Source organism: Protomyctophum bolini, assembly GCF_963924005.1.
Source record: "Protomyctophum bolini genome assembly, chromosome: 6".
In the NCBI taxonomy this organism is placed as follows: domain Eukaryota; kingdom Metazoa; phylum Chordata; class Actinopteri; order Myctophiformes; family Myctophidae; genus Protomyctophum; species Protomyctophum bolini.
Window position 1 is genome coordinate 31,866,616 of NC_137867.1, and position 60,948 is coordinate 31,927,563.

Sequence of the window (60,948 nt, forward strand, 5' to 3'; positions counted from 1 at the left end):
AATCACAACACTTGTTTCATTCGCGGAGAATGTAAACTGATTTGTAAAGCATCAACGTAATTTCCTTGGGCAATACTTCCGCTAAAATCCCGCAACTTCCGCTGATAGTCTTTTCAGTGTAGGTCTTGCCCAGGGTGAGACTAGGCCCATTGCAAGTTGCTGTAAGCCATCAGCCATTCCAGCCTATCAAAATAGGCAGGGGTGAGGTGGGTTCTGGGAGTAAGGCCAAGTCTGACCAGTTAGACTGTTAGAGCCTTGTTTTGAGGGCATTTGAGATTCTGTGGTATCCATGAGGTGCAACCTTGATAGCACATGTACTCATATAAAAGAAAAGCTTGAAGGAACTAAAATAAAGTTGCCTTCACACTGCATGTGTTTATATTTATATGTATCAAAGGCTCAATTAGTGCTTTTTCAAGGAATGAGATATTGTCAGTGGTTGCAAATGTATCCAACCAAGATTGTAGTCTTTGAAAGGGGTTTAGCTCATATAGGCTTATGTAAGGTGCAGCAAAGAGTTGTAAAAAATAAAATCAAAAATACAACAAAGTGACCTGTGTCGAATCTGTCAATGCAATTATTATATCATATGATAATTGACAGATTTAGGGGATTACTTCAGATTTAACAAAAAAAACATATGACACTCATCTGCCCACTTATAGGACACCATAGAGCCATCAGTAAATCACAAACAACTTGAATGGGGATGGAACAAGTAACAACCCATTTCCAACACAAGTGCTTTCTCACTTTTCACAAAGTCCTGAGGGCACTGGATTGAGCTATTTAATAGGGATTGGTCTATAGCACACATTATACAATCTGTAAACTTCCCTTCCCCGGGGTGATACGGTTCCCTGATGAAGGTACAGGAACTGAAAAGCATTATGTGTAATAATCCAAATATAAATATTATAGTTGTGTGAGTTGTTTTTGTTGCTGGTTTTCTTTTACTTTTTATTGGACTTATTTTTAAAAGACGAGGAGAAGGGCTTTAAATGTAGATAAATCTCAACTGACAACAATTCACAATTATTCAGTCAATGACAATCCTACTTGCAGCTGCTCATCAAGCTGATCTATGGCGTTGTAGCGCCCTCTACTGGACTGTCTGTAGACACTCACTTCCCTATGGAATAATACATTCTAGAAGTGCATGATTTCACACCATAGCTATCACAGTTAAATTATGATAATAATAATAATACCCGCATTAGAATCAAAGAACAATATTAACATTATTGTACAAAGGAATGTTTGAGTGTTTGATGTGATCGTTCAAATAGAGAAGGCATGTGTCAGTGGAATGGGATGTTATGAATTACCGTAGTCTATTCTGAAGCCAGATTGGAATTCGTTAGTTAGTTGTTTTTACTTCCAGCAAGATACTTTTCAACTTGTTCAAAGTCTCTGGTTAGACATAGCTCTATAAATACAATATTATAGTTTGTGTATATACATTTAAATGTAATGCATTTTGACAATAGTGCACCATACACTCAGAAAAGCTGTACTACAAAGATCTGCCTTTTTGTCATATTTTGTAGATAAATATGAAGCTCCAATCATGTGTCAATATCTAGCCTATGTCATGTCAATATCTACTGTACCAATTTATTTCAGATAAGATGAGCCCCAACTCTTTAACCTCATACCATTATGTCTTTATCCAGGGAGGAAACAAACAATAAGAAATAAAGAAACACATAGTGTGTTCACAACCGAAGGATCACAAATCAACACTTGCACTTCATAGATAACAGGAAGGAAGTTCAACAGACAGGCACACGTATACAAGGCATTGCCTTGCTACTCATCCCCGACAAAGAAATAACAACAGACCTGAATAGAAAACAAAAGTTGATTGATAGCTGGCTGACAGACATAGTGCAAGGATAACAACAGTAATGTGTATTATGTACTGTGGAAGACAAATGCCTTCCTAGGGCAAAGGGTCATAACGACCTGTAATGACATGCCTGGTCCTAAAGAAGTGACAAGACATGCACTTTGCAACTAAACATCTGCCCCGTTCAGTGACCGCTGCTTCATATACAGTACAAAGTAGCAGTCAGAGAAGCCAGAATAAATGTCTAGTAAAGAGTTAAGATAGAGCTATAGTCTTTTAAAGGATCCAGTCAGGTATATAAATATCAAATAAGTGATGTGTGTGTATATACTATATATATATATACACACACAGAGATAATAATTCAAGGTGAAGTGATATCTAGCCTATCATCTAAACACGGTGCACTGCTAGCCTGACACAACATGAAGAAGCTTAAGAACACCTAGTTAACTATATGTAGAGCAATAAGAGCATACTTATAAACACCATTTCAGGGTTCTTGTAATTTCAATATTAGTTGACACTTATGTTTGACTGCTATAAAAAGTGCTATATAGGCTACTTTGTGAACCCCAAGCGTCATCAGGGCAGGATATTTGGCATTCCTAAATTCATGTTATTCCAAACAGAGCGTGAATTCTCTGAGGACTATGCATGCCACTATAGTAAAAACATCCCTTCCCCTCAAAAGAGGGAGAATGGAGAACAACAAATAAACAGCCACTGGACAATGAATGAATGTGTCAGTTACTCAGTTTGGTAGCAGACCTAAATGTGTTGAACACATTAGCCCATACTATAGCATCAGGGCAGGGTGGCCACCCACACTGACCCTCTCTGAGAGGATGGAAAGCCCCCTGGAGGCACACACACACACACACACACCAGGTCAGTGGTCATTCACACTCAGACTGTGAGGCTGTCCGAAATCTCAGAGCCATCAAGGCCTATTTCAGATTTTTTTTTAAATTATTATTATTTTGCTTTACTTACTACAACAGAGATTACTATATTTTCCTTTTAATTTATAGTATGTAAAATCTAGTCATAAACTGAATTCATATTGGGCTCCTCAATGATGTGGGCTACCATAAGTTGAATTTGTTTGCCCCGCCTCCTTCCCTTGACAGTGCTACTCCCCCCGCATGCACTTAAATGGATGTCACAAACAGTTTGAACAGTTGTGTGTGCCACGCGGTGGACGACTTTACTGCACCGAGAGATGTCGTTGACACTAAAACCTCGGACTACGTCGTTCCTCATAGAGGACATTCTCTCAATTACAGAAAGCACAGGATTTAATGGCCTACAGCCAAAGACGAGAATGTGTCCACAGTGGGAAAAGTCCGAGAGTGGACCAGAACAGTTGGGCGCACAGGAGATGTCATTTGGAGAGCGAGGTGAGTGTATCATCATCAGCTATAGCTATACCATCGGCGTTTGCTATGAAAATAAAAATCCCATAAAGAGTTAATTGCATTTCACCCGATTGATGGTAGTATGTTCTTCTCGTTCGCAGAGTCCTGCGACACATCATATCCCAACACCTCGGCGACAGGCAGCTTCACAACGTCGGGGAAACAAAAACGTTCGCGCGCAGCCTTTACGCACCTGCAGGTGCTTGAACTGGAGAAGACATTTAACCACCAGAAATACCTGTCCGCCTCGGAGCGGGCTCACCTGGCCGGCACCTTGAGACTGACCGAGACCCAGGTGAAAATCTGGTTCCAGAACAGGAGATACAAGACCAAACGAAAACAGCAAACCGACGAGTTATGCAAGGACATCTACAAGTCGGAAGGACTGGGTCTGGAGAACGAATTTGTCAGAGCATCAATACTGGCCACTTTTTACAAAACGCACACGTACCGAGCTCCAAACTTGTGTGACTTCACTCGACTTCACTGGACACCGACATTGTGGTGACTTGACATGTGACAATGACACCAAAGGGCAAAGGGGACTCGTGTTGGGACGCACACTGGTTTAGAAGTTTCAGACGCATTCTTCTTAATACAGTAGCCTACTTAAGCTTATTATGACCTATAGGCTATTCTGAATATTATGCTTGTTTCTTTATTTTTGTAACTACATGAAATGTAATCTGCAGACTGTATCATAAAAACTGTTAAAATCACTCTATAGGTTTATCATGAAATCTTAATTGAATCTTGATGGCATTTGATTTAAATTTTACTATAATTTCTATGTTTAAAAAAAAAAGCAAGCAAGGTTATTTCCAGTGTTTGAATAGCTTCATCAGATCTATAATTTAAAGTTAGTGTAAACAAGTGGTGTGTGTGTATGTGTGTGAGAGAGAGAGAGAGAGAGAGAGAGAGAGAGAGAGAGAGAGAGAGAGAGAGAGAGAGAGCTTTAACCCTTCTATATTCATCTCCCTGGCTCTACAGCTCTTTATTAAGCAATAAGCAGACATTTTCATCCATTCAGGAAAGTAGGTACCCATTTATAAGCTTACATTGTACTGTATTGTAGTGTTTTGTCTTTGTCATCACTTAATTGTGACTTTGACTTTTGACCTTATCCATCTCGCTCCAAAAGTGAAAAACGATCGCCCCTACGGCCGGTACGGTCACCCCAAAGCTCGGCGAAGTCGCCCAAAAAAACCTATAAAGCTGAGACATGGAGAGTGGGAGACTGAACTAAACACACACTCATACTAGCTTACATACATAGCTAGTGCTATAGCAACAGAATCAACATTTAGAGCTATATTTAACACGTGTTCTTTTTGCATTAAAGGTTTTGTAAGTGATTTTTGTGTTTGTTAATACTTAATTATATTCCAGTAACCATTACTATAGGCCAATGTAACAGTGTTATATTAATTACACAAAATATCATACAAATAAGTGCTTCTACCACCTGACTTAATCCTTGTTGGAATGAGAGGAGTCCTTGCACTACAAAAAGAACTAACCTGTAGACGTGTTATTTGTTATTCATTGTCAGTATAAATGGAGGTTGTCTCCAAAGAGAGGCTACCATACCATACCATACCAATTTTATCTAATTAGGACAAAGAACTCACACAGGATACAAAATAAACAGATACTGTGGAAGTGATGGTGACCATTGGAATCCGTTTCTAAAATGAAAACTAAATTATCAGAATAATACTTGATGATGATTTATACTTCACTGTGGAATGGCATATTATTACATTTTCAAAGTTGTTTAGATTATCCCATTGGAATGGATTTGTTTTCTTGAAAGTCATTAAACTTTTAAATATGTCATAATCTTCTTTGTCCCCACTACCTAGGCAGCGAAAGGTTTTATAGAAGTAACTGCATGTTTGAAGAGAACAAATTATCTCTCTGGAGTTAAACTCTGATAATACAGGTAAACTCCACAGACACTAGAGATAACTCATCTGCACTATCTGAAGCAGAGATGAGGGCCCTGTCTAAAGAATGAGGCAAAAAGTCCCTACCCCTATCCATCCATTTAAATGGAGTCATTCTGCACCCTAAGCTATGCTACGTTAATTTTCTTCCGGTGACATCATGAAAAAACAGCATGGTCCTTAAAACCAAGCAGAGAAATTGTCGCTTTTGACAGGAGGCTGCCACTGATTCCACCTGTTAGTGTATTAAATCAAATCAGTACTATTCATTCCTTTTTTTTCACTGTTTTGTTTATTCAAGATTCAGGGTATACAGTAAATCAAGCAATGACAGTATATGTGATATGTGAACATATCAACGAGATAACATGTACATATATAAATGTTGTGAGCACCATACACAAAATATTGTGGCAGCATCAAATAAAATAAAATAAATAAATAAGTACTATTCATTAATAGCACACATGCTTAAAGCTCTGTGTGACACATTGGATACGCAGACAATCAAAACAGGATAAGAGTGGTTGTATGTAACATTGCAAGGCAAATTATTGTTATTCTATAAGAAAATAAATATCTGCAATTAACAGTTAATAACATTTTAGTTTATACCCCACATATCCCACCATAAGCATTTTTATGCCAGTATGCCACTGTTAAAAATCACTGCCATGGAGCCAGACTGCATTACATGACCTTAAAAAATAGTTTGGCACATAAAACCAAAAAAGAAGAGCGTGGTTTTAATAACCTCCAACATGGAGATATTGATGGCTTACAATTTTTGTTGATTACTTTTCTTGTAACCACTGCGCTCTGACTTCTGGTGCGTCATCTACTCAAATCAATATCACAAAAAATAAAGGTAATGGACAGATGTTTCGCCTCTCCAGCCTTCATCCGTGTGAGTGTGACAACACTGATGAAGGCTGGAGAGCCGAAACGTCTGTCGTTCAGTATGATGTAAAATTAATTGAAATTCACTTGTCACTGACTGCGATCCATTACCTTTATTTTTCGTTACTATTTTTGTAGACAAGCGAGCAGAATTGTTGTTTTTATGCATTGATATCATCCATTCTCCTTTATCTCATGGCCCCTTTGTTGCCCTAAATAAGGGCCACAAATTTCCCAAGCTTGGACCAAAGTAAGATACCCTGCTTAACTTTCCTTCAATGTCACTTGATTGTCATCCGGCCCTTTTTATGACATAATGTAGATGGACTATGTTGATGACTGATATCCAAGATGAGTCATATTTTACCTCCCTACGCATGGCGGATGGGTAATAGGATAGCCTACCCTACCCCATTGATGAGGAAAAGTATACATAAAATGACGTGTGTGTGTGTGTGTGTGTGTGTGTGTGTGTGTGTGTGTGTGTTAGGCTGCGCAACAGTGACAGACCCAGCCAGCCGGGGACAGACCCAGGAACACAGGGACACACATAACTGTCTATAGGAGTGGTTGCACCACTCAAAAAAGGTAAGGACATCCCTAATCCCTTCTTGGGAGAGCCTGCATGCAGTTCACATGTTGCCATTTGCCAATCATGCATAGCACGAGATTAGCACCCACATCAGAAGCACACCCCTTCTGACAATATGCATGCGAAAAGTATGTACTATGTGCTTACAACATCAACTTCCGATCATCTCAACGACAAGAGTTTGAACAAGCTTTAATGTATAGTATTGTTTAAAACAGTGAACTCAAATGAGACTAAAGAGAGTGGAGTGGACAGTACGAAGGAAGGCGGTTTGTAGAAACATTACTGCAATACATTATCACTAATCTGGCACTGAGAACTCGCTGACTGCCCCTACATTTCAAGCTGTAAATGCTCTGTAACTTCAATTTGTCAACTATGACATGTCACCACCATTTTCCTTTTACTAGGAACCATTCCTTGAAATGTCCTTTCTGTTTCTGTCTCATATAAAGGATGGTTTAAATCTAGACAACTGTATACATAAAGCTGCAATCCGAACGTTTCATGTCCTATCAAGCTCTAAATGCATCAGTCCAACCACAGCAGATGCACTAGATACTAGATAGTTATAATGTAATAGCAAACTTTGCCAGACAGATTGGTTAAAATAACGTTTTACTCTTAATTAAGTTACATATTGCAGCTTTTAACATTGTAGTTGCGCAGGTTGCCTGCCCAGACTGATTTAAAGGAGCGTATAGTGTCCTCTTAAGATTCCTGAACTGATAAGATGGCATGAAGAGTTTAGAGCAATACTGTACATATTTTAAGGGAGGGCATGTTTACAGTAGCATAAGTCAAGTGTAAGCAGAAATGAGATGAACTTGAGATACAATGTCTGAGGGCTTTCACAGCTGTGATCTGTCTGACACTTTGTAGTCTGGACTCTGTAGCCTACCTTGGAACCACCTGCCACGCAAGTGTTACAGATAATTTTAGTTGTTTGTTTTATTCAAAGGACTGATCAGTCTTTTTCAATGTTCCTGTTTTTGGTTGCTTGATGTGTTCCTTCTAGTTTCATTTACTTATTTATACCTGTTACTCCTATACTATATATATATACAGCATATATATATATATATATATATATTTAGCTTTTCAGAAAACTTAACTCAATAGCTGCAAAAACTGAAGTGAGTTACTACTATCACCTGCCAACAGCTGAATCACTCAAGCAAAGTCTTTTGAGTAAACAGGTAATTAGACATTGAGTGAGTGAGCAGATAGCATCTGTTTTGACGGCATTGTGAGCCTGACCAGTATCTCTGTGTGTCTCTGCCACCAGCCAGGTTGTATAAGACCTTGCGCATCTGATAAAGACGCTTGTTGATGTGCAAAGCTGAAGGTTAAAACTATTGTATTCTACTTGCCATTGTAATGCTTACACTTCCCAGAGGCTGAACGGGACACGGTACATTGGTTCACAAATGCTGAAAGAAACAACCCCATCCTGGTCTCCTTCTCACTCTCTTTCTTTTATGTTTTTTTTTTAGGGGAGTGCCACCAGGTCTCTTCCTACCATCTGGATTAACTGGCTTTTCTAAGTCATAGATCAAAAGCTGTTAGGTGGAGATTACAACATAACTGCCCTTGATAGAAGCGTTGATTTTGAAGCCTTATCTCCACTCAAAGGAAGGAAGAAGGAGCTGCCTGTCAAGAAATGCCAAATATAGTCCTATCAACCAAAAGACATGCATGTTAAAGACATACTCCTCCCAGGCATTGTGGCCATCGAGAATTCTATAAAATAACAGTACAGGGAAGTTTAACCACTTAAACCCTGTATACTTTGTTGAGTGGGGTCTCGCAGGGGTCTATTCTGGGTCCCCTCAATTTCCCTCTACACCAAATAGCTGAAAATAGCTGGTCTACAAGCCAATTTTGCAGAATGTTTGCCTAATAGGACAATTTCAGAATAGTCATGTTGTTAGAGCAGAAATGTATTCAGATTCAGTTAGCTAGAACATTTGTTATGAACAATACTGTCAAATGTCTATATCGGTATGTACAATCTAAACTGTGGCACAGAAAATGTATCTTAAGGTAATGTAACAAGGGTCTAACTCTATGCCCTTGTGCTTAACTGTCATCTCATATTATTGGGAATCTGAATGGTCCGTACAGGATGCAGTGAACAGCGTGGCCATGCCATCATTGCAGCTCTTCAAGGTGCCCACTGATGCTTTGGGAAACAAACAGATCTCCTTTACAGATGGGGGGGAACCAAACATCAACCACAAAGACTGCCTTTGTCAGTGTTCCAATATGCCGTGACTTGCTGACAAATTTGTTTTAGTTGATAAAGCGGGTTTAAAAGCATGGCCCCAGCCTTTGCACAAGAGAAGATTCATAAACTTCCTAGGACAGTGTAACTAGATCCCTCATGTTACGGCACCAGCAGACAAGATCCTTTCTTCTCCTATCAACAGATAGACTGCGGGATTCAACTTTATGCGATGGTTAACGTTGATCACATTATCTGCCTGTGAACAACGTGTGTGGCTGGAAATTATGAAGTGTCCAATTCTTAGAAAAAGACAGACAGTGGAAATCTTTAAATGGCGTTATCTCCCAGACATAAAGTGGTGGGACAGTTTATTGCAGATAGGGGATTGGAGAAATGTACTGTCGACAGGGAAAACGGGCAGTTTTTCTTTTCATTGTGCGCTTCAGATAAACAAGTTTCACATACACCAGGGCAAAAGATAAACAAATCATGGACAATATGGCATTACACCTGTGTACGTGCCATGAGGCATGTCCGTTTTTATTTACAAATGTTTCGTGGGAACAGAAAACTGTGGTTAAAGTTATGTTAAATTTAGAAAGATATGAAGAGTGTAATAAGTAACCCCTCATGAAAAAGGATAAGAAAAATGTGTTCAAAATAAATTATGAAACATTTGCAGCATGTTGAGGTAATGTACAATTGTACATAGCATGTAGCAAGTTGGTGTTGATAATAAGAATAAGGTTCTCCCTTGTTGGAATTTATTTAAGAATATGGGCATAAGGTGACAATGTTACACAAAATCAACATGAAGACCAAGTTACATTTTCCACCGGTTGGTTAAGCCCAAAGACCCCCAGCATTTTTCACATCATCCCCGTTTCCTCAAGCACCTCAAGCCAAGGTATTGTAGTGCCCTCTGTTGGTGTTACACAATTCCAGCAGATGATAGTGCTTTATAACCAGAAATCTGAACAAATAGTCAGTGGCTACATGAAAAATAAAGAATAGCAGTGGAGAGTAAGACATATTTTAATAACCAACTAAGCTCTTAATAGCAACACAAATAGACAGATAAACATATTTTTAAACTGTATTATTATTTTCTATAATAGGTGTTTTTGTAAACGCTGGAGCACACACGTGGTAATATACAGGATAGTGACATTTGTCAAGAATGCAGATTTTAACATGATTTGAAAAATGTTTGGCAAAAATGTTTGGCACCGTAAACAAGAATGAAGTTCACTGTAAACCTAATTTTCATCTTTTAGAACACTGTTTATTTTATGTTATCATTGTCTCAATCACACCATCCAGGGAGTATACACAGTAAAATCCTCTGTTAATTTTACTTTGAGTGTACAGAGATTATTGCACTAGTGAAGCAAACTGTCTTCAGTGTTTCTCTGAGAAGAAAACTGTGCCACCTCAGCACAGCAGCTCCAACGGCTTCTAGATATGTTGTTCTAGGAGTCAATTATATTTTTGCCACAGTACAGTGACTTGACAGCTTCAGATGTAAATCTAATAAAATTCCCTTCCTGGTCACAAAGAGATTGTAGTTCATTGGATGGATGACTCTGCCCAATAGTGCTTTGGTAAAGTGTTGAATAAATGGATCACTCTATGACTATGTCAATGGCCCGGTTTCCCAAAGGACACCTCTAAAGCCCCATTCAGACTGAAGAAGCAGAAGCTAGCTTCTGCTTCTTCGTCCCATGTTATCTCTATGCTGAACAGCTTCTGCGTTTAAAAGCTGGAACAATAGCTTTTTTTTGTTTTTGCTTTTTTTTTTGCTCACCGGAGCTTAACTTTAAAGCAGCTTTTAAAAGCTGGAGCTTTAAAAATCTGCGTGTAGCCAATCAGAGCACAGCGTGGTTTGAGGAGGCGGAGTTGAGCTCATTTTACAAAACCGAAAACCCTCTGGAAAGCTGTCCGACCCAATTGTCCGCATTAAAAAAGAAACTTTTTGAATATGGGCTGTATATGAAATATGAATGGATATTTGGCAAGACCATAGCATATTTTGTGATAGAAATTAAAGTTTATATGAGAAACAAGTTGTCGAAGCGGTGAAAACAGGTTGTGTTCCGTGTGCCGTCGCGAGTGTCACGTTTCTGGGGACAAGTCATCGTGCATTCACCCCCCCCTCCGGTTCTCATCGAAGCTATGGATGGACTACTGAACTGAACTCTCCGGAACGCTATCCGTCGCTGACGCTGATTGTGGACTAAACAGTGCACACACACACGGTTGATAAATTAGCAGATATAGATAGATAGACAAACAACTAAACAATAGTTGTGTCGGGAGTTTTCGCCAAAACCTTCCCCGAGAAGAGGGAAGTAGCAGCCCGCTCTCAGCGCGTTTCTGTGCCGATCCTCGTGTGTCTCTCGGTAGTATGTTGAAGCTTTTGCGCCGTCAATCAATACCTTTAAAATAAATAATTAATAGCCTTTATATCAGTTGTATGTACCCCCCCCCCCCCCCACACACACACACACACACACACACACACACACACACAGTACACAGTACAGTAGTCCCCAGTACTGGAACGCCGAGGAGAGCTGTGCTCGGAGACGATTTGCGGGACGTTTCCTCGCACTAAAATTAATTGCCCTTGTCGCGGGACCTCGCCCTGAGCACAGGGCGTTGACCACTGGTGTACGCTCCTCGACACCCAGTCTCAACTTAGGGGGTCCTCCGCGGGCCGGGCCACAGGGTCCAGAAGTCGGTCCACTTTCGTGTGTGTGTGTGTGTGTCGCTGCATTGTATGTTGATTGTTGAAACGTGGGCACCGTGAATCATACCTTTAAAAAATAATTAATAGCCTTTATATCAGTTGTAATATGTACCCCCTCTATTTATGCAATATGTTGCCCATGTTTTGTGATTGGTTTGCTGCGTTCTGAATCGATAAACCAATCGCATATATTTATTTGAGGGAATCATTTCAGACAGCGCCGAGATAGGAGCTCCCTTCCACGGGAGACTTGGGACTGAATGTCCGGAAATCGCACGTAAACATAAGCTGTTTTAATTGCTTTTACGACGTGCTGGATACATACAATTGTATTTCTACGGTATGCTCTTTCTAAATCAACATTAACATTACATACAGAGCCGCCATTTAAAACAATGCCCGGAGTGTTTCGCTCGTGGCCTAGGGGGGAGAGGAGAGCGGAGTGTGGGGGGGAGACATGAACACTGAAGACGGGGAGGATTGAGATCCGGTCCGTTCGGTTATTTACAAACAAGTTTACCAAGATTATATTATTTATTCATCCATACATAGGTTATGATGTAACTAAATATATCATTATTTCTCCTCTACAGTCGCTATTTTACATTTTAGACTTTCAAATGCGCATCTGCTCAAACTGCCCGTCTCTCGTCTCAAAGCCAGACAGCCAGTCCAGGCAGCTTGAGTGACAGGTACCTTGTACACGCCCACTTTCTCAAAAAAAAGCTGCGTCTTTTAGATTTCTGCTTCTGCTTTTTAAAGCAGCTTCTTCGGTCTGAATGGGGCTTTACACCATAGATGTGCCACGCAATGGTAGGCCTCAGGCCTGGTATGGTAGGCCTCAGGTCTACCATTCTGAAATTTAATTTATATATATATATAATTAAATTAAGTTGGTAGACCTGAGGCCTCTGAAATTTAATTTATATATATATATATATATATATATATATATATATATATATATTACATTTCAGAATGGTAGACCTGAGGCCTATATATATATATATATATATATATATATATATATATATATAGGCCTCAGGTCTACCATTCTGAAATTTTATATATACAGTATATATATCATACTATAATTCAGCGAATGTCTGAATGTCTGTCTGAATGAATGTCACTGACAGAGCGTTATCTCATCATTGGCTGCACCAATCACTCCCACTTTTCACACAGGCATGGACCATAATTATATGGAGGTCTTAACGGAGCCCTTTTTTCGATTTGATTGATTAATAATGAATTTATTAGTGGATTAAAACAGCCGTTTACAGCCGTTTACAGCCGTGGTCTCCGTCTGTGGTCTATCTCCGACCGAGCCACACTATTAGCACACATCTCTCCATGCCAAAAATATTCTGCACGCTCCCAGAATCCAGCTAGGCTACTATTTACAGACGCAACTGTCATATTTACTGTACAAATATTGTTTTTACATCACCACACGATGGGCAATGCGCCCGGGCGCAATACCCCCCACGGCCACAAGATGGGGGCAAATATCTCACAACGGGTAAGGGCTAGTATATATAAATTAAATTTCAGAATGGTAGGCCTGAGGCCTACCATTGCATGGCACATCTATGCACAGGCTTTCGCATTTTGCAAGTTAGTCTCGCGTTACCAGACTGTTGCCTCTGCGATTTCCAAACGCTTCATCATACAGTCTGGGCCAACGGAAGAGGTCTCATGAGTATGCAATAAAGCGGAAGAAATAAACGAGGAAGTAGAAGGTTCTCCGGGTGCTTCAAAACGCCACAGAGCAACTTCCACTGAAATGTCGCTTCGGTTCGGTCTCTATCCTTTTAATACTCTGTCTGGGCTAGGCTACTCAGCATCAGACTCATGGGGTTGATTTGGAAGCCAATTACGGCTGAAAGGTTGACTATTAAAATACTGTATGATGCGTTTCAATCGCATTTGTCTGGAGATCCTTTATCCTATTTTGTGAGATTTAGAAAAAAGACAATTCTAAACAGCGGACAATCTATACAGATGCAAATTGGCGTGGACTATATGGGGAGTTTATCATGATCCAAGGATAAATCTAATTCTATGATGAGTTGTAGTCCAAAACGTAGTTATAACGGCACCATGAGGCCAACTGGTGTAATTATTTTGTCCTATGAAAGGCACTGTACTATGAACCTCAAGTGTTGTAATTGTATCTCTTACGATTTACGGTTTCCGAGAGAAAAATACTTGAATGGGAGAGAAATGGAAGAGAAAAAATAACAAATATAAGTGGAAAATAGTTCAACACCACATCTATGTTGCAGAATCTAATGTATAAACTAAGTCATGTCAAGACGTACTGATCAGTAAGACAACGCAACATTGATCACTTCCATTTTTATTTGAGCTCCAGTGTTACATACTGTAGCAGCATTTCCACAATCATTTAACATTATCTTAATTCTTCAATTGTAAATGGCACTCACAACTCCCAAATCCCCTAGAATTGCTTTTGCAAATAGCATGAACATTTTCATCATGAAGATGTCAAAGCATTTTCTTTTGATCAACATTGTTATCCAATAACAATGGTATTGGATAATAAGTCATAAAACCATAAAAATCTGAAATTTGAGAATGTCTAAAATTATTTTTTCTACTAAAACTATTTGAGCAGTGTAAATCTCTACAGTGAATAAAGAATGCCATAAAAATGTATAGGGGAATGAGCAACTGTATAGTTAACTATTTAGATTTACTGTATAAACCATTTGAATAAACTAAGCTAGATTTCACTTTTGTTGACATCTCAAATGATTTGATACATTGGACTAGGTTTATATAACTTGGCACAATCAAAACATTGAACACAAGCTTCTACCCACCAATAAGTCTGTAATTCTAATTATTATAATAAAGGCCCTTACAAATCATTAACCAACATTTAAATTAGTGTAGTATCAGACTAAATATTATGAATTCCATGATCCACATTGAGCTAGATTTGATATGGAAGCTGAAATATTGTAAAACCTATAGAGAATGGATGAAGACAACAGGAATTGCTTTTTCATAGGTACACAGTAGTCCATTTATCATCTGTACACTCAAGGGTTATAATTAATGACGATTTTACTGTGCAGGCACATAAAATCTAGTCCACAAACCAATACGTTTCAATGTAAAATGCATAGAAAATAATGCAGCTCTTTGGGATTTTAACATAACCTAGCTTTAGCAATAGTAACAAATTCTTTAAAAGTTGTGCGTGATAAAGTTGTGCATGATCTAATCTGACAATGTGCCTTCACTAGAAGACAATGTAAGCATTTAATTGTCAAAGTCAAACAAACAAATCGTGGTGGATTATATCAATATCTGAAGGAATGTCTTGACAAGAGTGGAAAATGGAGAGCCAGGAGGCAGACAGGAAATGCACAACTAAAACAGCAGGACAAAAATGATGTAACATGCTTGCTGGCCAACTGAATTAGGACATGAATTGACTGGCTTCATGGATGATGATGTGGGCTCATCATGATCCATTTAACATAGAACAATGTCTCGCCAAAAATTGCAGATCTACGAGCTTGTTGACCGCCTGTTTGTAGGTGAAATCGTACGATGAAGTATGATCAGGCATTAGCTGAGGGAGATGACGCACGGTAAGAAAGGTCTACAGGCTAACGCATTGAAAGAGGCTGCTTTTCCAGAATGTATCTGCAAAGGCTTGGCTCATAAAATGTTCAATGTATAAGACATGTCCTCCACCTTTACTTATGCAAACAAGAAAAACTTATACACTAAATATGAACACAATCACACATATATCTGAATGCTGTGACAAGGCCATAATCCAAAGCAACAGCCCTGAATGATATAACAAAAAAAAAAGGTTCGACTTAAAAAAAAAGAAAACGAACACACACACATACACACACACACACACACGAACACAAACTATATATATGTATATACTTTTGTATAAAAGATGCCTTCTCTCTCTGCAACATATAGGATTTTTATATTATACATTTTTTGTGCGTGATTCAAGAGCATTGTAGTACTGCACTTAAACAAGGCAAATAATCGGACCGTTGCGGTCTACATACTTTTGATTCTGAGAGAGAGATGATCTCTCTGGAGAGAATAAAGTTAAACAAAACAAATAACGACAGGGGAGGGATAAGTGAGGACAAAACAAATAACGACAGGGGAGGGATAAGTGAGGACAAAACAAATAATGACAGGGGAGGGATAAGTGGGGTTATGTGAGCTATGACTGATGACTTCACCAATCTAAACAATAAAAAAAGGGAAAGAAATCTACTCTATTTTGCACTTTGGGATTTTGACAGCTTATTTGACTATGACATGGATCAGAAAATAAATCATGGGGCCTCATTCACAAACCTGGTTGTAACTTGTACATTTTGTATGGCCGTATGTTTTGTGTACGCATACATCAATTCTTTAGTTCAGGATCACAGGTGTATCTCATTTTTTTTTGTAAGTCGCAAGCGTGTCACATGGAGATCATTTGCCTTGTTCCACACCCCATTTAAGACCATAAAAGGTATCCGGAAACAAAGTCAGATGAAACACGTCATCAATCATCAAAATTAAGTTATCTACAGGCTTACGTGTCAGGACTCAGGACACACCCACTTGACGTGTAGATCTGCGTATTTTCGCAAGCGATTCTCTCACACGATGGATCCACTGAACGTTAATAAAGTAGGCTAATGAGAAGTTTACAAAGCCTTTAACCTCGAGTCATGACCAAAGGCTAATAAAACTTAAAAGGGATATTAATAAGTCCTTTCTACTAGTGAAGAGCCACTATATTTGATATCTTCATTAACAGAAGATTGCAAAATTATATTTTCCCCCATATTTCTGTCAATGAGAAAAAAAGAAGAAAATGCGTTGACGCATGGAGTTCAACATTCAAGAGGCACTTTGAAAGTGCAATTATTCCGTTTACTGTGAACCCAAACTAAGGAATGTGTCCTAATATTTCTTTATAAATATACACACAAAAATAAAACAAGCAAACAGCCAATGTGTTTCTTCAACAACCATAAAATGCAAGCCTTGAAAAGCTAATAAAATAAATATATTATGATAAACACATCAATGAAGGCAAACTCATTATTCATACATCCAGTCAAACATATGCAGAAAAGGAGTGCTGGGAGTGTTCTGTATGTTATTAAGGTGTGATTTGGGGAGGGATGACGAACAGGGTGGGGTCGTCCGTGCTCTATGGACAATAACTACGCTCTCTAAGCTATGGGGCTTGATGCAGTGGAGGATGTATAGAACTTCATTCATTTTAATACTCCCATTCCACTAAATATTTAGGTTCTGTAGGTCATTTAGAACATACGAAGGCTTGGTGGGTGGAATGTAAGGAGTGCTGCCCTCCAAATGAGTATATGGATTCCCTACCAGATGACTCCCTGCATTCACACGATGTGTTTTGCATGAGTGAGGACATTCACCTCTACTTGCGGCAGAGAAAACTGACAGCAACTAACTTCCCTTTGAGACAATAACCCCAGAGGTCCTTTACTCGGCAACACAGAGACAAACACGCACACACAGCCTCCAGGCTTCGTGCCTTGATTCCAGTCAAGGAGTGACTAGTGCGACTGCTGTCAAGGTGTGACTACTACTAGTGTGTCTTACCTACCCCCCTCCCCTCACGCCCTGTTAAAGTGTGCGGGTGCCTGCCTCTCGCTCCAGCTGTTGCTGGGTCAAAAAGTACTTGAAGAACTCGTAGACTGACCAGGCAATGGCAGTAGAGGGCATTTGATAGATCACCCGAGCTTGAACGCCTTTGAAAAAGGCTGCCAAACCGCCAAGTCGGTACACCGTCCTGAAAGCATTAGCCATCCCTGACAAATGGCCGCTGATGTGCACGGAGTTGAGCGCTACATTCTCCTGCGTATTGAGCAGGGTCTTGCAGACATCAAGTGGAGTGGTTATGGCGGCCGAAATGGCCCCTGCTGCGGCGCCTGACACTATGTGGCTGCCGGGGTGGTAGTGTCTGTGGGGGTTTAACTGTTCCTGCATCAGTTCATATATGATGAAGTGCACTGCCTGAAAGGGGATGTTCATCGTCAGCTGTGTGCTGTAGCTGCGATAGAAGGCCCCGATGCCCTCGGTGTGCGTTATTGTCCGAACACAGTCGAACAGGCCTCGATACGGAGAGTTGTACATCTGCATCCTCTGCTTCACCACTGCAGACATGCAGGAACAGAGGCAATTATTTAGCAGTCAGAACAACACACCCTCAAACATTCGGTTCATCTCACACTCTCTCTTTAGTGGCAGCATATTCATGGAGGTTCCGGCTAGACAGCCTACCCAGTGTGATGATTCCGTAAGTGAGAGAGTGAGCAAATGATTCATAAGCTGATATGGAATATATCGACGTACATGTATGCATAGCAACAACTAATGAGACACAGAGGTAGCATCCGGATTGAAAGGTATAACAACGATAGGTTAGTTACAACAGGTCTATATGAGTTGGATTCTCTGCTATTACAGACTGCGGACAATGCGGAACTACGAGCAAAGGCATGAGCACATTGGTTACATGTTAGTAGGATTTTGAACAGTAAAGATATGATCATTCGTTATTCCAGGGGTTAGTCCAGCAGCACTGCTCTGAAACTAAGTGGGTTTAGGTTACAGCTGATAGTGATGACTGCTTCACTTTGAAACCATGTTGCTTTACAACACTGTTTCTAGGTGAGAAACGGGCCATGTAGTTGCTTAATATTAATTAATAATGTCACATTTATAAAAGCTAGCTTAAACATTTAACAGTTTTCAGCAGACTGGGAGTTTGTTTGGACGAAGTTATGCAAGTGACAATTCATTTTGACCAATCAGTCTTTGTTTTGGTATCAACTACCATTTGGTATCACCTCAGCATGCTTAGAACAGTGGCTCTTGAACATGGAGCTCAGAATTTCAAACAATACCATACCCTATTAGCCCAACAATATGTATATATTTAGTATATAAAAAGGCATATCACAGCTTTGTATTTTATTTTATTTCTGTTATTATTTAATATTAACGATCTGAAAACCAGATATATTTTTGGTGTTGTGCACCAAACATTGCACTGACCTTCATGGGTTACCTGATGAAGGTCAGTGTGACTGAAATGTTGAATTTGCATTATAAACCTTTATTGCTCAAGTGAAGACACGTGCAGGATATCTCTGAAAGCTGCCACCTATATTGTCACATCAGGCTGTCAAAAATAATACGACACTATGTTCTTGGATGTTTTGACTATATCCTAAACATTCATGAATACTACTGCACTGCCAATGCCTACAAGAGACTGAAAAGTAGTATGCATCAACTATGAGCAAGTACTTATTTTATTTATGCTCAGAAAACTTCAATGAAAGAGACTGAAGCAAATAGTTTCCAGAAAGTAATCGTTGAGTTGAGCACAAAAACTCTGCATGCAATAATACGTGGATATGAATAGGTCAATTTTATGCTTCAATCGAGGGAACACAAATTAAATCTGATTCCAGCTCAGAGTCTTACCTTCAGCTGGGTTCATGACAGCATCATGAAGAACAGTGGCCACACTGCCTGCCAATCCTGTTAGAACACAGTAGAATACTGATGAACATGTGCTAGAACATGAATAATCATTAGTCATCATCATTGATTAAATATTTAAAACATAGTGCCAGCACATGAGAGGATATTACATATTCATACAATATAGTATATACATATTCACTAAGAGTTTGAACTGAATTGTGTATTGAAGTTGCAACAAGAGAATGACAAGCTACCATTAGCTAAATGGCTGTTGCCTCCTTTCTGAATGGCATCGCTTAGTGAGCGTTTGACCCGTTCATAGCAGGCGAAGTAGAGTGCATGAGCCGGTCCTGCTCCCAGCATGGTGATGTTGAGGCCTCTGAGCGGTCTGAAGAGTCCCTCTGTCCGAATGATCCTTTTCAAAGCTTCGTACACACCACTGTACTGGGCTTTAGGGTCTGGCTGTAGACTCTGCATCCTCGTCTAAAATAGAAAACGGGAAAAGACATTGCTTGGTTTAGTTCCGTCACATATGAGAGCTGGTATGTTTGTACAGAGCAGCATGTGCTACAATTTCACATTGGCCTCGATTCTTCCGTACCCGAGTACAATTCATTCAACTGTATTCAATGCTTTCATATTGCATCGATCCATATCCAAGTACACTTCAATCGGTCCCAAGACTACCTCCATGTGGTCCCGACTCCCGGGAGCGGTTGGGTGATCCCCTCTGGGTAACGGTAGGCAGCATTCACACTACCACAACATCTGCCAAGTGGTCCCGAGTGCGCACCCGGGACCATAGTGTGAATCTGCCCTAAATGCCCTACTGGCCGTGGCCACTAGAATCTGTGCTGCTCCATACACCTCGCATAACCCGATTGGCAGCAGGGCTAAAACTAAAAGTGACTGCAAGTAGCTCCAAGTGGAAAGTATTTGACAGACACTACGGCAATATTTAACACTTTAATAAAACATGTAATTGAAGGTACCAGGTATGACGCGTGAAGCTGCAGCAAATTATGCTGCGACACGTTTTTGCATCGTTTCATCTGCCCATCTGAAGTGAACGCACCATTATGCGTCACTTCCAAGCCTGGGGTGAGGGAGTGCTCAGTGCATGATGCAGCCCTGTTATACACCAACTCTACCATGCCAAGTTATCTGGATAACACAAAGCATGTTTTTATTTGTCAAAGTGGTACGGAGGCTGCTCCGGAGATAGGCAAAGTCTATCTCCCTCAGCATATTCCCATGTGTTTCCTTCCTTCTGCTTAACAATATAATATCAATTTCATTTCCGTTCGATTCAAATTTTGGAACTTGAGGGACACAAAGCTCTCTGTGGTTACTGGTTGGGCAGTTCATGTTTAAAGTCGGCACAACTGATAATAGTATAAAATGAATGTATTTTCTCCAGGAGCCAGAGTCTTTAAACCCTTAATGGTGTGAACTTTAGGTCTATGACTAAATAATCAAATCCTTTGTAACACCTCAAGATCAACCAAGTGTTTGACTCAAACTAATGCTTTGCACTCGAGATGAACATACAGTATGAGTATACTGGTTCCAAACCAACCAACCACTCAGTTTGGTGTCAATTGGGCCTTGAAATGTTTGGCCAAAAAACAAATAACGTACAACATTATTTTTATTTAGATATGCGTTTGGGGCTTTTCTGCCTATATTGATAGTACAGTGGAGAATGGAGATTTGACAGGAAACGGGAAGGAGTCGGGGAGTGACCCACAGCAAGTGTCTGCCCAGCTCAGGAATCGAACCCATCAGCACCCCAAGGTACCACAGTTTACTTAATTACAATATTTAAGTTTTACAATCTTATTGATTGTAATTATGTAAAGCTTGTGTTTTTGAATTTGCTTCTCAGCATGTTATGCAAATACATCAAGACAAGAGAGAGACCACAGAGCTGCAGCAAATCCAGATGAGGAGCTTCAAATTGCAACCATTAGTTTCATTCTGCAAAAAGTATTTTACCCAGACAGCTATTTCTAGGAAAGGATCAAAGTCCTGGAACTTGCTAGCTACCTAAACCACTTTGTTGCTAAATTAATTAGCAACAAACCAATGTTGAAAACTATAGTTTTCTCTAGCTATTTATTACTAAATGTGTTTTAGTGTGTAGTTGTTGTCTTTCATTGTCTGTCAGCATGTCACACTATGTGCGTAAATCTCCAAATGAAATCCCGACTCTTCTCTAGATTTAAATAAAAAATGATAGACACTTTACCATTGCTCTGGGCCTAAGAGTGATGTGTTAACACTAGATATAAGTTATAACAATTGCATTCTCTCACTCTGCATATAAATGCAGTTTACCACTTTGGTCTTAAGTTATAGCCAATTAAAGTGTTACATTAATTATCAGTATCCCTTTTGGAATACTATTGTGTTATATGGCTAAATTCTATCTACCACAATACTATTCTATAATGTCTGCAATTCAGAATTAGCTAAAGTTGAGTGACAGTTTACTAATCATTAGTACAGGACAGCAATCATCCACACACCCTTTTTCTGGGTGAAGCTGATTCTGAGGGTGTGGTTCTGATGCTGATAAGATCCCTCCTAGCATCAGTACAAGACAGAGGCTACTCCCTGTGTCTTCTACATGTGGCCTTACCTTGTTGTTTTAGAAAGTCTAGCTGAGGCAGGCTCACTGGTGGGTTTATTAGGCCATTTTGAACTATTGCTGTAATTAATACCAGGAAAACCAGGAAACATATTTTGCAACTGATATTTTACAAACTTCTCTAAGGTCTGAAACACTGCAAGTGTAGTAAGGACTGAAAGTAAAAGTAAGAAATATATATATAAATCATGAAATTTACATAATCACAAAATTCATATAGATAAATGTTTCTTTCTAAATAATAACTGTTGACACCAGTGATCATTTACATACAGACCTTAATATTTCATTAAACCCATATTTTCATTATTTTTTATACATGAATCTCTACAGACTGTGGCTACAGCCAGCTTGCCCACTCGCTGTGTTGAAGTGGCCCTGAGCAAGACACTCAACTCTTAACTGCACTCACTAACCTCTGATAGTTAGGATGGGAAAAAGGAAGCAGACCAAACAGGATGATCAGCCTCTGTCTGAATGATTACATTTGAGGTGTATGTCCTTGTATTAAAGTTCAACATCAGTCAATTACTTTATTTCACTTGTTATGGAAATCAGAATATTATGTCAGTACTAAATTATGTCAGATAGTTTGAGGGTATAAAAAAAATCAAACCATGTAAATATTATCAATTTGTCCAATTTTTTTCAGCTCTGCATTTCCTGTCATGCACTGTACTTTCCACAAACTCAATCATCTAGCAGCACGTAGCAACCTCAAGAGGAAATTGTGACAACTGCTTGTGTGTGTAATGCTATTGAGTAGACCAGACATAGGAGTTACATTATGGCAAGATCACTGCATTGTGACGTGGAGAATATCATGACACTATTTCTTAAAGGACAACTTTAGTTTTTTTCAACCAAGGTTCATGTTTTAGGTTGTTATTAGAGAAAGTAAAGGGTGAGTGTATTGTTTTTTCATTTGCTGCTTTCTCTTATTTTAGGGATTTTAGCTGTTTTTGACAGGGCGGGCGGCCGGGGGCATTCTTTACTATAGTCCTACTAGACCCCAAGAAATTACATTTGGCCACAAAAGATCACGGGATCTACTGAATGTGTCAAACTGGCATGTTGAGCCTATGACACACATTATGGCTTCCCCCCAGTAGGCTACCTTCACAGTCAGTAGATCCTGTGATCTTCTGTGGCCAGATGTAATTTATTGGGGTCTAGTAGGACTATAGTAAATAATAAAAAAATAAATCGCTATAAAATAAATTGTAAAGAAATACATATTTAGCCTCATGCTCGAATGCCCTAAAACAAAAGAAAGCAGCAAATGAAAAGAAATTAACACTCATCTAACTAAAGTTGTCCTTTAAAGATTGTTAATGTATGCATCTGTTGCATTGCATCAACGTTGTTGTTTGAGTTAGCCAGCAAGACTGGACAATTTATGAAAATACTGCATTGTTGGAAAACAATAGCTGACCAATATAGAGGAGATTTCAGGGGCAAAGCTCACTGAATCAAGCAAATGGTTAGCACGTTCTTGTGTACATACAAGCTTTTGTCTGGCTGTCTCAAATCTACCCAGTAAACCCATTTGACAATCCCCAAAACAGTATCAAAACCTGTGTCAGAAAGAAATGCATTTATAATGAGCAATATATATTTTTTTTTTTATCAAATAGTGTTTGGTACACATAGGAAATCCAAATTAGAATGTCTTTCAATTCACCAGTGAATTTCATTAAGGCTAGACTAGACACCTTACACAAGGTATACTATACAAGAGGCGATTACATAAGCTTGACCATTGTCCTACATCTACAGTCTAAATAGAGCTTTGTCTGGCCTTTAAAACCATATGCATTCACTCATTCACAGTGACAAGTCTTGTCAGTGGTTTGACATACCGTAGTCTAGAGATGACAACCATGCAGGCATGCACTTGACCTTCAATTGTTTCAATGGCAAGAACAGTACACTTGTAAGTAACAAGTAACTCAGGTCATGTCAGTCAGTGATTCTGAATATAAATCTAGACTAGAAGTGTACATTTTAGCGCTCAACGTGACGCTTTTGTACTGTAGACGGCCAACGTCATGCAACATATTATGGGTTAGACACGCTATGTTTGGTTAAGAAACGTGAATGAAGCTAAGCTTCGGATAAGTTGGTGAAGTTGAGTGATTAACGATGAATGGAGAATTAAGGGAAGGGACCGGGATAACTGTTGTCGTCCCCATCTAACCTAACGCGCTATGAGGTTCAATTTAATAGAGCCGTTTCGACTGGCTATTTGGCTAACGTTACTTCTAAGGACTATGGGCGCCACTTGACAGTAAAAGTGAGCATGCATTGCATTTTGTGTGGCGTCCAATGCGCTACAGTGAAGGTTAGCTGAACCAGGCATCTGTAGTGTGTTTTTGAAGCCAACGTTAGCCAGACGTTAGCATGTAGCAATGTATCCGAATGCGGACACGATGCATCCGAATTGACACACAGCACAGGGCTGATCGGTGATCGCGCCAGTAGGGAGGGTGGCAAAGTTTTGGAATGCTAGCCTGTCGCTCAAGCCTCGTGTCCCCCCGAGTAGGGGGTTACCACCTCCTCCCAACTCCCAGTGTTTACCTTGACGGAGTCCACGGGGTACATGACCGTGTGCTCCAGGATACCCGCCACGGCGCCCGCTGTCATGTGGGTCATTACTGAGACATGAGGTGGCAAACTCTCGTAGTCGTGGTCGCCGTCGCCGTCGGAGGGTTCGCCGCCGTCCTTGCTTTGAAGCTCCGACATCTCCAGTGTTGCCAGCGCAGGGCGTGCGCTCAACTCCATGCGTGGCACGGCGTTATCTTAATAGACGCCGTTGCTAGAGATAACAGTCTACAACCAGCGTGGACGACCACAACATCATCATCACCATCGCATCACACACACACTGGAGTTCCAGCGCCCATGCGACGTCAGCGGCGTGAGCCCCGGGACCTTGGCTGTCTTTGACCAATCGCATTTGCGACTCGCAAAAACGAGGCGGGATATCAGCCTCAGTTAGCCAATGAAAAGTTGTCTTATTGGGTTCCCTCTTCCCATCAAACCTGTCCTGACATTCAGTTCAGTTAGTAGTGTACACATGTGTACTACTCGCCCCGGGCCGCCATCCCTCTTCATACACTTTTTGGGCTTGACCCTATATGAGGATAATCACTGTCTGATGAAGTCTATGATGAAGTCCAAATTAATACAAATTTACCACAAAGTCAAGTTGAACAACCCTAGTTTTACAAAGGAAACAATCTGTTTCTTAAGGTGCATGAAAAAAGTGAGTGAGTTAAATGAAACAATGCATGAGTCATGCATTGTTTATAAGTAGGTTTGGTCTGCTACTTATCCAACATCATCTGTTTTGTTACATTTTTGTGGAAACTACTATAGCCTAGGCCTACTGAAAGAAGGATACTGATTCCATTTTAGTAGACATGCCTCAGACCTTGTGATTTCTTTTTGCATTCTTGTTCACGGAAACCTATGTACCTTTTCTTCCAGGAAACTTGAGAAAGAATGCTTTAAGGAAACTAAAAGGGGGATACTGATTACAAAACCTGTGTGTGTTGTGTTCACACACAGGTTCAACAATGAGAGTCCAGACATGATCTAGGCCACGGCTAACTTTGTTAAAATTGAACAAATTATACGGTACAGTACAACTCGAGCCCTGCTTGGTCATGTGAATGGTGGTCATATGAAAAAGCCTAGGGTGGGTTGCATAGAGAAGTCTTTCAGGTTGGAGGAACACTGCATCGATCCTTTAGTTTCAGTTTGAGGAGACCATACCAAGTGTCAAACTGTGTCGATTAATAATGGTGAAACAATGCTTCCAAAGATCATGAGACATTTGAATCCACCTGGGATGGTTTTGACTTAGTTTTCTTTTCTCATTGCATTACATCTCTAAGATCTCTTGACTCTTAATAATTGATAATCTTGCATTTAGTCAGTGTCATCCCCTACCTAGCTGACTCCTGTTGCAGCCCGGAAGTTTGAATTTCACCTTGAGATTAAAATTGAATGCCCATATAGTCGACTTGCCAGCCCATAGAGCATATTAGAGCCCCATTGTGAACCCGGACATGTTGAGTACACCAAGGTTTTATGTTGAGTATGGGTCCTCAGCATGAAACTGCTGGATGCTAACTTGCATATGTTGAGCTTTTTTCATAATTGGCATATGTGACCATACCATTAACAACCTATAAAAGGCAAAAAGTTAAAAATTTCATCATTCAATTTTGATTTATTTTCCTTATAGGTTTTATGCAAGTTATCATCCGGCAGTTTCTACATGCTGGGGACCCATACTCAACATTTCTAACATAAAACTTTGGTGTAGCTACTCAACATGCTCAACTTCACATTCTGGCAAGTGGACTAATAGGTAACATTTGCCTTGACATAGCTGATTCCCAATTCAGGGGCTTCAATGGAGGTGCATGATCCCTGATAGATAGTCTTGACATTACGGCATACTGATAGATAGTGCCTTTACAATTACAGGCAGCAGTGCTGCCTATTTTACCATGTAAAACTAAGTAAAAAATGTCAAAATGTAGGAGGGTTTGTTTAAAAAAAATCTACTGCATATTTGATCTCCACAGGTTGATGTAGGTCTTTATTGATGTATGATATGTTTGATCATTGTCTTGACTCTTAATTAATTGGTTGTGAATTGGCAGGATCTGTTAAGTATCCTATGTCACTCATGGCTTCTCCCACACACTGCAGTGTCGCTGTGCTGTGGGTGTGTTGTTCGCCAAAGCAGACATGACTCAGCAGTCAGCACAAGTAACTTGAGGTTCTAAACTGCCCACTTGTCCAGTGTTGTTACAGCTGGCCATCACACTTCCAGTTAGTAAACTACAGCCTCAGTTCTGCTACAGGAGACCTGAATTATTAAAGAGCGGTTATATATTTTTTAATTATTTTGTTTTCTCATAAGTCTTATAGCCTACTACGATACTTAATACATTTACATATTACCCTATGGTGATAGGTCAAGATTAAGCCAGGTTACCAGATGACCCCAATGTCCTTGACCTTATTTTAGCTTGAGCACCAAATTGCACCATATGTCATATACTGAGTAGTCTACGAAGTCGTTCAGAGTAGACTGAGGCATCTTTAGATTTTTGAATCACATTTCAAACCATCTAGGAATGTGTTTAAAATTTGATGTGCAAAAATCTGGTGACAGGTGGCAAGTTCCTAAGCTTAAGTTTATTGATAACTTAAGCTTGGGCATTGGGTGCCATCACTGCCATGTCATCTGATGGTGTTGGTACTTATGCGACATGGGCATTAGTGACTGTCTGCAGCATACTGTTAAATTGATAAAACACCCATCACTAAACTTCAGCTTTAATTTCAGCCATTAGGATGGCAAACCTATTGTTGCACAATACTGCATCTCCTTTCTAATGTGGAGTCACCAGTTTGTAATGGTAACATATCCAGTAAAATAGTTTCCCGTTTTAGCCATTATAGGTCTAATAAAGCAACTGCCAGTAAAGAGCCTTGCCCAAGAGCAGTTTAAAAGCATGTGTGTGTGGGGGGCTAGATTGTTTCATCCAATTCAGATAAATCCAAGACGAATTAGGAACTTGAGCAAGAAACCTTCTGATCAGAAGCTTGCTTTTTTTTGCCAATATTCCAAAACTTTTAGGAAACTAGAAAAGAAAAACACAGTATAATACATTTTTATTATTGAGTTGCAATAGGGTTGCCAAAATCTCTTGTTTGTGCAAACAGTTAACTACACTTTAATAAAAAATAATGGGATATGTGCTTTCATTTACCATCCCTTACAGCAGTGATCATGAGAGCTCCAGAAAATGAAGCTCAGTATATCTGTAAATGCATGGAAGTGTATCAAAATGAATCGAACCACATCCCATGACATGAGGATGTCTACAGTGATTGACAGAGTAAATTAAACTGATGTGAAATGCAGTCTCTACAGTGATAAGACGAGAAGAAATATTGCACTGGTGTAGCCATTCCAAGGCTACACATTACATGACAAAATACCCTTCCTGCACAGCAGTACCATACATTCTGTTTCTTTTTTCCACACAAAGTGCTCCTTTCCACAATAAAATCATCATATTGCATTCGTGCCAGATTGGCAACGCATCTGTGATCAGAGGTTACTGTGGAAATGGCAGTTAACCTACACCATTTGACACAAAAAAAGAACCACACAAAACGTATCATGCATCTAAAAAGGCAAAATAAAAGTGCTCACACAAGACAAGTTAAAAAAGAAAATCCCCAGATGATGGATCTTGAGTCATGATATTCACTAAAACAGAGATTCCATGGACTAATGCAGAAATTGTCTGCAAACTGCGAATTGCCTTTGACATTTTCATTTTCCATAGAAAATAGGGGCAGCTGCCATTTGAACGTCATGGAGTAGAAGCATATAAGGCTAGAATATGTATACTTTTTTATAACTCAATCACATTTGTAGTACATGAAAGGCATAGGTTTCAATATCTTTCAAAATAAGTTAACAAACTTTAAATAAAAATCTTAAAAAGAACCAGGTCTGAAAATGCATCATGCAAAAATGTTCATCTCATTATTCTCTCTCTCTTCAATGTACTTGGGTTAGGGCAGAGAAGACTGACTTGGGAGAATCAAACACATTGTCTATTGTGCCTTAAAACCCCTGGAAAATTAAATTAATAAAAATGAATGTATTATGATAACAAACTTAAGTGTCATATTATTAAGAGTGAAAATAAACGTTCATAACAGTGGGAAAAAGAGCATTTCTGAAGACAGTCTAGGTATAATAGATTACATTATGACTGAAATCTCAACAGTCACACAGCAGTGGCTACTTCTTTTTTCATGCACCTTAAGAAACAGATTGTTTCCTTTGTAAAACTAGGGTTGTTCAACTTGACTTTGTGGTAAATTTGTATTTATTTGGACTTCATCATAGAAGCAAGGGATTGTTCTTGTAACGTTTGAATGATCATGGAAGACATACTATGTGATCAGCTGACGTGATGATAGATGAGTTGGTTCAGACTGAGCGAGAACAGAGAGATTTGTTCCACTGACGTGGATTTTTGATTGGTTAGCTGAATTGCATAATTTTGGTAATAAATATCTGAGCATAACCACACCCATCCTCAAACCTAAGATTGTAAAACTTAAATGACAATATTTCAAATTTAGATGGATACCAGTTTAATACTTTTTTTGCTTACTATTATGTACATAAGCCGCTAAATTACATAGATCATGAATTTGGGTTTCCAGTGGCTTTAAGGCTCTACTTTCAGTATTAAAGAGTGAGAGGAAGAGTAGGGGAGCCCAGGCCCTGTTCCAACCATGGGACAGAGGAGGGGGTGCACCGCTGTGCTGCACGTCGGTGGATGCGACGAAGACGCAATAGATACAGCAGAATGGACAACAGCACGACTAGGAAACAGGCCAGGAATAAGTAGTGGTTGTTGACAAACGAGAAGCTATGCCGCCAGTGGGAATGCACTCCTTTCAGGCTCTCCTGCGGGATGTCTCTGGAAGAGGAAATTCAAACACTTTTGTTAGAAAGGCTTAGCCAAGAGAGGTGATACTAACGAGTATAAAAGCTTGAAATGCACAAATCCAACGGTCAGGCGGAAATAGTGTTTCTGCTTGGTGTATGCATATTTTCGGCTGTAGTTGGAACCAGCATAAGGGACCCGATTCATTGGACCAAAAGCTAAGATGCCATGCCACTAAATGCTAATCCTTCTTGGTGCTCACCTTTGAGCCAATAAGTGAACAGATCACTGTCGCCTGTTACTGCTGTGACCCCCGCTGTTTCCAACCACTGTATTAATTAAATATCCGTCTTACCTCAGTGGAAGAAAACGTGTTCTGTAGAGGATGGCTCCAAGTGTCCACTGCACCTCCTTTTCATAAACCAACAGTGCAGTCTTCAGATTTTTATATTTTGTAGGAAAAGAGAAGCCAGCGTGGAATACCTCATACATCCAGGATGATTTAAAACACTGGTACCTGCACAAACAATGTTGATGACATAATGTTAAGATTGGATATAGTGGTAAGCCTATAAACCAACAAGGAATGTTCTCTGATTGTGCAACTTACTTCAACCTGTGAAGATCAGCATGTGAGGCATAAAGGCCTGAGTCAAAGCGTTCCTTCAAAATCCTCCACTGGGTGGCGCAATAACTCTGGGGATGTAATAAAGTCCAGCCAGATTAACTTCTCTACTACAGTGATTTGAAATATTCTATTATTAATTACATAGCAAATCCAAAAATGAATTTGTATATCCATCAATCTTATCTATATATATATTTTTTTAAATGATACTTAGTTGATATGATACTTAGTGTTGTCCCTCATTCAACTTTAAGGGTTAAACTTCAACAAGCTACAGCTAGAGACTACAAGACATCTCATCGATGCATAGCGCGCAGTAGGCTTTGCTATAGAGCGTCGCAGTCCCGCCCCCTCGAGAGACCCGGAAAATAAATCCCGTTCATTTTCCTCAGACTTTTCAGAAAGTATTTATTTAAAGACGTTTACGCCACGGACAAAGCCAACTCTTGTCGTGACAAATCATGACAACAAACAAAACATTTCGGGCCAAACAAAGAATTAGAAAGTAGAAAAAAACGGCAGGTTACAACACTTTTTTTTGTTGTTTTTCTTCTTTGTAATTCTTTGTTTGGTCCAAAATATTGTGTGTGTTGTCATGATTTATCACAACAAGAGTTGGCTTCGTACGACGCTTAAAAGGTATTTAAATAAATACGTTTTGAAATGCCTATGGGAAAAATGCATTGGGATTCATTTCCTGGGCCTGGCGTCGTCATGAAAGGGGACGGGAAAGTGCTTACCTTGGCAGCTCGGGCATATGTGGAGGAATTATAATCCCCACCCATCCGAAGCACATCCTCTGTGCAGTAGTAGAACTCGGAGAAGCCATAGAACTGGCTGTTGTTGTAGTCAATAGGTGGCTGATAGATCCCATTCAGGGATGTGTTGGTCTCGTTGGTGTGGTTGAGAAAAGGATGGAGCAGCTGTCTGCACTGATCGAAGTCCCCTGTGCCTCGCAAGTACAGCTTCTGGGCAGTCAGTCCAACCTCATCCTGTAGGTCTGTGGGTAGACATGGGTCCAGTAGGGGCGACTCGGCCGTCTCACCTACATGCTGGCCTAAGAACCTGGTGGAAGGATTAATAATGGAAAACATGCCATAAGGCATAATAACAATGGTATATGCTCCTACTGTGTAAACTGTGTCAGTCAACAGTCTTAAAAGAAAAACAAAAGAAAGAATCTGGAAATCAGAGCCAAGAATGTTCTTACTTGTTTCGAGTCGCAGAATTTCTAACAAGGTTGTCTTCATATCTTTTGCGCGCTGCATTCCCACCGAAACCCAGGAAGGTGGACACATACACACGATAAACATGCTCTGTGCGGTGCGCGTCACATCCCAAGTTGAACTCTGCCAGCAAGTTCTTAGCAACTTCCTCCTATAAGACATATAAATCAGCTAGGAAATGATGATGAAGGCCCACATCCAGGCATCTTGTTATCTCCATTAACTGTTGCAAGTTATCTATATTTCAGAAAAACCCACAAGTCTAATATACATAAATACTAAATTAGATGAGGCTACAACAAACTAAAGAGGTACACGTGAAGCTGGAGTTGAATGGCATAAGGCAGCATTGAGGGAGAAAACAATGTGCACAAGGAGGAGAACATGCAGCACGTAGTACACCATCAATGGATAAGAATTGAAATGCTAAGTAAACAACCCCAAATCTCAATTGAGTGCGTCATGGATAACCTCATGTGTTACAGTACTGGATGAAGAGTACTGTACTTTATCTCCACAGGACAGAAATGGTGTTAACCAGGTAATGACAGAAGTTGAGGTGAGTGGAAGGGGGAGAAGAAAAGAAAGGGGGGTGAGCAACAAAATCAGAGACAGCACAAAAAACTGAATTGGTTGTGGATAATAACCTGTTGTGGAGAAGCAAAGCTTACAGTTTTGGGCACTTCGTATGCGATCTGCGTGGAGACGCCACCCATGTCCAGGACACCAGCAGTCCTTTTCCTCACCATTGCCTCCTGCTGGTCGTTGCCTGGGACCTGCACCTCTACAACGGCTTCCCCTTCTGGTTTAGGAACCAGGGAAACATGGCACATGTTAAGCAAATTAATATAAACTAACCACAAAGCCAATAGAACGTTTAGAAACACAATAATAATTAAGTGGGTGTGTGACTGACGATAGCTTAACTCTTAGGAAATATAACGCTTTTGCCACATTTAACATGCATACATTTTTATTCAGCACAAAAGAGAATCTGTTAGATCATCATTGTGTTATACTGTAAATTTATCTTTCGCATGCCATGCCATGGCATGGGTTTATTGTACTTATTTATGCATTAACTAAAGTGAATGTCATATTACCCAGTTTTTTGATGGTGTGGTGAAATTCTAAATGTATTAGAAAAAGAGGCCAACCTTCTCCACAATACAAATTACACATAGCTTGTGTCTGTTCCAGTCATATCAGCAAATACGGATATGACTGTGACACACATTGCCATGCAAACTAATTTGTACATTCCTGTTTGGGCACTTACCATTATGTACATGGTTAAATTTTCCAAGGACAAAGTTGATCCCAATCCACGCATACACACCTTTAATAGTAGAAACAAAACACATTTGGGAAGTTATAGAACACAAATATGTTGTACTATAACCACAATGCAATCTATAACCACTCCATCTCAGTCAGATAGGATGTTCTTCTGTTGTCACAGCTGGACATTCTTACCAAATATTTTGTATGTACTGTAGACATACATTTCATTTACATAATCTATAGATATATGCTACAGTATACACATCCTTGCCACACCTACTGTATCAGCACATATTTGCACTATTATGTCTATTGTCTAATTGTACACTACATATTTTTGTCCCTAATATTTTAAGTTTGCTTACAAAGTATACTATTCTGCTGCTAAAATCTTATACTTCAAATATGGCATTATAGGTATCCTGTTATTGGCTCCTAAAACTTATATTTCCCCTCAATTATTTCATTTTGCCTACCTTCCTGCTTGCCAGAAATTACTTCCACATGGGAATCCGAGAACAGGAAGTTGAAGTGGACTGGGATGTCCGTCCGAAGATCTTCAAGAAGTGCCTCTTGTTGGCTGAGATAAAACAATAAGGCAAAGTGAGCAGTGAGGAGTGCTCCTCAGGCGGGTGGAGCAGTTGTGGGTGTATACTTCATTGACTGGGGTCCCAGAGGGTCACCAAGGCTCAATACCTTTCTCACTCCCCTGTACACCAAATATCTTTGCTAAAAATAGGCAATCTACAAGCTCACAACTCATTGTGAGCATTGTGTCTATGGGGCATGTACTTAACCCATTCAGGCCTGAGATCAGATTCTAAAAATGTCTTCTACATCCTGACTGTTTTCATTCTGACCCGAGATCAGATTCTAAAAATGTCTTCTATGTCAGTCGCTCTTCGGTTTTTTTTAAATAGCAGACCTACAAGCTCGTATGAGCTTGTAGACCAAAACGGGTTCCCGCCTCATACTTATGCTTCTATATGACATTCATATAAAATAAAATAAACATTAAGCAGATAAGCATCCTGAATCATAGCCATGTTGATAACGTTTGTAATAAACCAACCCATTTGTAAATCCATCAAGATTTACGATTTAGCCTGCCCAGAATAATGCAAAAATAAAGCAAAAAGCGTGCCCAGGAGCTACATTGCTGCCGGGTCACAATCAAGTTTTGGTCAAGCCACAGGGGAAGTGGTTAACAGGCTTTTCTGCCTTTCACACAATGAAGCAGGAATTTTGAGGGAGTGAAAATAGTGAAACAAAAACATAATTACGACTGATTGACAGTTCAAGTCCCTTCACTGCGTCATTGGAGCACAAAACAAAGTTGAAGCCAGCTGAACTATGTTTGTAGCGCGTCATGCCAGTCACACAGTAACAATTTGAGTGTTGGGGATCAGTTGTTAGCTTCATGTCGCTGGCTTCCACTGAAAATGTCTTGTATCGTGTTGCTTTGTCACCACATGGGTGAATGCAGCATTAGTATAAATAAGGCCTACCTTTCTGGAAGGACTCTCATTCCAGCTGTGCACAAGATGTACAGGGGTGTTTCCTGGTGCTTGTTTTTTGGGATATGTTGGGCTGCAAAGCTAAGCAATGGATAAATGTAGTCACTGGCTTTCTCAGGTGTTGTGGCCAGTTCAGAGATACCTGTGAGCACAAACACAAAATGATTAAATATAGGGTTATGACAGACAAACAGGTTCAGCATTCTGTAGTGGGCCAAGACCATCATTGACAGCCCCGGCCTATGGTCTTGATTGAATGGTGCTTTTTTTTTTTTAAACAATTACTAATATCAGCACCATTTGGTAATACTAAAATTCTAGTATAGAATTTAGTATACTTGTTTACATAATCTATCTTTTGATTTTAGAAAGTGTGGTGTGGTCAGGTCACAGTGGTTCATACAAAGCCACTGTAAGTCATGAAAAACCTCAAGCTTCTTGTCTCACCTGGCTTAATCTTCATAACCACTGGCTTGCGGTGCTGATCTCTCATTTGTCGGATGTCCAGCAGTTCATGAGGATTACCAGTGTGCCGGGGCCAACAGTACACAAACACCCTAGAGCCACTGCTGCCACAATCCACCACAAGGCCATAGTTGAGATTGGGGTTGCTGGTGTCCGTGGCCTCCACATCGGTGAGCCTGGCCAAATGCCTTTTTACGACCAAAACCCCCAAATTAGTACAAATTAGGATGAATAAATAAACTTGCTTCGTTGCATGCATTCTGAAAAACTCAATTATATTTCAAGCTAAACAGAGTGCACAGAGTATCTTCATGTGACTTCTCACTAATTCACCTGTGGAAATGGCTTTCCTTTCTGATCCAGCTGTCATGTCCCTTTCCAATGACAAGCAAGAGGTAAATGAGTCCCACCACGCCCACTGCCAGACCGATAAAGAACAACTGTCTGACAGAAGGTAGTAGGATCCGAGGAATAAGATGAGATGGTAAACTGAAATGCCACGATGCTGGGAAAAGGCACGAGAAGCTGATCCTGGCAAAAGATGGAAAGGAGAGACTGAATGCATTGATGGCTAATTGGCTAAATCAATGTAATTAAATAATTTGCATTTTCAAGCCCAATTGGACGGGCAAAGTAAACCTACCTTCCCATGTTGCGGTGTATCGTCTTTAAGTCGTTAGATCATTATAGAAGTCATGGGACAGCCAGCTGGAGGTTGGTAGCACCAGAGCCCCATCCTCTTTTCTTCTCTCTTAACTCTAGCCATGATCTTACCCTGACAACACAAAAAATAAGGAAACAAATGAGCAATAGACCAATAGTTCAAAAGTGGTTGCTACATTTAGGCCAACCTGGATGAACGCTGTTTTGGGAAAGACATGTTCAGCTGTGGTCAAAATCGACTTGGCATGATGGCATCAAAACGCAAACATAACGTTCTAAGTAACTTGTGACGTTGCCTGCATGCATGCATTGTATTCTCGTTCGCATAGGTCTGTAAGGGTGGTGAAGACACGATTAAACTCAAATACACTGAAGCAGCATTAGCCAGCAACAGATAAACATCTACTACTACTACTCTACTAACCTGTCTGTTAAACAAAAACACGTTTTAAGAACACGGTCTGTAAATTTGTTTCATACTTACGATTTTAAGACCCTTTCGGGTAAAAAAAATCGTGGTGCCGTCCAGATGATATATTCTAGCCGCTAGCGAAGCTAATCGCGACGCAGGTCTCTGCTGCTCAGTGACGTGGCAGTCGTGGGTACGTTTGATTTTACCTCTACCTCGTCTGGAAGGAAATCTTCCGTGGAGGTGGCGCCTATCAATGGTCTAAGACTCTAAGTTATAGCATAGAAATGATAGAATCCATAGATCTATGCTTATAACCACAGCCATGTAATAGGTCTGTCTATATATATGGCTTGGCTCTGCTTATAACAAGCACACAATACTGTCAATATTGCCCAAAAGAACAGATCTTCTACATTCTACAAGCACGCGTTACTGTTATTGTAAATCTGGGAACTCATTGTACATATAACTCAAGTTACTTGAGACAGTACATGTACTTACTAAGTCTTATACAGTACTTGACTGTATACTCTAGTCTAGTCTATACTGTATACAATTTTGATGCGCTTACTTTACTGGAGTTTTCCCTCAATATTCACTATTTAACTTGTGTTATTACACAAGTAATTACTCCAGTACATCTCAAAGGCAAATGTACTTTTACTCCACAAGCATTTGAAAACGTTACTACTATAGTTACTTAGATTTTGATTATTACTACAACACATGACTAACCACGTCAGCCCTGTGCATACTTTAAAGGCTATTTGAAAAGAATAGTTAAAGGACAACTTTCGTTTTTTTTCAACCAAGGTTCATGTTTTGGAAACTTGTGAAATGGGACATTTTGCTAAATGAGTTGAGTACTTTTACTTTCAGTATTTAAGTATATTTCAATGCAAATACTTTTGTACTTTTACTCAAATTGAAGTACATTTTGAATACCAGACTTTTTACTTGTCTATAGGCTATTAGCCTATTGTCTATAATGTGGGATTGGTGCACAATGTGAGTACTTCTTCCACCACTAATATTTAATATTATTTTCTTGAGAGATTAACTTCTAGATCCATTATTTTTGGAAACCTTGTTGGTTCTTTTTTAATTTCTCAATTACATTGGAAACAGTTACATAAAAAGTACGATTTTCTATTTAAGTCATACATCTTGACCAGTAATAAAGGTTAACATAATACAGTATTACACATTCATTGTGCACAAAATTACACAAAAGAAACAATCAACCCATATTTAAAATAAACTTTATTTTCTGATAATAAGTGGTCTTTAGTGGTCTTACTACTCAACACTTGCAGGCATTGCAGTAGGCCTATTTGCAGTTGTATGTAATAGAACTTTGGCATGATTATTTAGTATCGTATTGTATATTTTAAGTTCAAAAGGCCACTTAAAACACGGTATTGTCCATGCTGGACATTTACAAACATCACACTATACATACATTTAACACACCATAGAAAAGGCAAGCTGTTTAAAATCATTTGAAAATATTACACATTTTAACTGTGATGGCACACCAACAGGGTTAAAAACATTGCCGTTGACCTCCACATAACTTAAGCGAAAACAACTTTCAAGATGAGAAAAACACATACTTGTTGGCATGCCACCACGGCAAAGGAGTTTTAATTTGTGATGAAGGAAAGTGCCATGCCCAAACTTTCTCTCTCTCTAGTACCCTGTAACTGCCATTTTACTTTTTAGGATTTACGCTTAAGGATTCTGGCCTTTAAGACAATTCAGATTTGTTCAAACCTATCTATGAGGACTATTTTTGATTTATTTATTAGATCCCTATTAGCTTACTGTGAAACACAGCAGCTATTCTTCCTGGGGTCTAGGAGTTGAAACTGGTATTTCTTTGTTTTCGCCATCATTGCGCAGGTTCTAACCTCTTTGCTGGTGAAGACATTTCCTTATGTTGAAAACCTAGTGTGTGAGACAGAGAGAGAGAGCAAAATAGATAATGACATAAGGAACATTAATTTCACAGTTGGGTACTGTACATTATCAATACAGGTATGTGACCACAGTGGAAAAGATAGAAACATGGCATGTCATCTGGCATGTCATCTGTTGAGAAGGACCACCAAAGTGTAATGCTTCACTTCCACTCAGTTAACAGTTTTTGTATTGAGTTGTACTTGAAATGTACTGTAATTCTGCAAATTGTAAATAAATACTTCAATCAAGGCAAAGGAGGGCGGAACTGGACAAGTAAATCAAATTCTCATCAGTTGAGAAAAAGTGTTTCAGTGTCCAATAATAACAATAACAACTAAATTATAAGAACACTCAACAAGCAAAATTCATGGAGACCCTTGATCCACATCAAGCCTCACCATCAGACCTCCTCACCACCTCCGATCAGGGTTAGGCTTAGTCAAACTATTGTGACACTCCATTCCTTTAAATAATGCTATGCCCTTCATTAAACACTCATCATGTATAATTATCTGTTTTGACTCATTTCCATTGTTCCATCTGCATACTTTCTCATCAACATAAGACTGAAACCACAACAAAGCTACGTTGACAAACAAAAAAAACATCTTGTAGAACTTCCTGTCTCCTCCTGTCCTCCACATTTTTTTTCATGACGCCCCTGGTGTGTATTTGTGTAAGGACCTTAACGGGTAGATTATTTTTAGAGAACGGAGCAGCAAGCTAACCTGAGTCTGCAAGGGTTAGGCGATTCAATTCTTTCTCCAGTTCCTCATCAGTAATATTGAAGCAGATTTGAGGTACAGTTGGCAAATAATTCAGCAGATTGCTGCCAGGGAGACTTGGCTGAGGCTCCCTTGCAGGCGATAGAGGGTTGGTTGGGACTTCAGGTAAACCAGAGATGCCATCTGGCGATAGAGGGTTGGTTGGGACTTCAGGTAAACCTGAGATGCCATCTGACTTTGAGTCTTCCAACAAAGATTTAAGCTCTTCTTCCAACTCCTCTGTGTCCTCTGTATCCACAACAGATTTACAGACTTAAAATCAAACTGAAACAGTTACTTGATTGTGTATAATTTAAAGTTAACATTTCAAAAAAAGACAGCACACCTGAGCTGGACCCGCCACCAGCTATAATCTGGTTCACTTCATCCTGAGTATCACATAACTGCTTATATCAAAGGGAATAGAAAATACATTTTAGTGGTGTGAACATGAAAACAAACAGCAAAATGTTATATAACTTGTTCCTTAACGAGTCCGACCTCCTGAATTTGATCCACAAGGCTCTCAGCACGCTCCACTGACACATCTTTAAGAGAGAGGCGCAGGGCAGCTACTCCAGCCTGGTACGCTTGTAAAACCTACAAAAGCAATTTACAATTAAAATGTAGGCATTTAGCAGACACTTATCTAGAGAGATTTACAAGTGCCAAAACAGAATAGGCAGAGTAAGCAAGAGCTATAGTCAATAAACAAGGTAAACAGAGTAAATTGGGATACCAGGTAAACAATAATCCTAGCATCTGCAGCAAAGAGTATCCTTTATGTGTCTCCTTCTGGAACTGCTGCTTCTCAAATTATTGGTTTAGGAATGAGACAAAAACTACAAAATATCCATGAATTCAAGCCTCCATGGGGTGAGAAATCGATAGGAGGGGGGAAAAAGTCATTTTGGGGGTGAACTATGCCTTTAAGTCTGTCCATTCAGCACGGACAGGTTAACTCTCAACAAGAGCTAGGGCTGTCGGGTCTTCAACAAAAAAGCATAGTCAATTATTAGTCATTGACTAATCGATTAGTTAATGAATGAGTCATTAAGGAAATGACTCAGTCAATTAAGACCAAACTGACCATTACATTTAGTATAACAGCACAGCCCTAACAAGAATTTAATGTTATGAACTGCTTGTAAATCAGGCAGCATGTAATGAACATGACTAAGACATACATTATGTTTTGCAATTATGTCACAGCATTTTACCAACATTATCACTGAATATGAATAAGTTACCAGTTTATCAGTCTGTGACTGGGCTATTCTGTCGAGGATTCCTTTAATAGTCTCCAGCTGGGAAAACAATTTGTCCGCTCTCTTTTCAACCAATTTCTGGCCTCTCAAACACCTCAGAGCCTGTGGAATACACCATGTGTATGACCAGGGGAAATGGAATTAAAGGTTACAACAATATAATCAAGTATAGCAATGGGACAATAGTGGGAAACCTGCGATTTCTTCCCTTCCCGAAGCAGTGCTCTTGCTTCTTCTCTGCACCTGCAACACAGATAATACAATCCAGCATCAGCAGAAATCCCACTCAAAACCTGACCTTGGCCTGAATATCAGTCAAGGGAGTGTTTCATTGGTGATGCTACCAAAATCAAGTCTAAAGCGTTATTGATAGTCTGGATTTTCGGTGGTGAGGTGACCACCGAACTACAATGACATCACAAGCCGCGGTGAAGAGCAAACCACCGCCACCCCCACAGCCCTTCTCTCTGTTTTTACTCACCACCGCTCAACGTTATTTCAGCTCAGGTGGTCAGCTCACCACCGGAGAGGTGGTCACCTCACCACCACTCACCACCAAAAATCCAGACTATGAATGAGCCTTTACAGTTATGGCCCAGTAGGGCTGACAAATAAATAATTGAGCGTAGAATAATTGTCAACTCTGAAAGTGTACAAAATCTACAAATGTAACCAAATAGACCTTTAATTCTAAACTCTCAAGGTGCCTTCACATGAGGCAATTGCAGGCAAAGACATTAAATTGACAGGATTTGGGTCACAGAAACAGATGTGTTAATTTCTGACTATTCACACAAATGACGTGAATGCTGTCAATCTTTGTAAAAAATATTTTGGAAACAGTACTGAATACTAATGTAATAACACACAGCTTCAAACATGCAGTTGGCGTGGGGTGAAATTAAGCCCAGTTCATCCGAGCCATGTAGCTATGTAGCATCGCATCAATTTGAATCTTTGTATTGACTTTGTATGCCAATCAAAAATGTCTTTGCCTCAGAGTTAAATAAACACTGAAGGTTTTAAAGAGTAAAAGTAAAAGAGTAAAATGTTTATGCGCGAGTTTAGGTCTTTATGGTCATACTTTTCAGACTCAACACCCAGTGCATCCACTCTTTCTCCAAGAAGTTTCTCACTGCACTGCAGCTGATAGATGCCTATATCTACGTCACTGACCGGAGATACACGATCTTGCCCAGGGCGACAAAACTTGACAATCTGTTATGGGTGAACGCACAAAAACACAATAGATGGAAATCAGATTACAAGTGTCACAAGACACAAAGTATTAGTAAATCTATCACTGAGTAAACTCTCCCATCACCATTTGTCTTTAAGATACTACAGTATATGTGCACCTCACACCTTTAATGTTTTCAGGCTAAGCTTTACCTTCTCGCCTTCATGCAATGAAACTATCACTTGCTTTTCCCTCTGCAGCTGGAGCACAGCCATACAGAGGGTACTTTCATCAGTGCAAACATGGGAGGATAGTGCACAAAGTTCTTGAAAGGACAGGAGAGAACGGCTGGCAAATGCACTGCTCTTGTATGCAGCCAGCAATTCTGCTGCTTTCTCCTGCAAGACACAAGTGAAGATTCTGAAGAATGTACATTTTACACCTATCAGACAAAGTTTCCAAAAAACTTTACTTAGTAGAGTAAGACCAGTAAGACGCGCAAACGCGGGAAGCGAACGCAGCTCGTAAATATTTGGGTTTTTTAAAGATTTTTTAAGAAAGTTATTTTTTTAAGTTAAGTTATTTTTAAGTTAAGTTTTTAAGCCATAACCATATAAGGAGTCCCCAAAGCAGCTATACGTCCAAATATGGAGTGTGTTACATCAATCACAAACAAATCACTCAGCTCCATATATGGGCACAAAGGGGGGACACACAGACACACACACACACAAACAGACAGACATGATCTGCTAGGTCTCATAGTAAGTGCTCACTGTATTCGCAATAATCTACGGAGAAGAAAAGGGTCCCGCACACTGTCTTTCACTTGTAGAGCAGTAGTTTCATTAGATGACAACATTTCGGTCTAAACGACCTTCATCAGGTATCTGGTTTACAACAAGCAACCGGTAATGGCTATATAGAGGAACTCAGAGAGGCGAGGACACGCGCCAGTCTGTTACCATGGAGAGGGAACAACCCATTAAGCCCTACAGGTAGACAAAGGCATATTATCTTATAGTAAAAAATATGACACATAAAAAAAAGCTGCCGCCTGTTGTTCCTGCCTGTTGACTACAAAACAATACTACAACATGACGTAACGGTAACGATATCATCCGCTCCCGACAGGATCATACAGACTTTTGAAACAGAGACCAGGCTTTCCTCCGAGGGGATGGAAATCCTGGTGAGGCGAGGTTAATTAGACACAGACTAAGTTTTTAAAAATTGTGCCATTTTATCATGATTATTAGTGAGGACCTATTATATGAAGATAGGTTGAAAAGTGGTCCTTTAATCAAGGAATCTCTTAGATTACGTCCCCGCTTATTAAGAAAAAGGGGGGATAACAGAAAGTATGTGAAAGTTCAGGGTCAGACTGTAAAAGGTGCCAAATGTTTCTTAAAAACTGACCTGATGTGGTATGAATATGGTGAGCGTGGCCTAATGCTGCGGCAAACCAATTTGTAAAAGGAACCACTACTATATTCTACATACGTACCTTTACTAGTTCTATGACAACAAGCGACTCTTCCAAAGTTACACGACTGCTTCCCAGAAGGGTGGAGAAGGTCCATTTCAAAGGTTTCACCAGTAACAGGCCAACACCCCATGACAGCCAGCCTGAGTCCACATTTGCAGCAAACTCAGATTCCCGTTGCACCTTCCCAGCCCTGGAAAAGGTGAAACAAGGAATAAAATGTAATCTGTATGCACAGATTCTGAAAAAGAATGTGGAAGCACTGCTATGTTGCCCTTGTGTATTGTAGTGTGTTGATAGTGTGTTTGTTTGTTGTGTCTTGTCAGTTTATTTACATCTGCTAAAGTGAAGCGAAGGACAACACTACATCTACATGTAAGTATACTGGCATTTCATACCATTGGATTGACTTGATTTAAATTTATACTTTATGAACAGTTTGTACAAAAACACAGAAAGTAGGCCTACAGTTTAACACAAATACAATGCTATTAATGGATTGAACTCAAGGAGGAACTACGGCTTGTTTCCATTTTGGTCCTGTATGGATTTTACTTGATTTGTCGAATATTTCGTTTATTTTCTATATTCACGGTATTTATTGTATTGTTGCTATAGCTATAGCCATGATTCATGACTCTCGTATTCATACGTGAGTCATGACGAAACTTCACCCTATTTTTGGCACTTGCTGCATTTACAAGTTTTCCGTATATATAAACATTCAGATTTCAAATAAAATGTACTCACATTTTGTCTCACGGGTGTTAGTTAGTAGCAGATCCAGCGATTAGAATTTCTGCATCCCGCGTTGTTTAATAAAAAGCATTTGTTTGAAAAAAGTAGCCGGGGCGCTCGGACAAAAATGCTTTTTATTAAACAACGCGGGATGCAGCAGTGCTAGCGTTTGGGCTGCTACTAACTAACACCCGTGGGAGAAAATGCGAGTACTTTATATTTGAAATCTGAATGTTTATATATACGGAAAACTTGTAAATGCAGCGAGTGCCAAAAATAGGGTGAAGTTACGTCATGACTGTCATGATAATCATCATGGCAGTCATGTTTCAGGGCTACTATAGCTATATTGTTGCTATGCTACGCCTACTGTAATGATTATTTTGTATACCTGGCCATGGACTGAATGACCGTAGGCAAGCCCAAAGGCAGAGTCCCCTTCCTCCTGAAGATCTTGTTCAGTTCTTGCAGATTGACACACACGGTTCCCCGACTCCTGCAGCTCTGTATGGCGAGGGACGACCAGAAGTCCATTTTACTGTCCCAGTCTGTTGTGTTCACATCTCGGTTTTCTTTGAAGTCGGAAAACAAGAAATTCATTCGTTCGTCGTCTTCCCACTCAGGTGGCAATGCCATTTCCGTGAAATTAGACATTTTCCACTTACAATTATGTAAGCTAGCTGGCTGGCAGACGGCTTGTAAACAGACAGCCCTAGCTACTTCCAACCCCTTCCAACAAGACCAACATGCACCATGTCAGTGTACTGTACAACTCTATTAAACGGCAAAATAGCTACCGGGGCACAGTTCACTCTGGGCTCTGATAAGGTCAGAATCAGATCATCAGATGTCTCTTTATTGTAAAGATAAATTGCCATCTACACGGTGAACCTCACCATGATTCATATAAATCAGGATCGCTAACATAAACACATTAGCTCATCAATAAGCATCGCAAAAACATATGGTGCGATTGAGCTAAAGCACAGAACGGTAGGAATACGCGGAGCTTATGTGTAAACAGACGTTGTGTCCACCCTCCCAGGCAGTAAGAATTAACAGAACATGCGCACCTCCTTGGCTTTGGGCGACGGACATCAAAGCTGCGCAGTTTCTCCGCATCCAAGCAAACATGCGTGTAATTTATTGGCTCATTCACAAATACATTGGCAAATTAGCAAACTCAAAAGTCAGGGGAGTGGATGATTTAATTTGTATTATACGCATATGCTGCTATTATTTAATACAAATTACTATCCATGTGAATATAGCCTGGTAGCCTACATATTCTACCAAATTGGAAGTGCATCAGCAGACATCTACTGGCAAGTTTCAGTATTACCTATAGCATTACATACATACAGGCAACAGGACATCATTACACATTTTACAGAAAGTTAAATTCAGAATGATGTGGTTTAAATTCCCTGTTGAACCCCGTTGTATTGTAATATTCAATAAATATGAGTTACGTTGGTTACAGAGTCATGCATGGTTACAGACTGATCCACAGTTTTTAAATCAGCTCTTCCGAACATAGGCGATAAGATTACATGCACATTCATTACATGTGATCACAAAAGCTTATGTTTAAATCTTCAGTTAACCATCAGGCCTGCCTCATGATGTAAATGTAGACTACAACAATTTATATTGCTTAATGCAGTGGTTTTCAACCCTTTTCATATCAAGGCTCATTAGCATTATACATATTCAGCATTTGAGCCACGAACCACCATTTGATGACATTTAGCCTCTCAGACCCAAAACTAAAGAATATTTTGGAGATAACAGCCAAACGATCAAAATGCCAATTATTTTACATTATCTAATGGTGTAAACTTCTTGTACATTACATAATGCAAATAACAATAGTTTTAACAATAGTCAACTCATGAGAGCGTATTTGGTTTCATTTTATACTTTCAAGAGTTAAAGATATATATGGGTTACCAACTCTCCATCTATTAGCTGGGGACCACCTGGAACCCCCTCGAGGACCACTGGTGGTCCACGGACCACGTACTGGTTGAAAACCACTGGCTTAATGAGTTTAGTGCTCTATCAAATGCCAGTTGTGAAGTGGCATGCAGAGTCTGCAGACAGCTACAGTGACCCATACGAAACCTGCAGTTTGATTCAATTAGGTTACATATGAAATACCATTCAATGTGAACAGTTCAGTAGATGCACATGCACACCATTCCTCATGTAAGAAACATACAGCATGACAGTTTCCAAAAAGGCATGTTCAGCTTATGAAAGCAGTGACATATTGCACAGTGGCATGATGCTGATATACTGATGCTGTATTCAAATGAGTTAACTTAAATGAGTATTGCTTAAGAATAGAACCATCATCAGAGAAGGAACCATGTAATAATAATTAGTTAGCCTCACTTAAACATCTGGTAAAATAGCAGACTCTCATGGCTTAGACAAGTTGCAGTCTTTTCCACATATGGCACATTTTGATAAATGCTTGCAGCAACACCTTACCTTCAAGAGGTCTACTTAGCACTAAGATCTACCACCAGGTGCTGGTAGGCCAGCGTGTTGCCTTTATAGCTGGCAGCCAGCAGAATGTCCTTGTTATCTACAGACACTAAACTGAAGCCCCTGGGTGCTCTCATGTTAAGCTCTTGGAAGGGCTGGAAGCGCTGAGTGAGGTCATCCCATAGGTAAACTCTGGAGAAGGAGAAATCACTCCCTAGGAGTAGGTACTGGCGGAGGCCCACTGTAAAGGGATACACGGCCATCGCGCCACGTGATGGTAGGGTCTGGATCTCCGTGAAGCGCTGTCCCTCCCAGCGAAGTATCTTGGAGTCGCCAATGAAACGTGTGAGGCAGAGGTAAAGAACCTTTCTTACCCAGAAGTGCTTGACCATCTGCACATCTGCTACTTCTGTGATCAGGGAGTGAAACATAAACTGCCTCTGACTTCGGTTCCACTGGTAAACCACCGGGGGCTGGGAGGCACTAGACAGTATTAGGTGCTGCCTAGAGCCAGCATCAAGGAACTCCACGTGGGTGTCCCGATGCCAGGGATGGAGGGATTGGTGAGAGTAGAAGCCATTGCTGTTCCACCGATAAATGCTAGTGGAGCCTGCCTTGGAACTGTCTGCTACCGCAAAGTACCACTCCCCATCCAGCTGGAAGGTTTCTACAAAGTTGGGCTTCCGCACCCGAGTGGTATCAATGTCTTGGATCTTTACGAACCGCTGTGGGTCCTCTTCCCACCTGTAATAACATAATTCATTCATGTTAAATGTCTGTTTAGTATATACTACTAAGAACAAAATAGTCTCATAGATGTCTTACTTGTAGATGTGTGATCCTCCAAAAAGTTGAGCCACAACCATGTAAAGAGTGTTGTTTATTACAACAGGTTTGCAGTACACTGCAGAGCGAGCTGAGAGACACACATAGGAACACATTGAGAATTTGTTTCTAACATGTTGTGGTACAAACAATTTCACACAGGGCCAGTCAAAGCCTACTTACAGGTTATATTATGGAACATCCTGAAAACCATCTCCACATGATCCCATGTATACGTTGTGCAGAACCCTGACTCAGGCTGCGCGAAGGCTACAAATTGGTCTCCATTGAATTCATAGGACTCCACAGACACAGAGCGGAAAGGGAAGGTTTCGTAAACAGCAAAATCTAGAAGAGAGAGGCACATTTGGTTATCAGCCTAAAAGTGGTATGTTCTGACATTATGTTCAGCATCAATTTAAAAATGTGTATGGACAAACCTGCACTGTTGCAGTTGAAATCACGTGGGGTGAGCTCATGGATCCGGCGACCTTGGAATTCAAACGGGCTGGCACAGTAGATGGCTGGCACAGAGGTGTTGGTCTTCTCCATCCAGTCCACCAGCCACTTGATTTTACAGTCACAACGGAGAGAGTTGCCCCGCAGGTCTCTGAGTTACATGTGACAAACAAAAATTATTGTTCTTTGTAACAATTGTTGGACAATGAATTAAACAAAGTTGTATTGTTAAAGTGTGGTATGGCACTCAATTTAAAGCACTTGGTCCATTTTTAAAGTGTATACAGAACTTACAAATCTGTCAGGATGTCAAGATGTTTGAAGAGATCTCTTGGGAGTAACTGAAGGTTGTTATTTGACAGAGAGCTGTAACATTCCAGTGAAAGGATTCATGAATATGTATTGTTTTGTTGTAGAGAGCATGTCATCATTATTTCATGCAGACCTCTGTCTTCCCATTTTCTGTCTGTACAACTGACAGAGGGCATTGCACCTCAACTTAACAACACAAAAACAACGATGATATAATCAGACAATACATTTTATGAAAAGAAAAGTAATAATGTACTCACAGATGGGTCAGAGATTTAAGTCCCCTGAAGGTATATTTTGACAGAGCCTGGATGTCATTGTTCTCTATGAACCTGGGAGGTAGATGTCATTTTCAGAGAATGAATTGTTCATATTTCACACATTGATGGCAATCATCAATCATGCAAAGTTTGTACAGAATTTCAAAACTGGAGGGGGAGTGGTCTTGTTCTTCAATAAACATGGTGACCTTACGGGAAAACATTACTTTATGGTCAGCAATCAAATGTGAGCAAAAAAGTAAACATTGTGGTGATGTTTGCACACACATTTTCTTTGGTCATGTTTTTGTTTTCATCCCATTGATTGAAAAAATAAATATATGTGACAGTTGTTTTAACTGTTAACTTACCTTACTCATTACAGGGATACAAGGGTGAATGAAAAAAGGGCTCTATTTTGTCAGCATCATTTGATCTTACTCTGTCTTTGTGTTGTCTGTGGCTATAGAGGACATGCACACAGCCTGCTCTCAGCCAGCAGAATCTGCGATATAGAGATATTACTTTATTAGCCATCACAGTGGGTTGCCAAGGTACATGCTGGCAATGCAAATGGCTTGGAGCTGGGCTGAATCCAGAGCACCACAATCACTTGATGGAGCTTAATGCATGGCCTTTTTGGAAAACTGCAAATGCAAGGCCATCAGCAAACTCACATTTTCTAAAGACCATCAATTCACAAAGTGGCATACAGTATATTCAGCTCTATCAGACAACACAAGGCCATAAGTGTCTCTATAGTTGGAGGATTAGGGTCAGATTTGCACAAATTCCTATATTTGTGTGGAATGGTCACCAGTTTATTTCTGTTCAAAATGTGGTGCATTAGTTGTTTAGTGCGACACTTACAGATATTGCAGTTGAGACAGACCAGCAAAGGCATCATCAGATATCACATTGAATGTATTGGAGTTCAGCAAACTGCAAAAAATGAAGGAATAATAATCAAATCAAAGTCTACAAAATAAATAACATATTAGTAAAGAAAACGCACATACAAGGTCATATAGTACAGATAAGGTCATACATAAGGTGAGTGTGATTCAGAAGACCCTAAACATTGGCACAAGCACACACACATGTGCGCATGCAGTAGCACACGCACGCATGCGCGCGCGCGCGCGCACACACACACACACACACACACACACACACACACACACACACACACACACACACACACACACACACACTCTCTATTGCATCTGAGTAGACAATTGAGTCTTTGTGTTTGACAACAGAAGTGAAGGGAGTCAGTCATTGGTAATGACACTGATACAGAGGCACTACTCTTATTACTGCTATGTCACCACTGTTTTCAATAACCATTCATTTCTAGTACTGCAGTCCTGTCATTGTTTCTGTAAAACAAGACATATGCATGTATTGTAATATATTACAAGCAAAGGAGGAGAATTAAAACAGTACTTTGAACACAATAAACAGTTTTACAAAGTGTGATACATCTCATAAATGGCCCAGGCAATGTTTTAGCCACAAATGTTCACAACTGCCACAGGAAGACAGACCTACAGTATGAGTGTACTGTAGTGTGTTGAAACTCATCATGTTCTGTATGTTCTGTCTCTGAGTTCTAAAACTTTGTCTGTACTTACACAAATGCATTATACATTGTAAAACAGTGCAGTTCAGTGTCTACTGTCTACTACTGCATATTGTTGCTGTCGGGAGGAAACCACCTAACTCCATTTTTGGGGTTTGGGATTTATTTTGCATATATCTGTGCTATTGAACACCCTTTACCTCTGTGTGTTGTTTTGAAAATATTGAACCAATAGAAAGTAATAAAAACACTTTGGACAAAACCTCTTAACTCCATTGGACCCTCAAACTGTCTGCTAAAGCAACTAACTCCACCACCACCTCTCCACCTCGCCACCAAAAATACACAATCCCTGATTGGCCGAGCAACAGCACCCACATACAGGGTTTCCACACCTGAGCCGAAAGCCGCGGACGTTTTCGGCTGTCTCCCAGCTTCTTTTCTGGGTTTTTAGACAGCTGGTGGATGGAAAAGAAGCTCCACCCCCGCGGCAGGTTGCCGCGGCAGACAGATTCCCGGAAACGCTTCATTTCCATCTACCAGCTGTCTAAAAAAACGGAAAAGAAGCTGGGAGACAGCCGAAAACGTCTGCGGCTCTCTGGTAGATGTGGCTACAGCTATATGTGGATGACGTAAACAATTTGAGTTTCAAACTTATAGGATACTTAAGACATCCTCACACGTTGGGTGGTCTAGATAGAATAGACAAGGGGTGTCAAGTCAAACTGGTGGCAGAAGGGGGGAGGGACGGTAAATTGACAGCAGAGTAATCTAGTAGGAGAGTAGTGACACGCTTTGATCTCGCCGCAAAGCGGGCGCCTATGGGCTATAGTTCCAAACATTGCTCCTATGGCTGGTACTATCCCATTGAGATAGAATAAGCACTTCCGCATTCCATTGTTACTATGGGAGTCAACGCTAGTGTCACCACTACCTTACTATATTGCTCTGGTTGACAGGAGTCAGAAGTAAGTTGCGCACTCTGCTCGCGCACACTTGTGTGCAAAGCGCAAGTTGGCAGCTCGACAGAGTGCATTTCTAGTTTTCTTTTGTATTCTGCACATGTTTCTTGTTTATGGTATTTAGTCTTTATTTCACTCTTGAGTGACGTAGGCCTATTGCCATTTTTGACTAAATGGACATGATCATCTGAATGTCAGTTCTGTGATTTATCAGTATTATCACCTCAATGCATCACACATGTGCCACAATATCCAATCCTATTTATAGGATATGTCTGAAATTTGTTTTATGGTAATTTCTCTGAGGACTAAAACATCTCCCTCATAATGTTTGATTGGCGCTAGCCCCTCCTATGCCCAGCTTTGTGTGTCTGTGTGTACCACGGAAATTATTTGATTGACTGAGCACGGAATGTGATGTAAGATGATGTATGATGATAAGAGTTTTTTTTTTTAAATGGCAAGTGTAACAAGATTAAGAAGTTGATGACTAGTGATATGTGCTTTGATAACTGCGGTACTGCTATGACAACTATCAATAAATGTATATCTATGGAGGCCAGAAAACTCACAGGAACTGTAGCATGTGTAGATGAGAGAATGCTCCTTCTGGAATGGCTGTGAAAGCAGCATTCACCATCGTCCTGAAATACACAGGTGATTTTATTATAATTAGATGCAGGCAACACTGGCTGTTACTGTTACAAAGTTCAGAGAGCTGAAGTCATCAGTGGTTCATGGTTGCAAACATAAACTAAAAAGTTTGATAAAACATGAACAATGTTTGAATGGGATTGTCAGAGCAGAATAATTAGTTTGGAAATATTACCAGAACACAACTTCCTTATTCACATCTTCTGTTGTGAAAATGAGGACACATCCACCTGCCTGTGCTTTTGCGTTTAACCAATGTTAAATCCCATTCATCCCATCATCAATGAGGTCAATAGCAAATGAAAGCACGTCCTTTACAACACGCTCAAAAAATTGTAACTGCGTCCCGATCAGTGCTCAGCTTTTTATTTCATTGCAGGTGCTCCACTTACAGACAATCTACTCTCTTTAAGATTAAATCTCTCAGAGGACAAGTAGGTCCTCGGCTGTGAGATATGAAATCTATTGTTAGTTTTACTCCCTAGAGTTCAGTCCACAGAGTTTCATTGCTGTACTTTCATAACGGTGTGCGTGTGCTCCTCTCTGCCAGGATTTCTTGACTCTCGTCCAGGAATGAGAAGAGAGTGCTGGGTTGGAGACGCCAAAGTGCCCATTTTGTCATCCGTTAAAAGGTGGAAGTGCTGCATAGGCAGAGCCTGTCCCATAACAAACATTCACCCTGGGTAACATCAATTGCATTTGTTCTACAGTAACCAATATTGTAGCAGTGCATTGTGGTTACGTAATTCTCTCTTGCACTGTACACCTTTCTCTGCCAGGATACATCAGATCAAACAGCAGTGTGCAAATCTTAAAATCCCAGATGTTATAATAATATTATAGATATTACAAAAATATACATTATTTTGTGAGGTGATGAAGTATGACAATTTTCTTGCATTAACTCACACAATAAGAGCACCCAGACCAATGAAGCAGACCACGCACACAGATCACTCATCTGCTGACCCTTCATAAATCAGAAATAGATGGATGGATTGGACTTTCCTTCATATCTTGGGGAATGACAAACATGGATTTACTCACAGAGAGATGATTCCAGGGGGGAAGGACTTTGGTATAGCCCTGGTGTCCACGCAGAAGGCACTGTCTTTGGTGCAGGAGCAGGTACTGGGGCAGCGGGGTATCTTGGTGGGTCTCTTGGCCTCTGTTTCCCCCAGGAGGCTTAAAAACATGCACAAGTTGGACAAGAGGAAGAGCGTCAGCCATCCTGGAGCCCTTTTCGATCCCACTTCCAGCATCCTTCCGTCAGAGCCCGGTAGAAGAACAGGGTGGGGTGTGAAAGAGCCCGGTAGAAGAACAGGGTGGGGTGTGAAAGAGCTTCTAGAAGTTTGGCTTTTGTTTTCCCCAAGTGGAGAACAGCCAATATAGCAGCAGCAGTGTTTTGATGATGCTGAGTGAAGAGTTGAGAGAAGAGAGAATGAGTGTGTGTGTGAGAGAGAGAGAGAGAGAGAGAGAGAGAGAGAGAGTGTGTGTGTGTGTGTGTGTGTGTGTGTGTGTGTGTGTGTGTGTGTGTGTGTGTGTGTGTGTGTGTGTGTGTGTGTGTGTGTGTGTGCGCACGCATGCGCGCACGTGTGTGCGTGTGACAGAGAGAGAGAGAGAGAGAGAGAGAGAGAGAGAGAGAGAGAGAGAGAGAGAGAGAGAACAAGAGTGTGGGAGAGAGGGAAGAGTATAGGGCAGTACTCTGTGGGTGTGGATACACAGCTTCCTTGGAGCTGCTCTCTCTCTCTCTCTCTCTCTCTCTCTCTCTCTCCCCCTCAGGGAGAACATAGACTGCAGGAGTGACGAACCAGGGCTCTCTCCGCACCAGGACCTGTATGCAGCAGCAGTCCTGACACTGAATTATTTACTGTCACGGCATACAGAACCCTTAAAACGATGGCAGGCTGCAGAGGGGTGTGGGAGAGCAACCAAGGCAACGCCTCATGTCAGTATTGACTAAAGATAATACTATTGGTACATCCAGTCAGTACAGCTCTCTGAAGCGCTGCAGGTGCAAAGGCAATGCCAAGCAGTCAGATATGGAGGTATGGATGGACATCCATCGTAGTGTGATGATGTCATGCAGTTTGTGTCAGTCAGCTGAGCTACAGTACTTAATGTTGGAGGTTTCTAATTAATCAATTAAATAAACTGGGAGATAGGGCTGGGCGATATGGACGAAATTAAATATCACAATATTTTGTTTATCAAGTTTATCAATATTTATATTGTGACAATAATGTGGGACTGTGGATATTGGTGTGTTCAGTGCTGTTCACAAAATATTTCCATAATTCAATTTTTGATTGATTATCATCAGTAATACAACAGAGTTGGATTTGCTGGTGAGGATGGGGTCTATGCATCTGCATTTGATCTGTTGTATGAAGAAGTACCCTACTATAAGATATATCCAGCTCAGATGGCCTAGTGGTTACAGTGTCCGCCCTGAGACTGGGAGGTCATGGTTTGATCCCTGTCTGGTTCCTACAAAAGAAGATGAGACCCATGTGCCTCCCTGCTTGGGACAATATCAATACGATATTGATAGGCTGCCCAGCCTAGATTAAAAGTTATGAAGCCTATACCCATTTACCCCAAAGATTTCCAATAATGTTCAACAAATCATTCTGAGAATTTTGAGTTGTTGTGCCCATTTTTATTTGATTGATTTTGATTTTGAAATCATTCTGAAAGATTCTTCGGTGTCTTCTGTTTTCAACTGGTGGTCCGTGGACCACTGGTGGTCCGTGAAGGTATTGCATGTGGTCCCTGACCATGCATTTAATGTAAGGAAAGATTTGAAGATTTGTTTTTAATCAACCACTATATTGGTGCACAAAATGATGACACATCAATGTTGTAATTACTGGGAAATCAGATATCAATAATTTCTACAGAAAAGGGAATTTCAAGGGAAATTGCAGGCCTACCGCGGATTGACTGGTTGAGTCACCAATACCATTATTAGCAAACATGCCCATATAATCATGCAATCGCATGTGTCTTCTGTATGAGGTTATGGAAGAGCACAGAATAAGGGCAACCATGGCAAAAGAACAAACCGGTGGTTCTCAATCTTTTTTTTTAGCTCCAGACCACTGTCATATGTCAGTTAAATTATGACTGTTAAGGGCTTGATTTAATTCACCACAACTTATCAAATGAAATGAAGCCCTTAACAGTCAATATTTAATTTCAAGCTTTCCCCCCCACACCTTGCCCATATCCCCCCACCCAACACAACAGTGGTCCACAGGTTGATTCTTAGTCAGGGTGGTGGTCCCTGGTTCATAATCAGTTGAAAACCCCTGCTCTAAAGGTAGCTGCTCAATACAGATTAAATGTATTGTACAGTAGCCAGTCATTGATTCAAAATCTTACTTTTCATTTAGCTATAACAGCACCAGCAGAATCACTTTTTTCTATGCATGTGATGTAAGTCACTAATGTTGCTTTGGAGAGGGAAGTCTAGAGCACTCTGGTGGAGCTGTTGCCCCCAGCGACCCGACTACGGATAAACACTTGAAGATGGATGGATATGTGATGATATGAGTGTGTAATCACTATCAGGACTCCATGGTGTTGAATTTTGCCCAAGCAGTGGCAGTCACTTGGTAATTTACAGATTTTGTTAACAAGGAGGTCAGGAGGATATATTTCGTATTTCTGATTGACATTCGTCTAAATTTACATAAAACGCAATTGTCAATATCGGACACAATATTTCTTTCATCGATTCATCGTATATCGACACGATATCAACCCAAAAACAAACACCCAACACGCTTTGGCGACTCTGGGCAGGCTGTGTCTCGGAAATGTACCTTCTAACTACCTTCTCTCAACACAAGAGGGTACTGTAGGTCCTGAAATGAAGTCCATAGGAGCTAGACGACGTGAGCAGACAGTAGCTTTACTAGCTTCTGACGGGAGTCGGGACACAACGTGACGGCAGCTGGCAACAGATACGGCCTCAGTGCCAGGCACAGACAGCTTTCACAAACAACAACTCTGTTGTCGCAGCTGGATCAGCCACTATCTTTCAGTAAGCAGCATACTGTCTTGTATTATCATTCTCAGAACATTGTTCTATTCGAGAGGGACACGCACCATGTGGCATTCATTCAACAGACAGTGTTAAGTTCTCGGGGGAAAAGGTCATGCCTACTACCCTGGAGGCTGGAGCTCAGCTGCACTTGGAAGGTTGTGTAAAATACACTACAGAGTTAGACATTTCTGACATAACTAGATGATAGAATGATCACGCACGCGTGAACAAGTGTGAACGTTCAACAGTGTTGAACAAGTGTGAACGTGTTGATTGTTCAACAAGTGTGAACATGGTGCTCATTCAGCAGGCTGCAACAACAGTAACCACCAAGGGTTAATCAAGCATGCATGAAACAATGTGTGCTTCTCTGATATTGGGCTTAATGGGCTATTGGTCTCATAGTCTTTCTACATTGGACCTTTCTATGGGTGTCATCAAGAGACAGATCCCAATAGCCTATACATAGAGTAGTAACCTATGTTCCCGTGAATGATTAGGAGAGCAACTTCATGGACACAGTAACACTTCCATTAACAGGGATGTAGGGGCACTTTGTAGCACATAGCTATTTGCACAGTGTAGCCTAGGCCCTCGTCTACAAGGTTGAATGTTCCAATTCATTCTCATTGGAGCAGTTCCAGTTTTGTCAATGACATTAGAGACTTGGTTCTCTGCCACAGGTTTTTCGTCTCATTTCGTGATTGAACCATCTTGGTGCACAGCAATCACACACATTTTGTTTCAGTCTGTGCCACTGCAGCATTAATATTATTTTATTTATTTATTGGTTGGCTATATCAGAGTGAAACAATACAAATATAATAATAAGTGAATAATAAACCGATTTTTCTTTGCAGTGATGTTACAGGCCCAGCCAACTAACATTTGTTCTGGTTAGGTATGATAAAGATCAGTTTGGAAGAGCAGCTTGTCCTTGCTAATACTTGGGCTTAATCCTTGTTGGGCTCCACCCAATCTACACCTCCGGTGGGAACTGAACTTAATTGCATGGCATGGACAGCAGAGCATGCAGGAGCAGCTGGGAATACTAACTTGCCCTCTTCGAGGCAGAAATGTTTGATTTGTTGCATTTATATCCACAATTATTACTGATGTTTTAATTTGTCAGCTAAGCAAATTTTGAAGGTTAGTACACAGTAAAAAACATGAAGTGTTAACCACTTAAACATACTTGAGTTGCAAGTTGCAACTGTACGTTCGATGCTGGGGTTCAAGTGGTTCATTCAACTCGGAAAGTGTAAAAACCGGTCTAATACATGTTTAATTTTTCTTCAGGCAGTCAAAACCCTGGCATTGGAAGGTTGAAAGGCTGCGCATGAACACTGCCAAAACAAAACAGGAGACCAGTGTACAGAACTGCAGCCAGTCAATGGGGAGAAACTTTTGAAGATTCAACATGTTCCTACAAGCACTGCAGCCTCAGCACGTTCTCCTGGCTATATAACTGTTATAACAGCTGTGCCTCTCTTCAATGGCACTGTTTCATTTCCACATTTCAGGTAGTAAATTAAACTCAGGCCATGTAACCACTCACTATTATATGGGAGCTTTAGCGTTAGCAGCATGAGCGCCATGCTGGATTTGGCAAATATGAGTCATCGAACGCTACAGAGCCCCTCTTTCCTTATGTACCAGACTAACCCTCCCACCATATTCTCTGCCGTCTGCACGTGTATTCTGAATCAGAGCTATTCACCTCTCCTTTGGCCCAGGTCCACTGACCCCCCCCCCCCATCCCCCTCATCCCGGGCTACCTATGGGGATCAGCAATGTTTGGACAACCTCTACTCTATGTCACTGACTACTGGGCCCTTCGTTCTTTAACACAGCCTATGTTCAGTTCAGTTTTAAAACCACATCCCTTCCTGATTATGGGCCAAAGAGCCTGAAAAGAGCTCTCTGTCCCCACTCCCACATCTGTTTGGTTTTCATGGTTTGGCCTCTTGGCTGCACTGGAAGTAGGAGAAAATATAGAAGGAGGAAACTAAGACACAGACACGATCCGTTTCACCTCGTACTTTTCAGGGAAAATCCCAGCCACCCCAGGTAATGCATTTATACAGGAGTCACAACAATGTTTATGTCTCTGCTTGGACATGTACATACACGTCCACCTCCCTATAGCTATACAACAGTTCTATGAAGACACCAGCGATATACACACACTATGAAAACAGCTGCAGTGGATGTACGTCATTACACAAAGTTATGAATTCAAATCAATTGGAGGGTCTTATTTGGGACCTTATACGTCATTGACCGGGAGGTCCCCCAGGGCTGTATACTTGGTACACTTCTTTCCCCCCCTCTACAGCAGATCTCTTTGCCGAGAAAACATCCGATCTACAAGCTCACAATGTACAGTGTGCGGTGAGCTTTAGGTCCGCTATTTTGGCAGAATGTTTGCCTCCAGAATAGGGTTGTCCCTATTCTATGTTAAATTCATCTTCATTATCTGTATTTCCTCATGTCGCCACAAGCTCATGGAGTTTGACTAAACCAGGGCAGAAAATGACATCAGAAGCCCGGAGACTCCATCATCCCGGGTGAGTCAGGAGAAAATGTAATGCATTCAGCCCCAGCAATGAAACACGTGACTGAGAAATTCAATAAGGTAAGTGTTTGTCACAACAACACTCGCTGAGCACAAATCTGTCAGGTTTGATGAGTCTGCCTTTAACAAGCAATTTCAGTGTCACATACATGACCGTAACGCCCACAATTATTTCATATTAGACTATAAAGGTGAGGGTCCTGGATAATATACCTTGAAACCTTGACAGCTGCGTGACACAGAGGAAAACATATGAAACGCAGTCACATATCAAAGCTGGGCTGTAATGCCACAGGATAACAATATGTTCCTGCGTATGTTTTTTATCAATCTCCCATGAACAAACGAACCAGCCTCAAATGACTATTTCTTGCCACACTCACTGACGCACAGACACGGTGAGGGAGGTATGTCAGGCAATCTCATCCAAACCCCAATTCAATTAAAGAGAGTACAAAGACATATGGCTCAGGGGGAGCAAGTGATATGATTAGATTCCTGAGCGCAACGACCCTACTTTGATTCATACCTCGACTTATCTCGTCACTCACAGCACAGGGACTCGAGAGTGGGAATACTCAAAAAGCTGGTAAATAACTAAGTTGAGAATTTCTACCTCTGAGAACAATAGAATGATCAATAATAATTGAGTCTTTAAAAATCACAGTGACAATGGACCACTAGCACCCAAACCGGCGAAAAAACACTATTCAAGGTCAGATTGATTGATCCAGATATCTCTACATAACATCTCAAATTGTGATTTTCTGTTGATCCGCATTTTGACATTTTGAAACTCGAGGGAGCAGAGAAAAAATGCCTCCCAACCAAAGGCTGTGTTGCTATCTTAGTTTCAATCAGGACAATGCTGAAGAGCTACTGCCCCCCCCGTCCCCGTCCCCCCCTTGAGGTGAGTTGCCATAAAAGATAGGTGATATGCCTCTTGGGACTGGGATGTGTTGGTGGAATGTGTGTGCAGGTATCCTCCCGCCTGTGGGGACTGTGGAGAAAGGCTTGGCACACCAGTTGATCCTGTTTGATAAAGGTCCTGACAGGCCCAGATTATATGTCCCAGCCTGGAGGAGGTGTCTGCGTCTCATTCCTCCACTGAAGAAAGTCGATCTGGTGGGAAAGGGGCGGGGCCATGCCTGCAGGCGTCACATTTTGTGTGGGGGCCAGCACGCCTCGTCAAACAGACGCTGTCGTCCTCGCTGCAGCACCCTACCCCCTCCTTATAGCCTTTACACCTCTCTACACCCAACACCTTTCCTCATCTCATTTACCTGACCACACCCATGCCTCCAGACACCATAAATACTGTTACCACAGTGGGTTTGTTTTCCTGGCGGAGAAGGTAATGACTTTCTTTACAAAAGATTCATAAAATGTGAGCCGTTCCTTTTTTCTTAAAAAAAAGAAAAGAAAATCAGATTAACTTCCACGTTGTGAGTTGACCCCCGTGCTGCGAAGTGAGAACAACATATGATAATAATCAATATATTGCTGCGCTGCACTACGCTACTCAGATTGGTTGGCCCTTTGTTTGCAACATGGGAATGCTGAGGCTACATTCTTCTTGTGCACAAAACTATCTGAAATTATGGCTTTGTATGAAGTGGAAAAACGGGAAGGAGTGGGGCAGGAACTAAAAGACAATAGCAAGACGTGTAGTGAGTGACAGGCCTTGCCCCAGGCGCAACCCCATCTGTCATGGCTGTCCCAAAGAGCAGACAGGGCACAGTGGACCCGTCATCCCCCAGCCAGCCCATTGAGCCCAAAGCCAGGGGCACCGGCTCTCAGCTGGAGACAGTCAACAACCAAAGAGAATGGACAAGCAGAGGAAGGTCACGGCCAATGTCTGTCATATCAACTGACACTTGGAGAGAACTCACCCTCAGGAACTCATTAACATATTGCTGACAACAATGTTTACATCATTTAAAGGCATTACATATTTTGTTCCGCTGCAAAACGTATTTGCTAGGAGTGAGCTACACCCAAAACCACAGTGGCCACATTTGGATTAAAAACAAATGTTCATCAGCTTAACCGCTGGTGAAGGGGGTGGGGAATATGCCAAGTGGAAACAATACTTTTAAAAAGATTCCTCCACTGTTTTGCAATCAACAAAAATGCAAACTGTCGGATGGCAGTGGTCGTAGGCACAGCCTGTTGCACGCGCGCACACACACACACACACACACACACACACACACACACACACACACACACACACACACGTGAAGCTGTCTGGACTGTCCCTCTCTTTCTGCAGACACAGTATTGAAGGGTATTGCTCTCTATGTTCAACTTCATGCTTTGTCGCATAATGCAATCATTGAAAAGTAACAGATTTTGAAAACCAGTCTAAGCAAGTGTCGTGCACAAAGTATTAATTAGGCTCCTGCCTCCACCAGGACAAGAGACGAGTCTCCTCCACGTAGCAGATGGACGCTAGCCAGACTAATATTCATGAGTTGCTGCATTGCTCCGCTGTCTTTTGTAACCCCTGTCTCTATCCCTTCGTGCGTATATTGACATCTCTACACTCCACTCCTCCCTCTTTCACATAAATAATCAGCTCATTTGTGCAGTGACAGAGGCACCCAACAACAGGCTGATGTCACCAATCCTTTCTCATGGCTCGAGAGCCACAGATCCCCAGTGAACAAGCACATTGACGCACATCCCATTGACACACTCACACTCACCATCACTGGTGCCACTATAACCCTCCTGGTAGGGCCATCTCTCTTACCTGAGGCTTAGTAATGATCTTTGATTGACGATGTGTCTCAGCAAGGTGAAGGACAGGTCATCCGACTGTCAGTTCCTGACACTCCACAAAGTGATGAGAATATATGTAGAGGGGCGTAAGCTTATCTGCAGACATCAGAGATGAGAAGTCCAAAGTTGAATAAATCAAATCCCAGCTTATGTAAACAAGAAAAACAACACCATATATCTAAGTGTGGACAGGTAGACGAGTGTCAAATTACTAAGAACAGGTCTGAATTACTTTACTGAGTTACTTTTGCATGACCTTTAAAAACAAATCAGAAGTCAGGATGATTTAACTCATCAATGTTATGACATAGCAAGTTACGGTAGTTATTTTCAACAGAGACGTGAGTTTTTAGTGTCCTGCTACTTGAACTGGAACACTGTGCTCCTCTATTGCTCAAGGGACAGTGTGCAAGCTACTGAAATAGCTATTTGAGCTAAAAAAATAAGACATTTCTAAATGGCATCTGATATTCCGGCAATAGAGGGAATGCACGTGACATCATAATCATACCCGGAAGTTATGTGGGAACACCCGAGTGACAAAACTACTTTCTGGCCTTGACAGCCCATACATCCAAACAGTAAAGTCATATTTGATTGAATTAAAATGTAATTTATTGAAACGTTAAATTCACTTTGTCTAATTTCTTCCTTGGGAGACAAAATAAAGAAACCTTGAACCTTGTCACTCACTTTGCCACTCGATCTGCCATTCACTTTATGCATGCGCATACCCTCTTCATATTTGTGTGCTCAAAATCTAAATTATGTCAAGATGTTCAGTTGAATAGATACTAATACTGTATAATATAGAAGAAACATGGTCTAATTTTAGTGCCTGGTGGAATTAATGATTGTTTCAGTGAAAACCACAAAGACTCAATACTGTTATAAACGACACTGCTAGAATATCATAAAGAAATGTTGAATGCTTAAGTGCAACATTAATTAGTAGATAGACATTTTATA

The 60,948-nt window shown here is 40.6% G+C and overlaps 5 protein-coding genes across 8 annotated transcripts; 1 reads left to right on the forward strand and 4 right to left on the reverse strand.

Moving 5' to 3' along the window:
* Window positions 1-3,032: 3,032 nt before the first annotated feature.
* nkx3-1 (NK3 homeobox 1) lies at window positions 3,033-4,202 on the forward strand. The gene is made up of 2 exons (XM_080765057.1): window positions 3,033-3,255; window positions 3,375-4,202. The coding sequence occupies exons 1-2, from the start codon at window positions 3,078-3,080 to the stop codon at window positions 3,779-3,781; spliced, it is 585 nt and encodes a 194-aa protein (XP_080621183.1). The 5' UTR covers window positions 3,033-3,077; the 3' UTR covers window positions 3,782-4,202.
* An 8,778-nt stretch (window positions 4,203-12,980) lies between these two features.
* Window positions 12,981-24,784, reverse strand: slc25a37 (solute carrier family 25 member 37). Its single transcript, XM_080766987.1, has 4 exons — window positions 24,487-24,784; window positions 19,508-19,736; window positions 19,251-19,307; window positions 12,981-17,911 (listed from the first exon to the last, which is right to left on the reverse strand). The coding sequence occupies exons 1-4, from the start codon at window positions 24,688-24,690 to the stop codon at window positions 17,382-17,384; spliced, it is 1,020 nt and encodes a 339-aa protein (XP_080623113.1). The 5' UTR covers window positions 24,691-24,784; the 3' UTR covers window positions 12,981-17,381.
* Window positions 24,785-27,589: 2,805 nt separating this feature from the next.
* entpd4 (ectonucleoside triphosphate diphosphohydrolase 4) lies at window positions 27,590-35,789 on the reverse strand. 3 transcript variants are annotated; one of them, XM_080766158.1, is made up of 13 exons: window positions 35,679-35,789; window positions 35,175-35,306; window positions 34,865-35,056; window positions 34,514-34,719; window positions 34,058-34,208; window positions 33,026-33,129; window positions 32,545-32,604; window positions 31,913-32,067; window positions 31,250-31,416; window positions 30,780-31,104; window positions 30,022-30,107; window positions 29,767-29,928; window positions 27,590-29,444 (listed from the first exon to the last, which is right to left on the reverse strand). In XM_080766158.1, the coding sequence occupies exons 2-13, from the start codon at window positions 35,180-35,182 to the stop codon at window positions 29,210-29,212; spliced, it is 1,851 nt and encodes a 616-aa protein (XP_080622284.1). In that variant the 5' UTR covers window positions 35,183-35,306; window positions 35,679-35,789; the 3' UTR covers window positions 27,590-29,209. The 3 variants fall into 3 exon arrangements, with proteins under 3 accessions (XP_080622284.1, XP_080622285.1, XP_080622283.1); XM_080766159.1 differs by having other exon boundaries at window positions 31,937-32,067; window positions 34,865-35,062; XM_080766157.1 differs by having other exon boundaries at window positions 34,865-35,062.
* A 1,063-nt stretch (window positions 35,790-36,852) lies between these two features.
* chmp7 (charged multivesicular body protein 7) lies at window positions 36,853-44,015 on the reverse strand. Of its 2 annotated transcripts, XM_080766782.1 has the most exons (10): window positions 43,399-44,015; window positions 42,291-42,462; window positions 40,996-41,181; window positions 40,688-40,821; window positions 39,798-39,846; window positions 39,586-39,705; window positions 38,837-38,935; window positions 38,682-38,739; window positions 38,300-38,584; window positions 36,853-37,556 (listed from the first exon to the last, which is right to left on the reverse strand). In XM_080766782.1, the coding sequence occupies exons 1-10, from the start codon at window positions 43,659-43,661 to the stop codon at window positions 37,501-37,503; spliced, it is 1,422 nt and encodes a 473-aa protein (XP_080622908.1). In that variant the 5' UTR covers window positions 43,662-44,015; the 3' UTR covers window positions 36,853-37,500. The 2 variants fall into 2 exon arrangements, with proteins under 2 accessions (XP_080622908.1, XP_080622909.1); XM_080766783.1 differs by lacking the exon at window positions 40,996-41,181.
* Window positions 44,016-45,162: 1,147 nt separating this feature from the next.
* On the reverse strand, window positions 45,163-51,822 carry lgi3 (leucine-rich repeat LGI family, member 3; the record flags this gene model as incomplete). Its single annotated transcript, XM_080766086.1, has 9 exons — window positions 45,163-46,247; window positions 46,329-46,419; window positions 46,512-46,676; window positions 46,769-46,938; window positions 47,082-47,153; window positions 47,360-47,431; window positions 48,230-48,301; window positions 50,479-50,550; window positions 51,608-51,822. 9 exons carry the CDS (start codon window positions 51,820-51,822, stop codon window positions 45,518-45,520), a joined length of 1,659 nt encoding a protein of 552 aa, XP_080622212.1. The 3' UTR covers window positions 45,163-45,517.
* Window positions 51,823-60,948: the final 9,126 nt, after the last annotated feature.

Excerpts from the sequence above, each read along its gene's own strand:
- entpd4 (XM_080766157.1), bottom strand. Across the intron at positions 34,720-34,864 it reads AAGGAAAGCCATTTCCACAG|GCATTTGGCCAGGCTCACCG; the intron begins GTGAATTAGTGA and ends GGTCGTAAAAAG. Across the intron at positions 34,209-34,513 it reads GGTTATGAAGATTAAGCCAG|GTATCTCTGAACTGGCCACA; the intron begins GTGAGACAAGAA and ends TTGTGCTCACAG.
- nkx3-1 (XM_080765057.1), top strand. The coding sequence starts at position 3,078 with ATGTCGTTGACACTAAAACCTCGGACTACGTCGTTCCTCATAGAGGAC. Across the intron at positions 3,256-3,374 it reads GATGTCATTTGGAGAGCGAG|AGTCCTGCGACACATCATAT; the intron begins GTGAGTGTATCA and ends TCTCGTTCGCAG.
- chmp7 (XM_080766782.1), bottom strand. The coding sequence starts at position 43,661 with ATGTCTAATTTCACGGAAATGGCATTGCCACCTGAGTGGGAAGACGAC. Across the intron at positions 39,706-39,797 it reads GGGAAGGGAAGAAATCGCAG|GCTCTGAGGTGTTTGAGAGG; the intron begins GTTTCCCACTAT and ends TGTATTCCACAG. Across the intron at positions 38,740-38,836 it reads TTGTGGATCAAATTCAGGAG|TTATGTGATACTCAGGATGA; the intron begins GTCGGACTCGTT and ends TGATATAAGCAG.
- slc25a37 (XM_080766987.1), bottom strand. The coding sequence starts at position 24,690 with ATGGAGTTGAGCGCACGCCCTGCGCTGGCAACACTGGAGATGTCGGAG. Across the intron at positions 19,737-24,486 it reads ACCCCGTGGACTCCGTCAAG|ACGAGGATGCAGAGTCTACA; the intron begins GTAAACACTGGG and ends TTTCTATTTTAG. Across the intron at positions 17,912-19,250 it reads TGTCATGAACCCAGCTGAAG|TGGTGAAGCAGAGGATGCAG; the intron begins GTAAGACTCTGA and ends GCATGTCTGCAG.